Below are 72089 nucleotides of genomic sequence, written 5' to 3'. Positions count from 1 at the left end.
GTTTATGGATTTCATGAAAAAATATAAACTCAGAGTTAGGTGTGTGTTGCTATTTCCTAGTTATTTATATTTGTTATTATAATGTAAGGATTTTTAATTATAACTGGCCACCCTGATGAATTTTCATAATAGTTCAAGTAGCTTTGAATTGAGCCTTTTAATTTTCCCACGCAGAATTTTTTTTTTTAATTGGGGTACAGTTGTTTTACAATGCTGTGTTAGTTTCTACTGTACAGCGAAGTGAAGTAGCATTCCCTGTGCTCTACAGCAGGTTCTTATTACTTATACATTTTATACATATTAGTGTATATATGTCAATCCCAATCCCCCAATTCATCACCCCCCGCCCCCTGCTTTCCCGCCTTGGTGTCCATACATTTGTTTGTCTCATGTAGAAAATTACTAGTGCCAAATAATGGTAATTTCCTCTATTTCCTCCTACTAATCAAATCTCTTATTTACATTTCATATCTTATTGTGTTGGATGGAAATTTCAGAATAAGGTTGATAATATCTATGAATGTGGATTTTTTTTCCTCTTGTTATTTGTCAGAGGTCAGCAAGCTTTTTCTCTCAAGAGTCAGATATTAAATATGTTTAGCTTTGGGAGCCATACCATCTCTGTCAGAACTATTCAACTCTAACACTGTGGCGTGAAAACAGCCACGGACAATAAACAAAAAATGAGCACAGCTGGATTTGGCCCATACACCATGGTTTACTGAACTCTGTTCTACTTTAATGACAAGGCTTTTAATGTTTTCCCATTACTATGATTTTGGTTTTTGGTTTCTTTGTCATTTTAGGGAATAAATCCTTCAATTATAGATTGCCAAAGTTTGGGGGTTTTGTTGTTTTTTTAGTTTTGCGGAGTTTTTTAAACAATGCCTTTCCTTTTTGACATCTACCGAGATCATCACATTTTAAAAATCTTTTATATATGAATTCCATCTAAAATGTTCTACATATTCTCTAAGGTTGAACCATTCTTATATCCCTATAATAAGCTTAGTCGTAATAAATTATTTTTATTTACTCCTGGATTTTATTAATTACATATTGATTGGATACCCATTATGTATCAGGCACTCTTCCTGAACTAGTGGATAGTGGATGCTTCAGTCAACAAAATAGACAAAGTCCCAGCTTTCATGGAGCTTACATTCTAGTGGAAGGACACAGATAATAATAAAGACACACAAATAAGTCAGGCGAAGGTTAATAATGCAGAGTTGGAGAGTGAGAGTGCAGGATGCTCTTTCAGAAATGGATTGACACATAACACTACTATATATGAAACAGATAACTAACAGTACAGGGAACTCTACTCAATACTCTGTAATGGCCTATACAGGAAACAAATCTAAAAAAGAGTGGATACATGTATATGTATAACTGATTCACTTTGCTGTACACCTGAAACTAACACAACAGAGTAAAGCAACTCTACTCCAATAAAAATTTTTTTTAAAATGGTGTTCAGGGAAAGCTTCTCTGATCAGGTGTCATTTAAGCAGAGCCTTTAAGGAAGCGAGGGAACAGCCTAGACAACTAACTAAGCAAACGGAAGTAGTAGACCGAAGCCCAAGGATAGGGAGTGGCCGGGAGCTGTGGGAGCACGCGGCAGGAGCCCCTAACACAATCTCGGGATGCAGTCCGCAAGGCCTCCTGGGAGGAAGCAACATGCCATCTGAGACCATGCAGAAAAGCTACAGGACTGCCATGCTGAATTTTTGTTGTCACCTTGCTTGGGCCACAGGGTGCCAAGACATTTGGTCTAACACTGCTCTGGATGTGTCTGTGCAGGTGTTTCTGTGTGAGATAAACCTCTGATTGAATCAGGAGACTGCGTAAAGCAGATGGCCCTCCCCAGTGAGGGTGGGCCTCGTCCAATCAGGTGAAGACCTGACCAGAACAGAAAGACTGAGTGAGCGGGAACTCCTCCTGCCTGCCTTGAACTGGGACACTGGTCTTTTCCTGCCTTTGGACTCGAAATGAAACATGAGTTTTCTTGGGTCTCGAGCCTGCTGGCCGTCTAACTGGACTTTATGCCATCAGCTGTCCTTGTTCTCAGGCCTTCCAACTCACACTGGAATGACATGTTGGTTTTCCTGGGTCCCCATCTTGCCGATTTCAGATCCTGGGACATCTCAGGCTCTGTAATCCCATGAGCCTAATCTTTATCATTAACTCTCTGTATATATACACACATACACACACGTTCTGTTGGTTCTATTCTTCTGAAGGACGCTACTGAATAGAATGAATAGAAAAGAGTCTTCCATAACAATAGGACGTAGAGTCCCAAAATTAGAAGCAAAGGGCAGTTTCAAGCAAATTAATGACGTTCAGTAGGGCTGAAGCATGTAAAACTACATGAACCGGAGCCAGTGAAGTTGGGCAATGCAGAGTCACTGAACTGGATTTCATCACTACTGGACCACAGAAAAAAACTTACACGGATTTTAAGAAGGAGAAATTGTTTGGGCTACATTATCTGGCTTAAAGCAAAAAGAAATTAAAACATAATAAAACAGTGGTCCAAAAAATATATAACCACATAGGGAAACTTAAAAATGCTTTATTAAAATTAGTGCTGGGCCAGAAGGTACGTGAAAACTGCAATTAAAAAACTATTTAGAGGGCTTCCCTGGCGGCGCAGTGGTTGAGAATCCGCCTGCCAATGCAGGGGACACGGGTTCGAGCCCTGGTCTGGGAAGATCCCACATGCTGCGGAGCAACTAGGCCTGTGTGCCACAACTACTGAAGCCCGCACACCTAAAGCCCATGCTCCGCAACAAGAGAAGCCACTGCAACTCACCACAAGGAAGAGTAGCCCCCGCTCACCGCAACTAGAGAAAGCCCGCACGCAGCAACGAAAACCCAACGCAGGCAAAAACTAAATCAATTTACTTTAAAAAAAGTATTTAGAAATCAAAATCATATAAAGGACAACATCAAGACAGTACACAGACCAAAAAACATGGCCTTAAGTTCATTAAAAAACAAGAAATACTGACAATAAACTATTAATTCAAGAAATTTAAGAAAAGTTGAGGAAAATCTGGACACAAATAGGGAGCCTCTATTCTGTCTATATTCTCTGCCTAGAGCTCTTTTTCTCTCCTATCTTCATGCCTCAGGCCCTCACTTCCTTCAGGGGACTTCTGCTCAAATGTCACCTGATCAGAGAGGTTTCCCCTGAAGCTTTTTTTTTTTTTAATTGAAGTATAGTTGATTTACCATGTTGTGTTAGTTTCTGGTGTACAGTAAAGTGATTCAGATAGATAGATAGATAACTTCTTCAGATTATTTTCCATTATAGGTTATTATAAGATATTGAATATAGTTCCCTGTGCTGTACAGCAGGTCCTTGTTGGTTATCTATTTTATATATAGTAGTGTATATATTTTTATCCCAAACTCCTAATTTATCCCTCCCCACCCCCTTTCCCCTTTGGTAACCGTAAGTTTGTTTTCTCTGTGAGTCTGTTTTTGTTTTGTAAATAAATTCATTTGTATCATTTTTTAGATTCCACATATAAGTGATATCATATGGTATTTGTCTTTCTCTGTCTGACTTACTGAAGCTCATTTCTAAAATAGTATCCTATCCTGTCTCCAACTCTGCTTATTACCCACCCTTCCCCTGATAGATTCCGTGTGTCTTTGCTGATATCTGTGTTCTCTCACTGGAATATAAGCTCCCTGAGAGCAGGGACCCTTGCCTATTTTGTCCCTTGTTGCATCCCCTACTTCTGGAAGAGTACCGAGCACCTGGGCTGTTTCCACTTCATCCTCTACTCAACGTAAGGTCTGGCGTTTGGCAGACACGTAATAAATATTTATTGAATTAATGTGACAATGTTTCGCTGGACATTTGAAAAAAATCAATATTCTTTTTGGAGTACAAACATCTACATACATAGTTATTAAATAAAATGCAATAAATAAACTATTCTGCTCACCTATATCATACTTTTCTGCCTGACCATCAAATTCTGAAAGTCACATTTTGTTAAAGTACGAAGCCCAGATTTTATCAACGGCCCCTCATCTTTCAGTTACACTCTCCATATCTCAGTATTATATATTTTTTTGGTACATAAAGCTTCATGACTCTTAATTTTCTTGTTTTGCAAATTTTATTAATACCAAATAACCCTTTTATCTCACTTAATGCTTTTAGTATTAAATTCCATTTTGTGTAATATTAATATTAAGCTCTGAGTTTATTTTTGTTTCATTTTCCCTAGATACTGTTTCCCATCCCATTATTTTTAACTTTTCTGTGTAATTTTGTCTCTCCTATAGAAAGGATACAGATGAAATCTGCCTTGTCACCAATCTGAGAATTCTATCTTTTGCTCCCAAGTTCAACCCGTTTGCATTCCTTTTTTTTCTTTTTTTTTGCGGTACGCGGGCCTCTCACTGTTGTGGCCTCTCCCGTTGCGGAGCACAGGCTCCGGACGCACAGGCCCAGCGGCCACGACTCACGGGCCCAGCCGCTCCGTGGCACGAACCAGACCTGGACCGGGGCACGAACCCATGCCCCCCGCATCAGCAAGCGGACTCCCAACCACTGCGCCCCCAGGGAAGCCCTGCATTCTTAATGTAACAACCACAACCACAGGTCAACTGGTCCTATCTTCATGACTGTATTACCTGGTTTATCTACGCTCCTCCTCTCCAGAGGCCAAGGTGTCTGCTTTGCAAAGAGAGAGCAGCTAAGAGTCTGTGACAGAGAGAAAACCAGGCCTGTCCTGGCTCTTCCTCTGGCTGACTTGCTCCTGCATCCCCATCACAGATGCTCCTGGAAGCCGTGGATCCCGGCAGTGAAAGGGGTCTGAGGAGTGACGTCCATCCCTCACAGCGCTCTGTCCACGCTGCACACCCGCACAGCCTCACATCCTCACACCTCCAGATCCAGGTAGTGGCTATTTCTAGCCGCACTTACACCCATTTCCCACAATACTCAGCGGGGTGATGCAGCTGACAAGAGCCAAGTCTGCGCACTGCTCCCCGTCTCCGCTTTGGCTGAACTTGGCCACAGCAGGAGTACCTACACCGCACAGCAAAGCAGGGCTTGATATTTCCGGAGAGCTGGTAAACCACTCTCCACTCTCCACTGCCAACCCTCACATTTTCTAAACGAGGGGGATTGTGACTTCATATCCTTTGTCACTTTCTCTGTACTGTCTCAGAAATACTTTACACTTGGAACATGTTGATGGAACTCTTTCCTCATTTCTGGTGCTGATGAGGTTATTTCCCTGATTTTTATGTCCCTTCGGTAGTTTCACTTGGTCCCCAAGTGTAGGGTGGGGATGTGTGACTGAGCTCAAGTTACTCTCTTTACAGAAGTCCTTGTGACATGTCTTCATCCCATTATCCATGCAGAACATGGACCGAGTTACGCAGGTCCCTGTTTGCCGCCTTAATTATCACTGCCCAGCCAAATAGCACTCGCTCTGCTGCTAATGATTCTAATCTAAACTGGGAATTGATGTTGACAAAACACAAGCTGTTTAGTTTTTGCAAAGGCTGATCAAATCTTCTATGGAAAAAAAAAAAAAGAGGTTTTGGTAGATATCCAGAATCAAAGCTCCATTGACTGGGGAAAATTCCAGCTAAATAGGCAGGGAGGCAGATAATCAACATCCCCGAGAACGCAGGAGGGGGTTTTCAAGATCATGAAAATATAGTTGTGGTGATGCCACTGAAGTAGAATCTGAGCAAGTTATCAGGTTGCTCCTTGTGAAAATATGACAAAATGAGAGCTAACTGTCCATGCCCTGGGGATGGCTCACTGTTAAAATAACACCGCATTTAGGGCAGCCTGTCAAGTGAACTGAGTGTGTTTTGGAGCTTAGAAAGGAATACAGTTGACATGTGAGGTAAAACCAGCGAGACTATGGCAATTTTGTAAATCAACAAGACTTTATAGTAGGAAATAAGGAGCCACTGAAGGTTTTTATGCAGGAAAACAATGCAATAAAAGTTGTAATTAAGGAAGATTAGTCTGGCAGTGTTAGCGCAAGGTCTATCTTAAGACGCTAAGATGGAAACAGAGATAGAATCAGTAATGAGTTAAAATTTTAAAAAAATAGAAGAAAAAAATCACTAAATCTCTTCTACTTTTAGTAGGCAGTTAATGTAACTCACAGGCTGGGCAGAACTCAAGGAGTCTTGCAAGGCGTCCTCAGTTCATTAAGATAAATTACTCGGTGTTCATGGATGCCCAAACTAGTCCTGTGGCACAGGGCGGCTCGAGCAGCCCAGGGACCTCTTGAAGACTTCTTTTCACATCGTTTCCTTGTTTTGGGAAATGAGCACCGTTAGTCAATAGCCTTCATACAGTTGTCCTCTTTCCTGGAACCACTGAAACCTCATCCATTCTTACGGGAATAAAGGAATAGGAACCCAAAAGCCCCTTAACGCTCACTCGAGAGATCAGATTAAAATCCAGTGATTAGCGGTAAGAATTCAACCAAGGATCCCAAATGACGCCACGTGAAAGAGATGGACTGTGCCACGTGTCATGGTCAGCGCTCATCCTTGGGTCAGACAGGACCTACAACGCTCCAGCCAAACTGATGACTGTCTAAAGCCGATGCTCTTGCCTGGAACTTATGTCTCCCTTTTCCGCATTATACGATTCCTAGTCAAGATCCCATGGAAGGCTGCACCCCTTGATGAACCCTTCTCAGCTCCTCTAGCTCACAGCAGTCCTTGACTTGAATTGTAATGGATTCTGCCTGGACCACAAAATGGCATTTGGCTTGCTTCCTGGGTGGCTATTTATCCTTTCATGTCCGAATTTTCTCTCCGAGTAGATTATAAACTCCTTGAAGATGAGAACCATGATTTATAACTCACCCGCACTGGGTGCATAGGAAGAAGATGAAGATGCTGAGGTTAAGCTCACCCGCAACAATGCTTTATTCCAAATCGGGCTCACTTTGCTGAGCTGTTTTTTTTGCCTCCCAAGCCCCAAACCCAACCATGCATCCTTCCCTCTCAACAGCTGTCCATGATTCCTCTTCTAAAAAGATAGAGGTCACGTAAATTAAGTTCCCACAACTTCCTTCCCCTCCACTCCATGAGTTTTATTGATACTTTCTTCCCCGGCATTTTCAGAAGGACTGTCCTCACTGGCAAAGCTGATAACTTTGGAATTTGCTCTAAGAGTTAGCCTGTCTCTTACCCCAACATTTTTAATCCACCCTCCTTTTGCTACAAACATCACAAATCTCCCCTGGCTTTATGATTTCTTAGTGTTAATGTTCTCATTATTTCTCCTAAAAATACTTTTTCCCCAAACCACTTCTAAAAAAATAGTATGTACCTACTGCTTCCTCTGTCCAATCATTTATGAACTCCTTGACTTTTTTCCAATCTTGGTTTCTCTTACTGACAGTTAATTGAAGTTGTTCTCTGAGGACTTCCAGCTCAAGCTCAGGACTGGAGCTCTGTGGGCACAGAAATGTCCAAGGACAAGCAATACCCAGACCCTCATCGAGGAGGGTTTCCTCCGGACGCGAGACGTGCGATCAGCAGGCCCTTCAGGGCTGGCTCGGCTGAACCACCTCCTCTAAGGCCACTCCCTTCTCACGTGCCCACATCTAGGGCTGCCGCTAAAATACACGACACCCAGTTAAATTTGACTTTCAGGTAAACAATGGATAGTTTTGTTTTAAACGTAAGTACGTCCCAAGCAATACTGGGGAAATACTCATATTTTTAAAGTATTCATTTTTTATCTGAAATTTAATTGGGCATCTTGGATTTTTATTTGCTAAACCTGGAGACAATACCCACCTTATGAGGTGAGAGTATGAGGGCCAGGACTTTCTGGCCCAGGGCGACAGGCCAATCAATGAGGCAGCATTCCCTGCAGAGCTCCGCGAAGGGTTGCCAGGTGTGTGCTGGACCCGAACCTCAGCTTGCCTCTTCCCCCTGAGCAGTGCTGCTGCCTGCTCCTTTCCCCTTGGCAGGGCTAAGCCACTGAAGCGGCCTTCACACCATTCTCTCTCTCAGCACCCTTCAGAGAACCCTCCCTGAAACATCTCTCCATTCCAAGCTTCTTTTTAAATGTGCTAAGAAATAGAAAACGAGGGCAAACATAATTTCAACCCTGGAAAACAGGGAAGGTAGACCGAAATGAGGAAATGACCAAGAGCTTCTCTGTTCCACATGCATGAAGGACAGTGTCCTGGGCAACAAGTGGACAGTATCCCTCAAAGACCAAGCCACACTAAGTAGGAGGACTGCAGAGGAAGCGAAAGAAGTGTACAAAGAGGAAATACAACGTCCTATATACGTACAAAAAAACTTAGCGTAATTAGGAATCAAAGAAAAGCAGATACAAGCACCATTAGACTACCATTTTTTCCCTGACAAATTGATAAAGATACCGAAGGAATATTTCCAGTATTGTTGAGCACGTGAAGATGTAACCAATTGTATATTTTGCTAGTAAAAATTCTATGCCTAGAAATTTAACCTAAGGAAATAAACACATGTATAAGCACACTTGAACAAAAATGTTTAAAATGTCAAAAAATTAGAAGCTGCTAATGAGGAAGTGATTAAATAAATTATAGTAGCTCTATTACAACCAGAATATCTTGCAGCCATTTAAAATTAGTATTTGTGTATATTCACTGACATGGAAAGATATTCATGCCATATTGTTTTATGAAAAAAACAGATTTCATACTACGAGGTAAATAATGTCCTATTTTTGTTTACCAAAAATATATATACTTGGGAAAAATGATAAATATTAAGTGTTTATCTTTGAGTTGTGGGATTGTGGGTGATTGGTTTTCGTTTTGATCATTATAATTTAAAATTTTGTCTACAATGAACAATACTCTTTGTGTCATTTTAGAAACAATACTTTTCTCCATCCCATATGCACGAATGCCTTAAGGTTTTCTTCTCCTTAGACCTCATCTATTTTTTTTAAGCCTTCCTGCAGAATTTCATAGAGCTGACTGCATGGACTTCCTCTCTACCTTCTTGCCTTTGCGCTGTCTTGTCCTCCTCCGTCTGTAACGCTCTTCCCCAGTTCTTTTTCCTTTTCCTCTTCCCTCCTTACTGACATCCCCCAGTATTGTATCATCTGCCCTTTTTCCTCTTCTCTCTACCTAAATGACTTACATTATTGCCTATATACAGATAACACCTGAATCTTAAAAATACTGACCTACCTCAGAAGCATGTAAAACCCTAGTTCCAAATGCCTGGTGGATGGACTTCCAGATTCCAATGTTTATTCTGCACCTGTTAGTTTCAGAAAGCAGTACCTGGAGATGACATCACATGACAAAGAGAGCTCATCTTCAAGAAGCATCCAATCTCCACTTGGATTTGCTAATTTCCATATAGTTAGTTACAAACGTGTCTCCTCACCTTTTCCCACATCAGCTCTTCTTCCTGACCTTTCATTTTGTTATGAGCACAGCTATCATTACCCAGCCCTGCCGGCTGCAGTAGTTAATTGATTAAGTTTGCTTAACACGTGACGGACCTGCTAAGGTAGTAACATTCAGCCTCAACTACATGTTGGACTCATCTAGGAAGCTTTAAAAAATACTGATGCTTAAGACCAGAATTCAAGATAAGTCAATTATAAGCGTTTGGAGGAAGAGAAGTTTTGGAAAGACAGGGAATACATCAGGAAGCAGCTAGAAGTGCAAGAAAAACCATTTCATAAATGAAGTCCAGACTTTGTGGAAAATAAGACTGAGAAAACATGATAGACAAGGCCATAACAGAAAGAGCAGACCCAAAAAGAGGGAAAAAACTAGAGAAAAAGACAAAAATAATTCTGGAGAATATTTTCTAGAATTGTATTTTTTGTCACAAATTTTGTAATCAGGCAAATACTAATGCATGCTATGAGAAGCCGTAAGTGTTGTTTTTGCTGGCAAAGAGGGAGTGACTAATAAGGTGTTTGTAATGCTGTATTTTTGACCCATTCATGTTCACTTTGTGATAATTTATTGATACGCCCATCATGATTTGTGCACTTTTCTGTCAGTGTGTTTTGTTTCCATAGAAAAGTGAACTGTTTTCTCATGGATGTGAAAAAAATACGGACGCTTGTTTTCCACCCCCAGAGATTTTGCCACCAAAATTTAGGGATTTAGTATCTCTCCAGCTGATTTTAATACCCAGCTGGGGTTGAAAGTCCCTGTACTAGAGAAAGAGCAGGACTTCATTACTGATTTCATATGAAAGAAGAAAGGTGAAACCTGTTACTATTATCACTACTACTATTTACTACCAGTGTCATCCGAGCTGGATACCTTCCCCCGGATGGTGGCAGCTGGACTGGCTTTCCCAGCCCAGCCACCTCTTTATCCAACTCAACTCCAGTTTTTACACCATTTCCAGGATGTATGGGGAGAAGTCATCCCACCATTCAGATACCTCCACGCTCTGACCCAAATGGTCTTCTTAGCGCGATTACAAACACACATCAGTTAAACAGGACTGCCCATTGCTCCCCAGACATGGCCTCTGTCCTGACCTGGCTTTTGCCCCTACTAGCCCTTCCACCGTGAGCACCCTTCACGCCCAGCTGTCCCTCACAATTCCACCTGTCCCTTAGCTCTGAGGACTGATAATACACCAGTCTTGACAGCAGGCCCCTCCACATCCCAGGAGCAATTCCTCATTTTCCTAAACTCCCAGCACCTCCTATTGTACTTAATAAACCCTGTCTTATGGAAAAGTTACATGTGCACGTATCATATACTTCTAATCAGATTTAAAGCTCCGCGAGGGCAGAGGCTAAAATCCTGTCATCTCTTTATAGAGAAAAGAAGAGGTTGAACGTGAGGACTGCACTCACCCTGCCTGGGTTTATACCCAAACTCCACCACTTACTCACAGCGCGTGCTACATTTAGGGAAGCAACTTACCTTTCTGAACGTCAGTTTCCTTCTCCACTGAATGAAAACAACAACGTGACCTCTCAAGACTGTTAAAAAGGTAAGATGGGGAAATGTATATAAACACTGAGCACAAAAACTGCTCCAAAGGGCGTCAGTGATGATGGTAATCAGCATTTGGGAGACTAAAGCACATCAAGAAAGACATGTAGTTGTGAGGTCAGCAGCGTCTCTGTGTAGCAAATAGATGGAAAAGAGAAGCTCTTGGATTTGGAAAATGTTTATTACATTTCCTAACATTACTCCCTGGGACAACTCATGTTACTACCACGGTTTTCAATTATTCCAGACAGCTAGTCCCGCTTCCTGGTAGTATGGAAATTTCTCAGCTTGGTGCTATCTCTAAGATTCTAAATGTCATTTTGCAATGACAGCTTTTCTGAAAACTCTGCCACTCAGAGACCCTTGTGTCCTAAATGCTGTTTCTTTGTGGAATACAATTTTAATCGAGTAAAAAACAGTGATGGAGAGCATGTCAGATACCCATGTAGGATATAATCATTTGTGAAACATGAAATCCTGCGGTTAAGACGCCAGTGAACCAAGGCAGCAACAAGCTATTTCTATCTAGCAGGCTGAGAGCATTACGGCCTCTGGATCTAAAATGAGATCTATTTCAAATGTAATTCATTTTCTGAAGGATAAATAACAAAAGCCTCTTTCGTATGCAACTGAGTCAGAACACCAGATGCCACGCAGACAGTCGGGTAAGCAAGGGTGGAGACTCAGACTGCAGCTTTCTTAGGGTCTCTGGCTGCTGTCTCTCCAGGCAAGATGGCCGTGCTGCCCACTTGAAGAAGCAGAGACTTAATAAAGAGTGATTCACCGTGAGTGCAGGATGTACGTGGGATTTCTTTTCTCTCCTTCATCATCAGCCTTTCTTTCCTGGCGGGAACCTTCCATCAGCATTTACACCTGTTCAAGCCCCTCTTACCCTTAAAAGTAAAAATACCTCCCTTGGTCCCACTTCCTCCTCCAGCTACCAGTCTATTTCCTCCTTCCCTTCAACAGCCTTGAACTTCCCGTCCACACATCTCAGGCCTCATGCATTCCTCATACCATCCCAAGAAGGCGTCCCAATCCTGACCCTCCAACTTCATGGAAATGAACTTGAGGTCACTATTGACTTCCAGGGACCTAAATCCGTCCCTCAGCTTGTGTGACACGATTCACCGAAACCTCCCTCCAAGGACACTCTTTTCTTAGCTCTTCCGAGTCCCCCTTCTCTAAGCCTTCCTCCACTTCCTGGACCTCTCCTTCTCCACATCCTTTCCAGCAGGCCTGCCCTCCCCGACCCGGCCACTGAAAGGGGCTGTGCCCCGAGGCTGGGTCTCAGGCCGTTTGCTCTCCCTCAGCCCGCTTCCCAGGAGACCTCCAGCACATCCGTGAGCTCAGCCACCGAAGGCTGCCAGCCGTGGTCTTCAGCCCACCCTGACCTCCCCTCTGCGTATCCAAATGTGTACTGATATCCTCTATGTGGATTTTCAAAAGCTCTGCAAAAAACAACATATTCCAGACCTGCTGTCACCTCCGCCACCTAAGTGATCACATCAGAAACCCAAGAGACATCCCTCGCCCTGGTCCACCCTGATATTTGCAAGGCCCTTGTCAAGACTTAGCTAAGCTACTATGGAGTCATGGTATTGCTGCCTTGGCATCCACTATGTCTCCAAGCAGCCTGCAGGGACCTTAAAGTGATACAAGCCGCTCAGGCAAGTGCACGCCCTGAACAGCAGCCCACAGAGTCACAGGTAAAGGTGAGCTCCTGATAGGAATCCCCAAAAGCCCCTGTGATCAACAGGCCACCCAGTTATGCGCCCCTTAGATAAGACCCCCACGAGGCTTACCAGAACTCCACTCGTTGTGGTTTGCACTGACCCATCCAGCTTTATCCAGGGAACCCCAAAACATGCTACCCACAGACCCTAATAAAGGCATGTGCCCAGATCCTGCCTCTGTCTTTCTGCACCCTGCCTTGATTTCCTTGTGCAGCCCCTCTAGGCACATGTGCACTTCCTCCGGGACCTGTGAGTAATCAACTTCTCTAGTTCAATTTCTCTTTGGTCTTGTTGGACCCCAGCTCACCATCTGGCACCCTGTGCACTACTTAACAAACGTTAATTTAACAAAGTCACAACAGCCCAGAATAAGAATAAAAATGGAGCTCATGTGCATATGTATAATTTTTATGTTTATGTAAAGAATCAGTATTGTACCTAGTTCAGGTTTGGTCCATACCAGAATAATAAGAGTTGTTTATTATAGCCAAAAACTCCTCAGACGCCATGTGCAGTTATCACAAAGACCACACGAATTTATGAATCTTCCAGAACAAAGCAAAAGAAGATGGATGCTCAGTACTATTGAGAAATGTATTTGTTACGACGAACTCACTTCATTCAGAATGCTATAGATCAGACAAAGATGTTGACAAGTTAATTATCCTGTCTGTTACTTCAGCGTTCCCTTTGCTCAAATCCTCCCTGCGCTGGGAAGCAGTGTTGGCAACAGCAACAGCCAGGAGCCTCCACGGCATTTAGACTCTTGCATTTACAGGTCTCAAAGGGACGGAGAGAAGCATCTCCCTAGGGCCTGAAATTAGATGCTTAGAGGTACGGTCAAAAGATCTGCCTGGGTTGAGGGGGACCCACCCTTAGGCTTGGGCAAAGGGTCACCTACCCTGGACCTTACACTTTAGACCAGGGGTTGGCAAACTCCAGCCCATGGGCCAGGACCAGACCCTGTCCTGTTTTTTGGGGTTTTTTTTAAATAACGTTTTATTGAAACACTGCTACACTCATTCATTTATGTATCATCTGTGCCTACTTTGGTGCTACAATGGCAGAGTTGAGCAGATGTGACAGAGGCTGTCTGGACCACAAACCCTGAAATATTTACTATCTAGCCTCTCACAGAAAAAAAAGTGCCAACCCATGCTTTCGAAGACCCCACATATCACAAACATCTGCTCCAGGGCTCCTTGCTCACAGGGGCCAGTGCCCCAGCATGAGCTCGAATCTACCTGATTCCAGAGTCCATGCTCTTGGGTCTGGGTCATACCATCTCCTAAACTAAATGCCTAGTTAGGTCCTGACCTAGGCTCTGAAGATACAAAGATGAATGAGATGGTGTTCACGTTAAGAACTCATTCTAGTTAGTTTAGGGAGCTGGTTTCTATCTCTGTTTCCAGATGAGGGACAGCTTGCCCAGTAACAGCCCCATTCCTCCTCCTGGCACCCCACACTACCCCTAATTCCTGTAACTCCTTGTCATGACTTGGGGTGCTCTTGGCAATGAATGAGATCGGCACCGTCTGTCTCTGTAGAGCTTGCATTTTTACCAAGTCATGATGCAACCACTTACTTAATTCAACTGCTATAAAGGGCTAAGAAGAAAGCAGTTGGGCAGACTCAGTGAGAGCAGGGATGCAGCCACGGAGTGAAAGCTCAGAAGTTCCCTCTTCAGCAGAGCCCCGAGCAAGAGGGAGGATCTACTGGCTGGAGAGGAGCATCCTGCAGGAAGAGGAGCAAGCACACTGAAGGCAGAAACGGGGGCGTTTGAGGGTGGGACGGAGCACCACCGGGGTGTGAGAGGAGGTCTCTGCTGAGGCTGGCTGGGGGTCTCCAGTTCCTCTTAAAAACTGCAGCTTCTATCTGAAGGGAAATGGGAAGGTCTGGGAAGCCTGGATGCAGGGAAGTTCCATAATCAGGTCTGCACATTAGAAGGATCACCTTAGCTGCAGAGGCAGGTGGGAGACCGTGAGTGAGAGTGAAGCGAGAGGTCTGTTAAGAGACGTCCAAAATGCAGCCCAGGTGGAAAATAAAAGCAACTCTGAGCAGGGTGGTGATGGTGACACGTTCGGAAGTGGATGGATTTGGACTCATTCCAATTACAGGGCCTCGAAAGAGTCCTGTGTAGAGCTACCATGTGATCCAGCAATCCCACTTCTGGGCATATACCTGGAGAAGAACTTGGTCCGAAAGGATACATGCACCCCAATGTTCATTGCAGCACTGTTTACAATAGCCAAGACATGGAAGCAACCTAAGTGTCCATCGACAGACGAATGGATAAAGAAGATGGGGTATATATATACACAATGGAATATTACTCAGCCATAGAAGAATGAAATAATGCCATTTGCAGCAACATGGATGGACCTAGAGATAATCACACTAAGTGAAGTGAATCAGATGGAGAATGACACGGCCAGTGAGAGATAAAAGCAAGTCTTCTGGGGTCTTCTGGGAATGATTCCCTCCATTTGAAATACAAAAATGCAGGGAAGGGGTCTCTTCCTCTTCTAGACACTGTGGATGTGACATGTGGAACTGATGAAGAGATCATGAGATCGTGAAGCAGCTATAACACCAGCACAAGGAAAATGCAAAGCAGGAGCGATGGAAACCTGTCCAGCCACTAAATTCACCAGCTTTGGAGAGACCTCATCTCAAGCCTTCATGTTAAGTGACATAATAAGTTTTCCCTGTTGCTTAAAACAAATTGAACTGGGCGCAGGGAGGGTGGCTACTCCCTACAGCTTAAGGTATAGTAACTGATGCAAACACTAACATTCTCAAGTTGATGGTCTGACTTTTCACTCTGTATTTGCCCATTTCAATGTGTAGTTCCATTATTCGGAGAACACACACACACTACAACCAAGTGGGAGCTATGTAAGAAGGATGGAGTGACAATCCTTAAGACTCTCTTAGAAAGCACAGCTTTATCCTCACCCAGTCTTACCAAACAGAATAAAAATAACACAAGCTAACGTTTACTACTATGTGAGTTCCAGGCACAGTAATAGGCATTTTATGTTAATTCTCTTTTTTTCAGTCCTAACTTTCTAGCTACTTACTTATGCTGCTGTTTTGAAGACAATAAATTACCTGGGAAATGCTGACAGTACTTCTTCTTAGTCACAGAGCATGGTACCTTTCATTTGGGTGCTGGGTGCACAGTATGTGCAATCCATTCTGACATCTGATTTTCCCAACTTTCCAGTAGATGAAAGTGAAATCTGAGAGCACACCACTGATGAACAGCAGAAACACTAACAGACCTCACCTTAGCCCACTATCTTTTCACTCTCTCTTATGTTCCCACACACTGCCATTAACAGTCTATCATGATTTTTTTTTTAAGTTGGGGTAAAACTTCTCTCACTGTGGTCTAAAGCCTTGCTATTCAAAGTGGGGTCTGTAGACCAAAATCACCCGAGAGCTTGTGAGAAACGCAAGATCTCAGGTCCCACCCTAGACCTGGTGAATCAGAAACTGCATTTGAACAAGATTTCCAGGTGATTCAAAGGAACATTAAAGTGAGAGATGCCCTGGACTAGAAGATGCAGCCCTCAGAGGAGAGGAAGGCAATGGGGATTACTTAACGTCAGTCAGAGAACTTGAAAAAGACCACGGAAGTGACAGCAAGGGCTGATGGAGGTCTACAAAGGATGTCTGGGCAGTGTTTACATGAGTTTAGTGGTGAGTCTGCAGCACAGGTAAACTGGATGCTTTGGGCTCCAAATAACAGAAGACTCATGTTGGCTTAAATGTTAGTCATTACACTGAAAAGCTGAGAGGCACGCTTCTGAATATAAACACAAAGTAAACCAGGAGTAAATAAAATTCAGCGCCTGGATTCAACCTGCAACCTGGAGCCATGCCAGCCCAGCCTGGCTTAGGGCAACCTACCCCTGGCTCATCTGCAAAGCAGCTTGGAGTATGAGCCTTGCTGGGTGATGGTGAGTTTGGGATAACAAGCTGACTAATGGACCACCTTCTCAAAGAGGTGACCAATGCAACCAGAATTAAAAACAGAGTAAGAATTGTACATATTGGAAAGGAAGAGAAAGAACTATTAGAAACAATAAGATTATCACTCTGGAAAACTCAAGAGAAGCATATGAATAATTATTAGAAAAATAAGAGAGAATATTAATTTAAAATATATACTAATGTTTCTATATAACAGCAATAAAACAATTAGAAGAAAGGTTAATATATAAATATAAAATACTTAGAAATTTCAAGATAACTGAATAATATAGATGAGGTTAACTGAATAAATGAAGAGGTATACTGTGGCCTTGATTGGAATACTCAGCATGGAAAATACGTTGATTCTCAAATTATGCTCTGAGCTAATGCAATTTCAATAAAAATGGCAGGGGATTTTTTACAAATTAATAATTCTAGAATTTATTCTAAAAGTATAAAAACACAAAACAGACCAAAAAAAATCTCACACGGGAAGGCAAAGATTGCCGTAGTGTGTATTAATCTGTATATTTACCACACATTAGTGTATATTACATAATGTCATATATAATCTTACAATGCATTGAATGTTACACTGTATTTTATATAAAATATATTAACATATTTACATAAGCTACAACAGTTTAAATAGTGGTGTAGGATATGCATCAATGGATAAGAGTTGAGTAAATCTCATTTGAATTTCAGCTTCCTTATTTTAAAAATGGGATGGTAACAGTACCTCCTTGAATGTGTTGTCATGAGGATTTAATGAAAAAAGAAAGTAAAGTGCTGTCACAGTGCCTGGGATACTGTAAATTTATATGTAACAAACCTCACTGGAAACAAGAAGGGCCACTAGAGCCTGTCATCTTCCAAGACACTGCCTGAGATGCAATGGAAAGTCTAGACCCAGGGAGTGAAGAGTGCCCTGTAAAGATCATTTAACAAGATCTCAGGAAGCAGCGTTGGGTCCAAGTACCCTACTAAGGTTGAAATTCTCCCCATCTGAGTCCTTCCTTTCTCTCACACCCAAAAAAAGCAGGCCACAGAAAGATGGATGAAAACAAATACAGCCTTCAAAATGTAATTCAAAGAAGGAAGAGGGGCAAAATTTAAAAATCCCAGATCAGACATGAACAAGATCAATGGAAATGTCATGCTCATTCTGTATACAATTTAAAGAGGAGATGAAACAGGTGGAATGAACAAATGATCAACAACAACAACAAAAACACCACAAAAAAGCAGGCAAAGGAACTCATCTGGAGAAAAACACAACCCAAGGAACCCAAGTGCATTGACTTATAGAATACAAATTCAATAAAACTGTAATTGAGTGACAAGATGATAAAAGAGATGGTTGTGATGAAAAGAAAGAAAAAAGAAAACAAGCTTTGGACCATAACAACATTTAGAAAGAGCAAGAAATATGATAGATAAGGTTAAATATTATACTAATGGCACAGAAGAAGAACTTGGGCTATGTTCGATGAATAAAAATGATAAAGGATTTAAAGCAATTATAGAGGGATGATTAGAATAAGAGACAAAGAAGATCCAACTTAACTCCAAGTGGTGTCCCAACAATTAAGAACACAGAAAGGGGAAAGAAAAAATATTCAGAAACATCATACAGGAAAATTTCTTTCCAGAACCAAAACTGAATGTACAGATTGAATGCATACAACATATATGGAGAAAAACTGAGAAAATTATTGATATCAAGACATAGCCTTATTGGTGCAGCCACTATGGAGAACAGTATGGAGGTTCCTTAAAAAACTAAAAATAGAGTTACCATATGATCCAGGAATCCCATTCCTGGGCATATATCTGGAGATAACTCAAATTTGAAAAGATGCATGCACCCCAATGTTCATTGCAGCTCTATTTACAATAGCCAAGACACAGAAGCAACCTAAATGTCCATCAACAGATGAATAGATAAAGAAGATGGGGTATATACATGCAATTGAATATTACTCAGCCATAAAAAAGAATGAAATAATGTTCTTTGCAGCAACATGGATGGGCCCAGAGATTATCATACTAAGTGAAGTAAGTCAGAAAGAGAAAGACAAATACCATATGATATCACTTATATGTGAAGTCTAAAAAAAAATGATACAAATAAACTTATTTACGAAACAGAAATAGACTCACAGACATAGAGGACAAACTTATGGGTACCAAAGGAGAAAGGGAGGGGAGGGATAAATTAGGAGTTTGGCATTAGCAGATACAAACTACTGTATATAAAATAGATAAACAACAAAGTACTACTGTATAGAAGGGAACTATATTTAATATCTTGTAATAAGCCATAATGAAAGAGAATCTGAAATATATATATATTATATATATATATAACTGAATCACTTTGCAGTACACCAGAAACTAACACCACATTGTAAACAACTATACTTCAGTTAAAAAAAAATTTTTTTTAAAGACATAACCTCATTAAATTATTTAATTTCAAGGATAAAAACAGAATCTTCAGCCCTACTGACAAGAAATAATCATTTACTGCTAGATAAAAAGTCAGGCTGGCCTCAGATTTAACCACAATAAAATCCAATGCCAGAAGACCATGGAACAGTATCTAAAAAGTTCTGAGGGGAATAAAGCATGACTATATCTAGCCAAGTTAATTTTCAAGGACAAAAGCAACTGAAGAACTCCTGTCCACTCTTGAGCCACTGGGTGGGGGTGGGAGGGAGCTACTCTATTCTTCTGACAGACTCTAAAATCTTTTTTTTTTTAACTTGAAAGAATGTATTAAGATTTAAAGTTTTGTGTGGTGAAAATTTCTAGACTTGTTGCATATTGTCTTTCTTTAGTTAAATGAAAGTTAATACCTGTTATTACAAAATAAAAACAGTAAGAGAATTTTATGCCACCTAAAAGTTGGCAGGATTACCACTAGACAGGACCTTTTACTCAGCAGATGCAAATACAGCACGTCTCACACATACACACATACGCATTGTCGTATATGATGTCGTGGACCAGAGTCCATGAACCCACCAGACAGCACATGCTTCAGCCTATGATCAGATATTCTGTTTGGTAAGATAAGCAGAGTCTGGCTTCTAGCAGGTCTATGCTACACTTTCCCTTTGGACAGTGGACTGCAACAGGATTGCATATTAGAATCACCTGAAAAGATTTAAATTTTTTTATAATATAGATGCCTTGGCTGGTGTTCTTTGTAGCAGTGTTCTTGTTCCTGGATTTAGAGAAAAGTTTTTCTTACACGGGAATTTACACTCCCCTCTCCGTCCACGCACCTGCTGGTTCTTGCCGAGTGGCGTGTGTTCTCGTTTACTTAGAGGTTAAAAGGCAGCCAGGGGAAGGCCACAGAGCAAGGTGAGCCCAGACCCCTTTTTCCCTTTGAAAAAGCAGGAAAGAAATGGAAGTGGCTGAGATGGTCCTGACTGAATATCCCAGGTCTTGGGAAACGCACTTACACCCTCCCACCGCATCCCTGGGGAGTGATATCTTTGGGAAGATGAAAGGGCAAGGACACCCTCTGTATGCAGAAATGGAGTTTCTTCCAAGGGACATGGGCTGTCAGTCATCTTTTAAAGGAGATCAATCCTGGCTTAACAGGGAACTTCCTTGTCCATTTGGGGGCCTTTCAGCAGTTGTCTGAACTGAAAGCATGGAATTGCCTGGAGCTTCTCGGGGAGGAGGAAAGAGTAGAGGGTACGTGACTAACGGGCTCTGGAGTCTGGAAGCTTGGATTCAGACTCTACTCTGTATTTGCTGTGTGCCCTTGGGCAGGTTACTGAATCCCTGTGTGTCTCAGTTTCCTCATCTGTAAAATGGGGATAATAGCACACATCTCATAGAGTTATTGTGGAGATTAATGGGGTAATACACACAAAGTGCTTAGAACAGCACCTGGCACCTAAGTAGCACCAAATAACTGTTAGCTGTTGCTTTTATAGCATGGGGCAAACTGGGAGCCAACCAGAAGAGAATTTTGTAAAGAAAGATCACTCTGAATTGGCATGGATGAATCACGAATCAATGTAAGCCCCATCTTCGTATAATTAGGAGGAAAGACCTTTCTCCATCACCGGACACCCATCCCTCACCCCCACCTCAAGGCCAGGTGGTGGCAGTGTGGTTACCAGCAGCTACCAGCAGTAGCTATGACCTCGAGGTTGCCCAGCAGCAGACCTGTCGATGCTGCAGCACGATGCGGTACCTGGCATCTTGTCAAAATATCTAGGGCACACTTTCAGGAGGCCTGATTTCCTGTAATCAAAGTGGGGAGACTTCACCATTTGGATCATTGTAGTGCAGTTATCCCGACAGCACAGGTACTCCAGACAGGGTAGCAGTGGCTAACAGCAGGGATCTAACACCTGGGCATCCCTGTTCTGTGGTTCTGTGGCTGCAGGGATGCAGGGATCGGCTCTGCCCACCCTCCTGCTTGCCTCCCATCTGTGGAGGTGTGAAACACCTAGAGACCAGATGCCAGCAGCACTTAGATGCCTTCGACTGGTCTCTGAGGACAATCACGGTCTCAGGACAAATGATGATGTGAGCGGAAAGGGTGACTATTCATCACTGAAACTTTGGAATACTCTCCAGCCAGTGCTAAAATGATGAAACAACAGCAGAAAGAAGCCCCTTTCTGCTGCACACGCCCCCGGTAACCTTTGCCACTGAACTAAAAGCTTTCAAAGGGTGAGCAGAAGTGCCGTAAACCTCAGAGGCGACATTAAATATTTGTCACTGAAACACTTAAGACTTGTTTCAAACCCATTCCTTTCTGAAAGTTTATAACAAATAACTGAGTGGCTTAACCTCTACAAGAGCATCTCCTTTTTCACTACAAATGGAAACAAATGGGCTGTAAAGATCGGGATCCTCCTGATGGGCAATTCTCAGCCACTGTGTGGTCTCCCAGCCCTGCCCAAATGGGTGAGCCGCCCTCTTTGTTTAGATTAAACTGGCTCTTGCTTCCATGACATTAGGGCGGCAGAGGTTTTAACTGGACTTTCTTTTAATCTGCCCATTAATCTTTCCTCCCCTCTCCCTGCTCAATGAATGAGTAAATTATTTACATTCTGATGTTGCAAGAACTCTCCCTACATTAAGCCTTGATTTGAGCCTCAAATATATCTTTAGATGGTGTTTACCTTACACACCTTTATCAGCACAGCCTAGCTTCTCCAGAGAGATCACCTGTTGGACTAAAGCATGACACAGATACAGATCTCTTCCCACTACCTGTGTGAGCCCGAAGCCACACATCAGAAACTCAACTGCTTTCAACCAAGTTCCAATTTTACCAAACTCCAAATGCATACAAGCATCTTGGTGCCCAGCATTCTAGTGTTAGTTTGCTCTTCAATATTCTAAAATCAATGATCCGCTTTCCTGGAGGAAACTGAAAGCAGGTCAGGCACTTTTCAAAAGCTATCCATTATGCTTCTTGTCAGAGTAAGAGGTAAAGGCCTTTGTTGGAAAGAATGATGTTATTCTCTGTATCAGCTCTCCCTCGGCCCAGATGGACAAGCGGCCACCTACGGGGTGGGTTTTCAAGCACAGGGCTGGGCGATGGCTGGGTAGAAGGGCAAATACCTGCACTGATTCAACCCTGAAATCTCACTTCTTTTGTGTGAGGGAGAGAAATAGCGAAATACATTTTTCAAGGTATCAGAGGAGAAGGACCGAGGAAAGGCTACAGAAGAAGAATCAATATAGCACAATGAAAGCAAGAGAAAAGATTCAGAAGGACAACACTTCGCAGGCGTCAGGAAAACCCTAATGCCTGCCGTCTGAATAAAGATTTCCTATTAAGTTAAAATTAATAAAGTAACTTTTAATTGGGAAAGATAAATCAAGCAATATCTATTAGGACAAACATGAGTTTACGAAGCATCTGTTCTTTCCCTCTTTAGTATGCTGCTGCCTCATTAATTTCTCCAGGCTTTCATTTCTTTCTGCCTTCTTTACAAGTTCTTAGCTTTACCCAACAAGCAAATGGCATTTAAACTCAACACCTATATGAGTCATATTTGCTGACTCTTGCCCAAACTTTGCCACTAATGGAAGGCATTCATTCCCTGAAAACCACCCCCAACGATCAATTATTTCAGGATGCTCCAGGAGAATAATGTTAATTCTGGCCTTGCAACTGAATGGTGACTGCCATTTTCCTCCCCTGATATTTAGGCTCCAATGATGTTCTAAGGCATCATGGTCCCCTCGGAGGATTGCCATTGACCTCCCTTGGGAATTTCCATCTCCTACCCTCTACCACAAATCATGTACAATGCGTGTTCTCCTTGTAAAATCCTATCCTCTTTTGTATTTCACACTGCCATGTGAACAACAAAGAAAGCTGCTTGTGTTTCAATGTCTCATGGTTATTAGCCAAATCTTTCGGTTTTTGCTCAAAGACCCCTTCCTTGCTGGTTCCCAGACTAGCAGACAGGGTCAGGATACATGTCTGAGAGCAAAACACTGTCTGGAATTCAGTCCGACCCCTGCCTTCTGCTGCACACGGATTTGGTACTGGACCAAGCTTGTCCACATGGCCCTTTATGCCAATCACCTTCTGGTGGCCTGTCCTACCAGTTAAATTCCAGCAGTAGACACAGCTGAGAATCAAGATGGGGACCCTCACACACTCATATTACTTAGCTCATACTAAAAGCTATCACACTTCAGCTAGATCTTTTGTACTCCCCATACTTCTTTAATCCTGGAGAAAGTCCGAAACGCTAGCTATAGACCAGTAGCATCCAGAGTACCCACGTCACTGGTTAAAAATACAGATTCTGGCCCCCATTCAGTACTTCTAAATCAAAAGCTCTTTGTTAAGACCCAAGGTTTTTTGTTTGTTTGTTTTTGATTATTTCAGGCAAGTACATTTGGGAAGAGTTGTTTCAGAGCCCCAGTCTAATCTCAGCCCTGACTATACCTTCCTCTCACTGAATTTCACTTCTAGAATATCATTCTCTCTGACTCTCTCTTCCTCAGACTCTCATAATCCAGGCAGGTCACGGCCCTTCCCCACATCTGCTGTTTCTAATCGACTCTCTGAAGCTGTGTCTGAGCAGATGCCTCAGCTGCTCACTCAAACACTTTTGGAGCTAAGGAGGAGGGGGTGTGGGTAATTCAGACACTAGACTCACCCCAGATCCAGAGGTGGGGTCCAGGAGTCCTGAGTTTGTTTGTTTCTTTGGAGAACTCCCCAGGTTTGGGCAAGTTAGCAGGATTTAGCAGGATGTTTTGTTTTGTTTTGGATGGATGAATATGTGTTAGAAATCAGTATGTGTTAGTAATCTCATGATACAACCAAAAGTTTTCTCTGTGATAAATACTCAAATTTTAAAAATCCTCTAGCTTTAAAAATGCATGAGAAAATAAGGTGGATTGGTAGATGGTAGCAGGATGGATATATGAATAAATATATAATAAAGGAAATCTAGTAAAATGTTAATTACAGAATCTATGCAGTAGGTATAGGGATCTCTGCTGTAAAATTCTTGCAACTTTTTTGTACATTGAGAACTTTTCATAATAAAATGGAGAAAAAGATGCTAGAATTGAATTTTTCTCAAAACATACTTTATATCCCAACTTAATAAAATGATTAATTGACCTATCATTATAACTCCAGTGCCCCCTAAATATTTTGTGTGCTATTTCTGAAGTAATGTACTATCTATGTCTATCAATAACATATCTTGTTCAAGTGGAACTTTTAAAAACAAGTTAAGTGCTGATGTTTCCCCTTGATAAAATGTAAAATCTCTTCCCTTTCGCATTCTCTTCCCCTCTTTATTTGCTTATGCATTTCTAGTCCTCAAGTTATTTAAATCACAGAAATAAAAAAATACATGAAGATCATTCGTAACAAAAGGTACTCATGTTATTATGAAAGTGAAAAAACAGAACAAGACAAAACGATCACTTCCAGGAAAGTTATTAATGGGGAACATTATTGCATTCTGAGCTGGTAACTGAAAAGCTTACATTCAAAGTTGAACATTTTCTGCTGAGGAAGTTGAGTCTGGAGAAATTACTGATATTTGAGATCACAGAACTAGTAGCCAAATAAGAAAGAGAATATAAATGCCCTGATGTTGTTACTGTAATAAATTCTCTGTCAAAATTTACTCAGTAACACAGAGATAAAATGACATTAAATTTCTGGGGGTAAATATTACCATTCTCAAAATGTTTTTTTATTAGTCAATAAATGGTTTGGGGATATTAATAAAGTTACACTTCTAACTCAGTCTTCTAAACAACTTGGCTCCCTCTAAAAGGGAAGATTTTAAAATGAAACGTAAGACAAGACACAGACTGGGAGAAAATATTTGCAAGTAACATCTGATAAAGGATCTGTATCCACAATACATAAAGAACACTCAAAACTCAAGAATATGAAAACAGAAACCCAATTTTTCTAAAATGGGTGAAAATTCTGAACAGACATTTCACCAAAAAAGACATACAGATGATAAATAAGCATACAGAAAGATGTTCAACATCATTAGCCATTAGGAAAGTGCTAATTAAAACCACAATGAGATACCACCATCCATGCATTAGAATGACTAAGAATAAATCCATAACCAAACAACTCACAATACCAAGTGCTGGCAAGAATGTAGAACAACTGGAATCCTCACAGATTTCAAATGGCACAGCCACTCTGAGAAATGATTTGGCAGTTTGTTATAAAATTAAATACACCCTTACCAAATGACCAAGTAATATCACTTCTTGGTATTTATCCGAGTGAATTGAGCATTCTTGTTCCTACAAAAAGCCATGCATCAATGCTTATAGAAGCTTTGCTTGTAATTGCCCAAAACTGGAAACAACCTAGACTGTCAATACATAAATGGATAAACAAACTATAGTACAGCCGTACAATGGAATACTGTCAGCAATAAAAAGGAATAAACTGATTTCTGCTTCTGACCAAAGTGTAGTAACAGAAATGGAATCTGTCCTCCCACCTGAAACAAACTGAAAAACCAATAAAATATATGAAACAACAGTTTGCAAGGCACAATCTTAAGTGATGAAGAACCACGATCCCTGAAAGGCAGGATATGAAGGAGGTGAGCCCTAAGCTTTTCTTAATGTGCAGCTTGAGTTTCCAGGACACAGCACAGGGAACCTGGGGGAGCTCAGTAGACTCCCTGAGTTGAACAGACAGAGCTGAGGATTCAGGGAAGCCAACACGGCTAGTGTTCCCAAGACAGAGTGGAGTGGGAAAGAGGGTACAGAGAGAACTGCAGAGACCTGCAGAGGAGTCTCACCTAGGATTCAGGTGAGCACTGATCAGAGAACAGCTGTGAACAAACTACCTGGAAGAACGACCTGAGGAAAGGACCACCAGAAAGGATTACAAGGAACAGTGCTGTGCTCATACAGGACCGTTTGCACTTAATGTGTCTTTGATAACTTTAGGTTTGAATCTATCATCTTGCTATTAGTTTTCTCTTTGTCCATATTCTCTTTTTCTCTTTTTCCTCATTTTCTACCTTGTTTTAGATGAGTTGACTATATTTATCAATATCAATATGGATATCCATATCAATAAATGTTGATATTAATCAACAGCAATATTGATATCCATATCAATATTTTAACAACTTTGGTGGCTTATTAGGTATAACTCTTTGTGGTTTTATTTTAGTGGTTGCCTTAAGGTTACGTTACATTTTTTTAACCTATCACAGTCTAGCTTCAAGTGGTATTGCACTACTTTAGGTATAGATAAGAACTTTCCATTTCTTCCCTCCAACTTTCTGCTATTAGCTGCATTCATTTTATGTTCATATTATGTTATAAACCTCAACCACAGGTTTTTTTTGTTGCTTAAATAATTACCTTTTAAAAGGATTTAAACAGTAAGAAATTACCTTATATATTTAGTGTAGTTATCATTTCCTGTGTTCTTCATTCCTTTGCGTCGATCCATATTTCCATCTGGTAGCATTTTTCTTCTGCCTGAAGGACTTCCTTTAATTTTTCTTACAGCGTGGGTTGGTTGGCAATGAATTATTCCGGCTTTTGAATGCCTGAAAACATTTTTATTGCATCATTATTTTTCAAAGGCATTTTTGCTGGGTGTAGAATTCTAGATGGACAGTTTTCTGTTCCATTGCCTTTGTGCTTGCATACTAACAAACTAAAAAAAAAAACCTCAATAGACACAGAAAAAGCATTTGACAAAATTCACTCATGATTTAAAAAAAAAGAAAAACTCTCAGCAAACTCGGAATAGAAGGGAAATTTCTCTAACTAATAAATGATATTAACAAAAGAACCCTACAGCTAACAAATTTAATGGTGAAAAACTAAAAGGTTACTTCCTTTGAAATGAGGAGCAATACAAGGTTATCTATTCTCACCGTTTCTATTCAACATCGTACCGGAGATTCTAACCAGTACAATATGGCAAGTACAAGAAATTAAAGGCACCCAGTTTTGAAAAGAATACACAAAGCTGTCATTATTTACATATAACATGATCTTCTATATAGATAATTTAATATAATCACAAAAAAATCTACTAGGAATAAGTGAGTTTAGCAAGATTACAGGATATAAGACCAATGTAAAAATCAATTGTATTTCTATATACTAGCAACAATCAGAAATAGAAATTTAACCAAAATTGTAATTTATAATAACATCAAAAATATGAAATAGGGATAAATCTGATAAAGATGTGAAAAACTTGTGAAAACCATAAAGTTTTTTCAGAGAACATAAAGAAGACATAGTAAATGGAGATACTTATGTTTACTGGTTGAAGAATCAATGTTATGTTTACTGGTTGAAGAATCAATGTTGTTAAGATGCAAATTCTCCCACAAAGGATCTAAAGATACATGAAATCCCAATAAAAATCTCTATGTTTTTATAAAAACTGACAAACTGACTCTAAAAATCATATGGAAACATGAAAGACTCAGAACAGGCAAAATAATTTTGCAAAAGAAAAACAAAGCCAGAGGACTAACACCACCTGATTTCAGTAGCTATTATAAAAGTACAGTAGGAGAGTACGGTATTTGGTGCAAGGATAATAAGTAGGCAATTAAACAAATAGAGAATCCAGAATAGACCCACCCATATACTGACAACTGATTTTTTTTTTTTTTTTTTTGCGGTACGTGGGCCTCTCACTGTCGTGGCCTCTCTCGTTGCGGAGCACAGGCTCGGCGGCCATGGCCCACGGGCCCAGCCGCTCCGCAGCATGTGGGATCCTCCCGGACCGGGGCACGAACCCGCGTCCCCTGCATCGGCAGGCAGACTCACAACCACTGCGCCACCAGGGAAGCCCCTGACAACTGATTTTTGACAAAAGTACAAAAGCAGTTCAGTGAAGAAAAATAGTGCCTTTCAACAAACGATGCTGAAACAATTGAATACAAGCAAAAATAGTAATATTTGTGTCTTGTATCATAAAGAAAAATTGACTTTAAATTCATTGAAAAGTGTTCTCATAAACCTAAATATAAAACCTAAAACTATAAAATATCCAGAAGAAAACATGGGGAAACCTTTGTGATCTTGACTTAGGCAGAGTTCTTCCATACCATATCAAAAACATTATTCACAAAAGAAGAAACTGATAAATTGGAATGCAACAGAATTTTAAAAGTTCTGCTTTTCCAAAGATCTGTTAAGAAAATGAAAAGACAAGAGCCACAGACTAGGAGGAAATATCTGCAAGTCATATATCATAACAGACTTTAACACATAACAGACAGTTAAATATATTTACTATACACTTTAAAATCTCAAAATTCAACAGACAAAAACAAATTTTTAAGAAATAAACATAAAATTCAAGCAGACATTTTACTAGAGAAGATGGCAAATAAACTCATGAAAAGATACTCAACATCATTAGTCATTAGGGAAATGCAAATTGCAGGCAATAAGTACCACTGCACACAAGTTCGAAAGGCTACAACTGAAAAAAACTGACATACCAAGTGTTGGCCACAATATGAAGAAACCAGAACCCTCATGCATTGCTGACAGGAATGTAAAATGGGGCAACCACTTTGCAAGAGTTTGGCTGTTTCTTTTAAAGGCCAGCATACACCTGCCATCTGATCCAGCCATTCAAATTCTAGGTGTCTGTCCAAGAGAAATGAAAGCAGATATCCACACAAAAAGACTAGTGCAAGAATAATCATCGTCACTTTATTTGTAATAGCCCCAAACTGGAAATAATCCAAATGTCCATCAAGTGCATGGATAAATAACCTGACTTATATCCATACAACAGAATACTTCTCTGCAATAAAAAGGAATGAACTAGCGAAATATACTACTACACCATGGTTGAATCTCAAAATAATTTTGCTGAGTGAAAGATGAAAAGGAGTAGATATTGTATAATTCCATTCATGTAAAATTTTAGAAAATGCAAACTTATTTATAGTGACAGAAAGCAGACCAGTGGCTGCTTACAGATGGAAGACGTGGAGGTGGACGTGACAGGTGATTACAAAGGGGGACAAGGAAACTTCTGGTAGCGATGGATCCATTCATTATCTTGATTTTAGTGAAGATTTTATGGGGATATACCTATGTCAAAACTTCTCCAACTGAACATTTTAAATGTGTGCAGTTTACTGCATGTCAATTATAATTCCATAAATGTTATTTTTAAAAAGAATGCTCGGGCTTCCCTGGTGGCGCAGTGGTTGGGAGTCTGCCTGTTGATGCAGGGGTTGCTGGTTCGTGCCCCGGTCCGGGAGGATCCCACATGCCGCGGAGCGGCTGGGCCCGTGAGCCATGGCCGCTGGGCCTGCGCGTCCGGAGCCTGTGCTCCGCAGCGGGAGAGGCCACAACAGTGAGAGGCCCGCATACCGCAAAAAAAAAAAAAAAAAAAAGAATGCTCTATTACCCCACTCCACACATGGATTAATCTTAAATGTGTTTTGCTAAGTGAAAGGAGCCAGAATCAGAAAACTATATACCGATTGATTCCATCTGTATGACATTCTTGAAAAGACAAAACTATAGGGATGAAAAACCAAGCAGTGATTGTCCGAGTCTGGGACTGGACTGGGTGAGGAGTTAATTACAAAGGGGTCAGCACAAGGAAATGTTGGGTTTTCTATAGCTCTCTATAGTCCTATAGTGATCACACACAACTATCTGTATTTGCGAAAATCCTTAAGACTGCACACCACAAAGGATGAATTTTATTATAGGCAAATTTTTAAAAACCAAGGTTGCTAGGGCAACCCAAGATGCATCACAGACTGTGACAAATACATATAACTGTATTAAAACTGAATAACACAATCACACCGAAAGGAGTGGGTAAAAAAGGAGCTGATACGCATGAACAAGAGTGTTTTGACTGAGTTCAGAATAACGACAACGTAAGCTGTACAGACAGAGACGGTGCACTCCAGTCGGTATAATTGTTTCTCGTCGAGTTATGGTTAGCAATTCTGAAAGTACATGAATATTAGGGTTGAACACATGAGTAAATATTTACAGATAATCACAAGTTTCTCACTGTTGGAGAAAGAAGTTACAAATAAGCAAAGGAGAAATTCTAGAATTTGGTGCTGGATTGAAGTCTGAGTTATCTGTACAAACTTATGTGTTTCTTTCATATATATATATATATTTGAATATGTATATTGAAGTAAATAAATAGAAATAGTGTACATGCATACTAATACATACATATATTTCTTTAAAGTATTTCCCTCCAAATATTTATTAATAATACAGGGGAGTACAATAATACAATAGTACAATAATACAGGGGAGTACAATAATACAATAGTACAATAATACACTGTAACTCTACAGTGGAGAAACCTGGCAGACACCACTTTAACCAAGTGATCAAATTTAACATTACCAGTTATAAGGCATATCAATATATGTATCCCTGATATCATGTGCTGAGAAGGGCACACCAGCTTTGTGATATTCCTCTCAAAAATTCACAGCCTTAATAAGGAAACATCAGACATAGCTAAATAGATGGACGTTCTACCACACATTTGACCAGTATGCTTCAAAAATGTCAAGGTCACAAAAGACAAAAATGAAGGAACTGTCAAGAGTGGAGAATATTAAGGACACATGGCAACTAAACAAAATGTGGAATCCTGGACAGAAAGAGGACATTAGTGGGAACACCGTGGAAATCCTATTAAAGCCTGTAGTTTCATTAACAGTATCATACCAATGTTAATACTAGAGTTTTACTAATGGTACCACGGTTCTATAGAATGTTAACACTGGGCAAAGCTGGATGAAGCCTACATGGAAAGTCTCTTTGCTATGTTTACAACTGTTCTGTAAGTCTAAAATGATTTCAAAATAAACATTTTTTAAATGACACTAACAGTACTAAAAATAGATCATGGAAACTTTTAAAATCATCTCACAGTTGGAAAATCGTAAATATGATTCAAGACTGAAAAGGAATCAAAGAAGTTCTACTACATAACAAGTTTAAAATTTGTTACTTCAAAAGTAAATAAATAAACTCCAAACTCAAACAAATTGGGGAAAGTGTTTGCATATTATACACAAAGGGATACTTTACTTTGTTTTTTTTTAACATCTTTATTGGAGTATAATTGCTTTACAATGTTGTGTTAGTTTCTGCTGTATAACAAAGTTATATATGTATACATATATCCCCATATCCCCTCCCTCTTGCATCTCCCTCCCACCCTCCCTATCCCACCCCTCTAGGTGGTCACACAGCACTTTTCTTTTTTTTTTTGGCTGTGTTGGGTCTTCGTTTCTGTGCAAGGGCTTTCTCTAGTTGTGGAGAGCGGGGGCCACTCTTCATCGCGGTGCGCCGGCCTCTCACTGTCGCAGCCTCTCTTGTTGCGGAGCACAGGCTCCAGATGCACAGGCTCAGTAGTTGTGGCTCACGGGCCCAGTTGCCCCGCGGCATGTGGGATCTTCCCGGACCAGGGCTCAAACCCGTGTCCCCTGCATTGGTAGGCAGATTCTTAACCACTGCGCTACCAGGGAAGCCCAGCACTTTTCTTAATATGCAATGAGCTCTTACAAATCATAAGAAAAAGATAAATAATAAAGATAAATAATGGCCAACATACATGATCAGAGAGTTCAACTTTTTAAAAGAATTACAAATGACTTAAAACCACGTAAAGGGTGGGAGGGAGGGAGACGCAAGCGGGAAGAGATATGGGAATATATGTATATATATAACTGATTCATTTTGTTGTGAAGCTGAAACTAACATACCATTGTAAAGCAATTATACTCCAATAAAGATGTTAAAAAAAAAAAAAACCACGTAAAGATGCTCAGCCTCACTGATAGTAAAATAAATGAAAAGTAAAACTCCAATTAACATTTTCAGTATAAAATTGACAAAGGTCAAATTTTTCACTAGGAGTGGAGGATATTTTAAAATATTTCAAAATTATTAATATTCATTCCTGGAGGCCCAGCAGTTCTAGTTCTAGGAATTTATCCTAGAAATATGTCTAAATGAGAAATAAGCATATTCACTGAAGCATTGTTTGTAACAGCGAACAGTGAGGAACTATTTAGATGTCTATTAATAGCAGCTTGACTAAATGTTAAAAGAGCATATTCACAGTAGAATACCATGCCTTAAAAAAGCAGAGGCGTGATAGAGAGCTATACCCAAGACATATAGAAGGTGGAGAACACGGCGTATCATGTGCTAACATTTATGATATTTTAAAAAGAAAAGAAAAACTGGCATATGTTTGTAATTGCATAGAACGTCTTTGAAATGATGCACAAGGAATTGGTTAATAGTGTTTTCCACTGGCAAGAGAAACTGGGTGTTTGGGGTCGGGGTGGGAGAGAAATTTATTTCTCACCACTACCCTTGCTGTACCTTTTAAAATGTTGTACCAACAGCATCTATTAATTATTCAAAAAATTGATTGAATGCCTAAACATTCCTTCCCGGATTAAAGAACACAGATAAAGAATATTTTGTAGGAACAAACTCAAACAATAGGATGAGTATATGAAACATGTATCTGAGTTACCCCAACAGGAGCCATAGCAGAAATGATGGAGAAGCAAAGTTAGAAGGCATGGGTACCTTTGAAGTCTGCAGCCGAGCCCCAGACTGAAGCAACGAGTTGCATCTGTTAACAGAATTCCTGTCTCAAAGGTGCCGTGCTGCCATCCAACTGGCACTTGGAGTCTGGCTTTATTGATAGATGAATAAGACTGAACGTGACACCTGTGTCTAGTGACTCCCCTGGCACCATTTAACTAACACTTAGAGCAGCTGCTTTTGAAAAATTACCTTCAGGCTGGGCCCACCCTAGCAGAACAAAATCATCACCTTAAGTACTTTTCCAGTTCCCAATAAACGAGGATTCTTGCCCTGCAAGAGGAGAACTGAGCTGTATTTTATTTGAAGTCACATCTGTCGCTTTCTTTTTATGTCCTCCACTGTCTACCTTAGATCACAATCCCTGTGTTATCACAATATCCTTCCAGGGGATCCAAGGGAACCCCCTCTTTGGAGACCTTCGATGGCTGCTCCTTGCCCACGGTATAAAGTCCATGCTCAGTTGTACTGATATTCCCAAGGCCCTTCACAATCTGCTTGCAAAATACCATTTCTGTCTGCTCTCACCTATTCCCAAGCATCTACACAAAACTACTGGACTTTCTCCAACCCCATCAGCTTAGTCTTCTGAATCTCCAAACCTTCACTCATGCTTCTCTCTTCATTACCTTCTTAATGACCCACCACTAATTTATCAAGACTGGGATCCAATGTCACCTCCTAGTGAAGGATTTCCCAGCCCTTCCAGACCAAACTGACAGATACCTTCTTCTTGCTTCCAGAGCAAAGACGCAGCTTGTACAAGACTCTACTGTACCATTCATCACAATGCCTTATTATTATATAACTTACTCACCTCTCCGGAGGAGGAGGAACTATGGTCTCCGGAACTATGACTACTCACAGTGCCCAGGTAACACGGTTTCCAGCACATACTGAAAGCTCAATAATTATATTTTTATTGAATACACAGTTCCTAAATGTCTAATTCAACCCTCACATTCTTCCTAACTCTCTGACGTTCAGCCTCTTGCTCCCAACACTGCCTCCTAAATGTCTAATTCAACCCTCACATTCTTCCTAACTCTCCGACGTTCAGCCTCTTGCTCCCAACACTGCCTGCACCCGGCCCACACCTGGAGAATAACATGTATGGCTTGTCGCAGGCTAACTCCTCCTGAAATGCGCAGTTCCATTTCTCATCTACAGAGACTTTTCACCCCAGGTAAGCTGCCCTAAATATGGCTTCTCTTCCCCACCTCCAGACTCAAGTTTACCCTATTTTCCTAGACAACATTTTTCCACCCGGACACGTTAAAATCATGATGCAATACCGCTACACACTCACCAGAATGGTTAAAATGAAAGAGAGCCTGATTCTGTATGTTGACAAGGACATGAAGCTGGTTCTTATGTAAATTGGCATAACCATTTTGGATATCTGTTGGGCTAAATACAAATGCTCATGACCTACAGATTCTATCCTAGGTATAAACCCGACAGTACGTACAGGGCAGGTACAGTATAAGAATGCTCACAACAGTACCCAAGTTGGAAACCACCCTACGTGCATCCCAAGGAGGCTGGGTAACGTGTGGCTTATTCACACAATGAGATACTACACAGCGATGAGAACCAACCACTGCTCTACCACACAAAGTAGATGGATCTCACAATGTGGGATGTAAGAAATCAGACACAAAAGACATGAGAAGAGTGCATGTTCTATGATGTATTTTATGTAAAGTTCGAAATCAGGCAAAACTAACCTGTGGTGAAAGAAAGTCGGATTGTTGGGGGCTCAATAACTGGGAGGGGGATTAAGGAGCCATCTGTGGCACTGGTAAATGTTTTATTTCTTGATCTGAGCTGTGGTTACATGCCTCACTTTTTAGAGATTCGTCAAACTATATACTCATGGTGTGTGTTATACCTGAACAAAATTAAATGTAAACTCTCCGTAGTGCTTTGTCTGTTGCTTTACATAGGGGCAGTTCTCTTAGATGGTAGATGATCACTTAACTGATGGAAGCCTACTGTCCTTTAGGTGCCCAAATGCCTTTGGGGGGCGGGCTCAAAGGTTCTGGAATACACTGAGGCCATCGAAATGTTCACTTTGTCCTTAAATTCTCTAAAGAACTGAAACTACGGTCTGTGGAGACCAGACTATTTAACCTGGATCCTGCGGGCAGCCGGAGGGTCCACTTCACTCTGCTATCCTCAGTTATGATGGGAGCTGTTTGAGAACAGACTTCTGCTCAACGTATGTTTTCTGGGATGCTATCCTCCATTCCTGGCCTTCTTCAGAGAATAACTACTGAAGGATGACCCACACACCTGCAGCAACTAGTGCCACCTGTGAGCTGATTAGAGATGCAAATAAGTGAGGCTCACCCCAGACTAAAGGGGTCAGAAACTCAGTGGCGGGTCCAGGAGTCTGCAGTTTAATCAGATCCCCAGGTTTATCTACCGTGTCTTTTATTTTCTGTATTCTGATGCTTTGACACCTGGGGCCTTGCCGGTCCTGGAGGGACTGCCCCGCCCAGGGTTAGCCAATCCCTAGTGATAGTAAGCAACTCATTCCCAAGTGCGCTTTTCAGTGACACACCAACCAATCCAGAGCCACACCCCAGCCACCTTCTTTACAGGCTCTCATACTCCAGATTACTAGCTACCTGTCCTAATAACCCTATGGGGGTGGGGCTAGGTAGCAGACAACTAGGACAGTCCCTATGCCCCAGAGTCCACTGAAATTACTCAGACTGGCCGGTCCTGCACCTTTGTACCCCACCTTGTCCATTCCTTTCTTTGGAAACCACAATGAAAGCCCTTGGCCACAGCGTCCCCTTCCCTGCCAGCTCTGGGATTGACCCTTGTGCTTTCCTGTATGGCCCCCAATAGCATGGCATGCCCCTCCTCTTGGAAACTGTGAATAATAAACCATCTTTTCAATAAACCACTCATTTCCTGATCTACTGGCCTTACTATACCTCCAATTTTCTACTAATACCGGGTATTTTAAATACCAGGAGATATGTACACACATTGATTTTGAGGGGCAGTGCTTTAGAAATGCTCTCCTACCTTTTGCAAAAGAGCTACCCAGAACACAGCTGAGTCCTGAATTTGCGTTCCTTCCAGAACAGGAGATGAATCCTACCAGAGAAGGAATTATCTTTGACTCAAGACCAGGCTCTGAACTTCAACGTGCTGACACCACCACCACGCCTCTGCCACTCCACCCACCGTCCCACCTCTGGCCCCGCCAGTGCCGGGTCAGGGCTGAGCAGCTTTCTGGATTCATAGAGAGCACAGATGAGGCGTCCTCTCCAAGAAATCCCAAAGTGGAAATGGCCCCTGAGGCTGCTCCATCTTGGAATGGCTTGCTCCAGGTTTTCCCCACTCAATGGGTTAGTGAGGATGTAGGAAATCATCGCTAGACACCTGAATTCTCTTTCCTGACTACTGGACTTCTTGATCAATTTGGGGACTCCATTCTCCCCATCTTTCCATGGAGCCTCCTTACCCATTTCTTCTCTTTTCAGAAGTTCTACCTCAGTGGTTCTAACATAGTTTTACAGAATAGTTTTTCCTCTGGCCACTCTCCTAGGTCCAATTTATGTCTCACCTGTTTATCTCATATTCTCTGCCAAAGAAGAACTCATGAGATTATACATAATATGTCACATGCGATTTACACAAACTGACCAGCTAATGAGAAGTCTCATTTCATTACCTTCCTCCACAACCATCTACATTCGTCAACAAGATTGCCCCTTCCCTCCTGAGCGTGCAGTACAGTCATCTGTCATTTTAAAATGTTACAGGTAGAGAAGCAGAGATGAAGGGGGTCTCTTAAAAGGAGGGGCTTTTCCCAAACTCCTGTCTCATTCTTGGCAGAGCCCAGGGGACCATACTCATGACCCCCATCCCAGCACCACAAAAATAATGAAGAGTGACCATTTGTTGAATGCATTCTAAGTGCCAGGTAATGAGTTAAGTGGTTTATAGAAATGTATTATCCAATTAACCCCATGATATAACCCTAAGGAGGCAGGTATCTCCATTTCCAGAGAAGGCACCTGAAACTCAAAAATACTGAGCAACTTTTGTTTATATACCTTGGAAGAAGTACAGTCATTATTCAAACTAGGTCATCCTGATTCAAAACACACAGCTCTTAATGACTACAAGATGGATGTAAAATCTGAAGGTGCTTTCAGCAGAACAGCTTGGGAATTAGATTATGGGATTCTAATGCACCACTGCAGATTCTGAAATATGATAGCCTTGAATTTTCCCACAATACTTAAAGTGAAAAAAGGTAGTTATTTCTTAATTTTCATAAATCATATTAAAATCTGGCTTATAGCCCTGACACACCAAAGTCAACTTGGAGTTCAACGTCAGTAATAATTGAGGCTTTCTCCTCTCTTCCACAGGACTTACCTGGGTCTGTAAAAATGCGGCAGGAGTCCGGTCTCTAGAGTATTCTGGTACCTGATACCCCTGAGGGTCGATGTTCCTTCACCATCTGTGGTTTTTGTGTCTCCTAGCCAGCATCCCTGACTTTTACCTTCACCCAAGTATCCATTGTACCACCAAACCATCTTCATGTGAGGTCTTGCTATCTCCGGGCTGTTGAATCGGAGTGGATCCCAGCTCCTGCTGTAGGCACGGCTCCGCCATCATCTTTTCCAGGCTAGATAACTCTTCCTCTTCAACTGCACCAGCTCTAACCTCTCCTCTCCCATCAGGCTTAATTATGTCCGTCGCCATCAGCATTTGTAAACAAAGTCTCCTTAGAGCTGACACTAGGGCTTTACACTCTTCCCCAACATTACAAACAAAAACAAAAGAAAATACCTGTTACTGCCCTTGGCCAAGGAAGCTCAAAATTAAGAAAAAAATGAGAGAACTACTTTCTCATTTTCTTTCCTAAAGAGAACATGGTGGGCTGGGGTCAGGAGGAGAGACAAACTACCAATCCATTTCTCAGTATCTCAAATATTAGAGCTGAAAGCAAGAAACTCCCTTTTCAAACTCTCTGCGATTCTCCCATTATGTGTTCCCCAGAGTGAAACCCTCTGGAGGTGAGCAAGCTAATCACAACACACTCTTCCTTCCTTTACCTGTCGAGGCCTAGCTCAAATGTCAAGTCGTCCATGAACACTTCCCTGGTTATCATTCTGATCAGAATCACTCTTTCCTTTCTATGTTCTCGGTTTGCTGGCGTCTCCCTTATTTTAGTTGCATTCTGCTGTGTGTCCTAGATTTATGTTAAGTGTATGGAACACAGATTTTTTTAAAGTAGCTGTCCCCTCACTTAGCTGGCCATCTCTGAAGTCCAAGGGCATGAGACAGCTTTATCCAGCCCCAGCAGGGACCGAGGGAAATTGTTTGGCTTAACAGACTTAACCATGGATTGAGAAGACAAAATTGTAAATATGCCTAGAGTTTGGCAAACACCTTCCCCAAAACTTTATCAAGCAGAGTAACTTTCTCTGGTTTCAGACTACTGACATTCATTCAGGGTAATTTTATGGCAAGCTCTCTTACTTAAAAACTTAACTTGGACACCAACCAAGTCTAGATAGCTGCATTCTTAGGCTGCCGGGGTACCTCAACTGCTCTGGGAGGGGAGTCTGTCCCTAGGAAATGGTGCAGAACAACCCAAAGAGGAGGATGATTACCCCTCCTGGGTGTCAGAGTCTGCAAGTCCAACCCCGGGGCTGCAAAGTGCATCCTGGGATGCCAGCCAACTTCGAGATGCAATCTGTGTAGCGCAGACAGCACTCGGCTGGGGGTCAGAAGCCTGGGACGGAACGAGGAGGAGTACCTGAGGAGGGTTAGCCACGTGCTGTTCCATCTGTCTCACGGATGGGTGAGCTTTCCATTCTGTCCTGCCTGCCTTGGCTCCTGGTCCCTGCACCTCTTTTTCTCACAGCCATGGCCCCTTTGCTCTCACCTATAGGCTCAGCTCAGGTTCTGTGACCATGAACTCTAAGTCATAAAGGACTTAAGGAGTCGTGCTGGGTCTTCTTCCCTGCACAGCAGAGCTAGACAGTTGTTTCGCTCCTTGACACCATACTACTGGTGCCTTCTACTGCACTTCTTACAACCTGGTTTGGTCGATTTTGCCTTTCTGAATTCCAGAATAGTATTCCAGGCCCCCAGAGATGAACATATGGCTGCTTTCATGGTTCCATCCCTGAACCTCAAGCCTAAAGTCGAGGTCCTCTTACCAGCTAACCTGTGGGACTCTCACTCCATCTTTGAACCTCGGCATATGACCTCCTGCCACACTTCCCAGGTGCTGAGCTCTGCAGGGTGTTTGGAAACTCATGGGCTCCCTCCTGTCACCCCTTGATGCTGTCTGCTGTGTGCTGCTGCCTGCCTGGGCATCCACCTACTCATCACCAGGATGTCCTAGACATTCAGGACTGAACATCCCTCTGGCCCCCGCCGGTGGGTTGGCTTCCAATTGGCTGCCCCAACCGTGTGGAACTTTCCATCCTCTGGGTGTCAGCTCCCACTGACCTGACCAATCCCACCCGCAGCCAATGCCTGGCTCAGACAGATTTCGTTATATACTGGTGTTTTTCCAAATGTGTTCCTCAGAACTTTGTCTTACAGAGTGTCAACAGACATAATGTACACAACCAGTTCTACAGTTAAACAGGTTTTGAGGAGAATGTGTGAGACAGTAAAACAGGACTCTTCATGGGAGGATCTCACAGAACCTCTAATACAGGAACACGCACTGACAATCTCTAAGGAGAGATACAGTCCTTAGCATTCCCCAAACTTGACCATGTTTTCCTTGGAGCGTGTTATTGGACTAGTGTTCCACAGAAGAGACTTTAGGAAATGTTAAATGAAATTCTTCAGTTTCCAGCCCCATGTGAACCTTGACCTCTTGCAATAATGCCATCAGCACAAGCCCCAGAGGCAGCCCCCTTCTTAGTGCGCTGAGACCACATAAGCTGGTTTTAAGTCCAGGACCTTCTCCCCTGCCCCCAATCACTCACTGTTTGATTCTTGAATGACTGCTTCATTTACCTGTGTCTTCATTTCTACTGCTGCTTCACCAGGTGACTGGTATGTAATTATATACAGTATTATTACTCAATAACATCAACCACTAATATTTACTTATAGAGCATGTGCTCTCCACTGATCACTGTTCTAAACACTTTGCCTGTATCACTTCTTTTAAAACTCACTTATATGTGGAATCTAAAAAAAAAAAAATGATACAAACGAACTTATATACAAAACAGAAATAGACCAGAAGACAAACTTACGGTTACCAAAGGGGAAGGGGTGGGGGGAGTAGGATAAATTAGAAGTTTGGGATTAACAGATACACACTACTATATGTAAAATAGATAACCAACAAGGTCCTACTGTATAGCACTGTGAACTATACTCAATATGTTGTAATGACCTATATGGGAAAAGAATCTGAAGAAGAATATATATATATATATTCATTTACATGTGTATATACATAACTGAATCACTTTGCTGTACACCTGAAACTAACACAACTTTGTAAATCAACTATACTTCAATTACAAAAATAAAAACTAAAAATAAAACCCACAACCATCATGTAATGTAGGCACAGTTGCGGACCCGATTTTACAGAGGGGGCTATTAAGACACAAAATAGCTAAGTAACATACCAAAGTGCACCACTAATAATGCTACACTGCAGTTCAAGCCAAGGTAGTTGAGCTGCAGAGACATTGTGCTCATTCCCAACACTGTAATTATTCATTCATTCAACAAACATTGAGCACCTACTGTATGCCAGCTCATGCTCTAAGCCCTAGAGATGCGGCAAAAAACATTCTTGCCCTGGTGGAGCTTATATTTTAGTGGGAGAAGACAGGCAATAAGTAAATAAGCATATACCTTGTGGCAATAACTGACACGGAGAAAAATAAAGCAGCATAGGATATGGGAGTCTGGGGGGAAGGGGGAGCTATTTTTTACATGGGTGGTCAGGGATGGCCTCTCTGATTTAAGGTGACAGTTGACCAGACGGAAGTGATAAATAGAAGGAAGAATATTTCGGGCAGAGAGAACAGCAAAGGCAAAGGTCCCAAGGTGGGAGCACTTCTGAACTGTTCAGAAACTAGCAAGGGGGCCAGAGTGGATGGAGCAGAGCCAGCGAGAGGAAGAGGTGTGGTGTCGATAAGATTCCGCAGAGCAGGTCCCGGGCGGGGGGGTGGAGGTGTTACCTCTATTACGTAATCTGATTTTACTCTGAGATGGGAAGCTGTTGGAGAGTTTGGGGCAGAGGAGAAATGTCCTGACTTACACGGTAAAGGCCCCGCGGCTGCTCCTACGGAGGTAAAAAGAAGCCTGAAGGCCAGCTGCCGAGATCCGGGTGAGAGATGACGTCAGCTAGGCATTAGCAGTCGGGGCGAGGCGGTGAGGAAAAGAAACCCAGCAGGGTTCCCTAATGCACTGGACATGGGACGCGAAGGAGACAAGGAGTCAAGGATAACTCCAAGATTTTCACCTGAGTGACTGGGAGGATGGAGTCACCTTTAACTAAAACGGGGCAGAGCAGCAGGAGAGCAGGACCCTGGAGGAGAACCTCCCGTTCAAGACCCTGAACTGTAGTCACTCCTGGTATAATTTCAGACTCGTGCTTGTCTCTGTACGTAAACCTCTAAATCACCTCTTGTCGGGAAATAAGAAGACAATCCAGTATTATCCCCCTTTCTCTGAGCGGCCACAGAACTTCGAACCCAATTCAGGACACTGTCGAACAATTTTGGTATTTCAGGGGAACAAAAAGAATCGAAGACACATGTTTTCAATCTTGTGGGGAGAAGATGTTAGATACTAAATATACCTTTGTCATGTGCTTTAGTTCTTGAGAAATATGGGCCCAAATGTGATGCTGTTGTCAAAGGTGGGGAGAAAGGAGAGGTACCGGAGGGCTACTGGAAAGCAAGATGCTTTAATTGCTAAAAAGTGTCTGGTTTAGAAACCCCATGACATCACAGGGCTCTCTCTTAGGAAATGAATCATGAGCAGCTAGCTACCAGGGCTCTTGATGATGGGCTGGGCATTTGTGGGGAGGGAAGAGTTTCAGGGGCAACACTCTCTCTGCACAGTTGGGCTGGTCTAGCTCCCACCTGTGACTCAGGGTGTCCAGAGGCTAGAACTGCTTTACATGTTGCCTGGGGACTCGCTACTCCAGACTGCTCCAGGCAACTCACCCTCCTGCTTCTGCGAGGAAGGCAGTTATACCTACAACAATAGAACTCTGACAGTAGTAACTAGCTGCACGTTTTCACAAATGTGTTGTAGTTATCATTATCATTTTTAGAAGTTTACTTTGATTCCAGTGGTGATTTTTCCCCCAAAGTTTTCTTTGTAACTGAATTTCTTTGCTCTTAGATTTAACCAAAAAAATACAAACAGCAAAAGAAAAAATATATAAATTGGACTACATCAAAATTAGAAACTTTTGTGCTGCAAAGGATACCATTTTAAGAAAAGAAAAAGACAGCCCACAGAATAGGAAATATTTGCTAACATTTGCAAATCATACATCTGATAAGGGACTTGTACCCAGAATATATAAAGAATGCTTACAACTCAACTATGAGAAGACAACCCAATTAAAAATGGGCAAAGAATTTGAATAGACATTTCTCAATGATATTCAAATATTCAGATGACCAATAAGCACGTGAAAAGATGCTCAAAATCTTTGGTCACTAGGGAAATGCAAATCAAAGGCACAATGAGATACCCCTTCACACCCACCAGGATGGATAAAATAAAAGACAGAGGATAACAAGTGTTAATGAGGATATAGGTATATTGGAACCCTCATACACTGGTAAAGTTGGTGTCGGTGCTTTGGAAAATAATTCGGCAGCTCCTCAAAAAGTTAAATATAGAATTATTATATGTCCCAGCAACTCCACTCCACCCAAGAGAAACGAAAACATACCCACACAAAAACTTGTAAACAAATATCTATAGCAACATTATTCATCATAGCCAGTAAGTAGAAACAATCCAAATGTCCGTCCCCTAACAAATGTGGTATATCTGGACAACGAAATATTTTTATTTGTCAATAAAAAGGAATAAAGTACCAATACTCAGTAAAACAAGGAGGAAGCTTAAAGCATGCTAAGTGAAAGAAGCCAGTCACCAATGATTTCATATTATTTGATTTTACTTACATGAAATACCCAGAACAGGAAAATCTATAAGGACAGAAAATAGATTAGTGGTTGCCTAGGGCCAGGGGGGTTGGTGGACAGTGGGTAGTCACTGCTAATGGGTACAGAGTGATGGACATGTTCATAAGTTAGCTGTGATGACAGCTGCACAACTCCGAATACACTAAAAACCACTGAATAGTGTGCTTTGAATGGGTGAATTATACGGTATATGAATTATATCTTAACAAAGCTATTAAAGTTTCTGTAATTAAAAAAGTAGATCACTTAAAGAAAAATACTGAGTAGACAATATTACGGGGAATCTGCAGACATTGCAGAAAAATTATGAACTGGTTACCCAAATGACTGAAATGGGAATAAAACCCAATCTTTAACCTGGCCTTCAAAGTCCTGCACATCTTAGTTCTACCTTCTTAGTCTTGTCTCTCCTCCCGCACTGTTCCCAGATCATGCAAATTACTCGCCTTTATTTTACTGCAATAGTGCTAACTGGAATTTATGGAAAGTAAATTCTACTCTTAATGTGGGGAACCATTCGGGACCTTGACATCTATTATCTTATGTGATCTTTACAATACCCTGTATAATAGGTGCTTTTATCCACATGACCCTAGAGAAAACAGAATACTGAGAAAAGTTCCATAGTTAATCTCAAGATTGCAAGGCTCTGGCTTTTGAATCCTACGAAGAAAGAAAGCTTGGGTTTTAGGGTGGGTTCTCTGTACTTCCCCCTCTCAACACTGAATGCATCAAACTTTAGAAGAAGCTATTTTGTTTGGCCTCTTTTCAGTGATAAGCACAGTCTGACTGATGTTTGCCAGGTCATACAAAATGTCTCCACAGCCTGCTAATGTCCCAAATTAGTTCCCAATGAATTTCTTTAATGAGATAGAGGAGACCATTAAGTACAAGGCACTGTGTTCCTGCTTTGTTTTTTAATCCATCTAACAATTTTATGAAGCAGATATGATTACTGTCTTTCCTAGAGAAAGAAACTGTCAGGAGAATGAAAAGACAAGCCATAGTCTGGGAGAAAAAAATAGCAAAGGACATATCTGATATAGGATTGTTCACCAAAATAAACAAAGAATTCTTAAAACTCAATGATAAAAAAAAAACCCAATCAAAAAATGGGCCAAAGACTTTAACCTCATCAAAACAGATATGCAGATGGCAAATAAACATTTTAAAAGATGCTCAACATCATATGTAATTAGGGAAACGCAAATATTAAAACAACAATGAGACACCACTACACACCTATTAGAATGGCTAAAACTCTGATGACATCAAATGCTGGTGAGGATGCGGAGCAACAGGAACTCTCACACGTTGCTGGTGGAAGTGCAAAATGGTACAATCACTTTGGAAGACAGTTTGGTGGTTTCTTACAAAACTAAAAATACTCTTACCATATGATCCAGCAACTGTGTGCCTTGGTATTTACCCAAAGGAGTTGAAAACTTATGTCCACATAAAAACGTGAACACAGATATTTATGGCAGCTCTATTTATAATTACCAGAACTTGAAAGCAACCAAGATATCCTTCAGCAGATGAAAGGATAAGCTGTGGTCTATCCAGACAATGGAATATTATTCAGCACTGAAAAGAAATGAGCTATCAACCCATGAAAAGACACGGGGGAATCTTAAATGCATATCACTAAGTGAAAGTAGCCAATCTGAATAGATTACATACTGTATAATTCCAACTATATGACATTCTTGAAAAGGCAAAATTATAGAGAAAATAAAAAGATCAACGGTTGCCAGGGGTTGGTGGGGGGAGGGAGGGATGGATAGATGGAGCACAGAGGATTTTTAGGGCAGTGAAATTACTCATAAAGGTGGATACATATCATATACATTCATCCAAACCCCAGAATGTACAGCACCAAGAGTGAACCATAATGCAAATGATGAACTCTAGGTGATAATGATGTGTCAGTGTAGGTCATCAGCTGTAACAAATGGACCATCTGGTGTCGGATCCTGATAAAGGGGGAAGGCTGTGCACGTGTGGACACAGGGCATACATGGGAAATCTCCATGCTTCCTGCTCAATTTTGCTGTGAACCTAAAACTTCTCTAAAAACTAAAGTCTATTTTAAAAAGAAAGAATAAAAGAAGGAAGGGGTGGGGAGGGAGGGAAGGAGGAAGAAAGAAACAGAGGATCCCAGAAATTAAACAGTGACTAGGATGGCAGTGGGGTGTTATAACTGGCTTGCACCAGCTGGTGAGAGTTGAGTGTGCACATTTCTCCCCAAATCCACATTTAGTGATGTCCAGTTACTGGCTCAGAATCAGCCTTCATGAGAATATTTACACTATGGAAATTAGCCAGTGTTACAAACTAGGGCATGTGTGTGTTTGTTCTGGTTTGGTGTTTTTGAGAGCCAGCTGTTCAACTTTTTATACCACTGAGAATAGTATTAAAAACTAGTCTTTCAGACACAGAATTAAGTGCCTCCTTTGAGGGTGACCCAGAGCCTCTAACAGACTGAGACTCTACCTCACCGCTTTGTCATCCAGCTAGTATTTTACCGTCCTTCCAAAATGACTTCTCTGAATACTTATTTATATTATGGCTCTGTTCCCAAGTTTGCTCAGCTTCATTCCCTTCACAATTGATGCCAAGACACATACCACCTGTACTACTAGGTATTTAATAGTTTTCTTTAAATCGCCTATTTTCTTTTTACGTACGTAAAGATGTTTTCAAAAGGAAACTAATGGATAAGGCAAGGAAAAAGTGCGAAAAGCAGGAAGGGTTATGACCCCAGAGAGAATACATTCACTGAGTTAGAGGATGAAGCCTACAATGGCAAGGATATGGGGAGAGAGGTGGTCTGATGTTCATCATCTTAAGGGTTTTAGAAGATCAGTTAAGGGAGGAGTGGGGTGTCCTGAAGGACAACCAGCCTGGAAAGAAAGGAGGAAAATACTGATCTTGGGACAAGAAATATGAGAATATTATGCAGATCAGAGAAGCTACTTTGAGGATGAAGCAGTAGGGCCCAAGAGAAGGATGAAGCCTGCGGGTTGGAGGGTTGTTGAGCAATTGGAGGGACTAAAGGAGAAACTGATGTAGGAGCTGAGGTCGTGAGGGGCGGTCATTTAAGAGAGATGGGGCTGAAGGGAAGGACATGGCAGGGAAAAGGCTCAGGAGGGGGTACTTGGAAAGTTAAGAGTAGGAAGGCAAAGGGCAGAGATGAGCTGACAGATGGAAGAGAGGCTACACAGGAGCCCCGGTGGTATCAGAAGGACCACAGAAGAGCAAATGTGTTTCACAGTCAGATACATAACTTTGCTAAGGATCTATACCAAGATTAACATTTAAAGACACCATGTGTCTTTTCTGTTCCCTTAAATTGAGATCATCTGAGCTTTACTGATTGCTGTTCTAGTTCTCAACACACACACACACACACACACACCCACCACCCCCACCCCCACCACCCCCACCGCCGCCGCCACCACCACCCCCCCCCCCGAGAAAGGAACACACAAGAAGGAATTAATCCCAAGATGGGACTTCAAAACATTAAAGAAGAGGGAGGCAAAGTAAAGAGAAAGGGACTGGAGAAAAAGAATCACCAACAAAGATCAGATCATAGTTCAATTGATTCAGTTACTAAAACAAACGGTGACAGTTATGATGGATCAACCCCTGCTTTATGCCAGCTCCTCTGCACCCACTTTTTCCAGTCCTGACAACAGTGAATACTACATATTATCTTCATTTGGAAGATCAGACAACTGAAGTTCCAGAAGGTGAATGATGAAGGGCTCACATTCAGTAAATGGCAGATTTGCGTTTCAAATCCAGGCACACCACACTGCCTCCTTGTTCCCCTTGTCCTATGAGCTCTGCTAAATCTTACGCTGGAAAAGCCTCATGTCTCAGAAAAATACGATTCTTTTCCCAATGACGTTCTGTAACAGTTTTCTGAACCATCTACTCTCAGAACAGCTTGGAAAGTGTAGTGGATACCGCTGGTTGCCACCTAGCACCCATTCTCTTTTCTTTCTTCTCAAGAAAATGCCACTTCCATTTAGGTCGATACGACGCACGCCACGGGCTCCGGAGACTCTGGTGCCGCCTTCAGCTCCAGCTGGTCTGACTTGACTGGCGCCATCCTCCTTCCCAGGGACAGGTTCAGGAATGAGCATGTGACCTAATTCTGGACAAGGAGACTCCTGCCAGAGACTTTTGGAAAACTTCTTTTTGTTCTGAAGAGAACCCCAGGAAGTCACTTTCTCTCCCAAAGGATGTGAGCAAGCAACTTGTAAGCCTGACTGCTACTGGCAGCCATCCTAAAGCCACAAAGGGAGCCAGTCATAGGATGAAGCCCCAGCTGTGGCTGGGACAGCAGAGTCACAGAAGTGAAGCAGCACGTGAGTCCTTGAAAGCATCACCAGGCCACTGGTCAAGCAAAACTGAAGGCCACCCAACACCTGGACCTCACCTTTGTGGGCTAGGAAATTGTGTTTATTAAATACAAATCTGTTGAAGAACTTCTTTAGTCAATCCAAGTTTGCTTTTCTGTTGTTTACAGCCCCAAACACCCTAATTGGATACTGACAATAAGGGAGCCAATATGGTAGGTCCACGGTGGGAAAAGGAAGCACAAGTTGGGCAAGAAATAAAGCTGGCAGTCCAGCTGCGGGGAGGGGGGGACAGGAGGACCTCCAGATGAAGGATGGAATCTCCCTGGGGCACAAAACAATCAGCAGACCTTCAGCACCACCTGTGTTCATTAACCTCAATCAGTGGCCCTGGAGCTGTTGTTCTGGGACCAGCAGCCTCGGCACCACCTGGGAACTTATTAGAAATGCAAATTCCTGGGCCTCACCCCAGCCCTAGCGAATCAGAAACTCTGGGGACAGCAGCCCAGCCGTGTGTGTTTTAATAAGCCCTCCAGGGGCTTCTGACGCTCAAGTGTGAGAACCACATCCCTACATGTATTCAATACCTCAAGGTGAATTTGCTGGAGCACTTCTCAGAATCCATGATTAGCAACTGATCTGAAGTGGAGCGTGGAACCGGCCATCTTTAGCTCAGAATCTACATGTACGTGGGGCAGGGGGCGGTCACAGATCCTCATGTGTTCAGGGTCTTGAGTCACTGAGCTGCACTTCTGGCAAACCGAATCCTATATGTGTTGACCTGAAGCCAATTTGGGGTTCATGAGGATTCCCTTTGCTACTGTGAAGAAACCAAACTTTAAAAAGCGCTGGTCCACCCTGAAGAGTAAATATAAAGTTTTATTTGGTACGAGAGGCACCTAGAGAAGTGTGGTAGTTTCAGACTCTTTGAGTTGCCACTTGTGGAGCATTTCAAGTGTAGTTCTGGGCCAGCTAAGAATAGTTTTAATTAGTGTATTTTTTTTTCTTGCTAAGTAATTTTACGGTTTGGAAAAAAAAAGTTCCTTACTATGCAATTGGGGGATTTTAATGCTCTGTGCTCCATGAATATATCTGTAGAGCAGCCTGCTCAGAGACAGTTATTTTAGCACTGTTGTGGGAGTGATGAGTATCATTAACACAGTGTGACTGTGTTAAAGGGAAAGTGTCTTTACCCAGGGAATCTAACATGAGGTTAGTGTCTCGATAATTAACCCACTGCCCTTGAAAAAGAAGGTAATTAGAAGCAAAGGCAATTAACTCCTTCCAGGTGATTTCCCTTGAATCCCACTTCCATCCTAGAAAGGAGATTCCAGAAGGATCTGAAGGAAACAAGAAGACAGAAGCTGGACCTTCCCTGGTGGCGCAGTGGCTGAGAGTCCGCCTGCCGATGCAGGGGACACAGGTTCGTGCCCCGGTCCGGGAAGATCCCACATGCCGCGGAGCGGCTGGGCCCGTGAGCCATGGCCGCTGAGCCTGCGCTCCACGGCGGGAGAGACCACAACAGTGAGAGGCCCGCGTACCGCCAAAAAATAGAAAAAGAAGACAGAAGCAGACAGATTGTATCAAGAGTGCTAATGGGGCTGCAGTGCCAGAGAGGGTTAGATGGTTCAGCACAGCGTGGGGAGGTTCTCTCTCCCATGACTGCGTCCTGTCCCTTTGACACCTCAGAAACATCAAGAGCCACAGCTTTCAGGTCACGGTCTAAGGCTAGACAGGAAACTCTATCAGGCATTTATCCTGAGGGACTCCCCATTTCATCATCTGTAAAATAGTGATAATCACGCCCTCCTCAGAGGCTGTTGTCAGGATTGAATGCAGTAACTGTAAGAGGGAAAGATTTATAAACTTGTATTAAGAGACTCACATAAGAGATTCTGATTCTTCTTGGTAATCACCCCTCTGATGGCTTCTTTTGGTTGTTTCTCTTCCATCCAGAGCATCAAAAGCATGTATGGTATGTCTCTCTGTACAGAAATGATAATGGTAAAGATAATAAAGGTAATGAAAGAGACTGAAAGCTTGTTACATAGTTTCAGGTCTAAATGGAGTCACATTAAGTTCCTAAAAATTGCAATTCCAATTGATACAATTGATACAATTCCAAGTGAAGAGAGAAGTATGCTCTGAGTGCATGGAGACAGTCTCATGAAGACAAGTGTAAAGGTGTCAGGGAATGATTTCCAGAGGGTACGAAAGGAGCCAAGAATTGGGCAATGTTGACAGTTAGCCAAGTAAAGGAGGAGCGGGGGAACATTCATTCTCTCAGAGCCAGCAGCATGTGCAAAGAACTGGAAAGCACAGCTCACCTGGGGAAATTCAAATAGTGTGGATTAGCTGGAGTACAGAATGTATTGGTTGAGGAGACGGAGCAGAGAACATCAAAAAGGAAAACTCAGTGATGGAGATGGAGCCTGCTTTGACTAGCCTTGTTTGCACCTAATTTTAAGGGTCTACGATACACTCACACACATACAGACATCTACACACAAAACCATATGGACTGAATATAAACCAGAGGCAATGCCAGAAATAGCTAGATTAGATTTTTGCTTCATTATCTATTTTGACTTGGCTTTTCATTAAATTAAATCTCTCTTGGATGGAAATCCTTGGCTCTCGGGTTCATTGAGTCTGTTCTGCACCAGTCTTTGCCAGGTATGATACCCACTTCACCACCTCCTATCTTACCCATCCCCACTTTCAATCTGCAAGGTCAGAATGAACTTGAGATTATATCTTGGTGGAAATAAGGAGACACTGAACAATTTTGCCTCAGATTTGCATGTCTTCTTCCTCTGGAAGTTTTACGTAAAAAGACTGAAGGAGTCTGAGACAAGACGCAGGTATATAGATTAGGAGGTGATTTCAATCCTGCAGAGAAAAACTCCCACCTTTTCCACTTAGGTAATTGGGTAGGTGGCCGTACTAGTTGCTGAAACAGGTAATACTGCAGGGAAACACGGCATGGGGAGGGAAGTACCTGGTAAAAATTGTTTTAAAAGTATTATACCTGAGAAGCCTAGAAAATATCCAAGTGGGGAGGTCGATTAAAAGACTGAGATGGAGACAGAGATTTGGATGTCACCAGGATAATGGTGATATTCAATGATGTCAGGGTGAATGAGGTTTTTCACAAGTCCACACACCAAAGGCATGAAAGAAACTGGAAGAGAACCTGGCTGATGGGGAACACCAATACTGAAGGGTTTATTGGAGGAAGAGGGTTATGGAAACACTGAAAAGGAATCGCCAAAAAGTATAAATAAATCCAAGATTCTGTACTATCTCAAAAATCCAGGGAAGAGAGAATTTTCAAGAAGTGAACAATAGAATAGTGTTAAATACCAAAAAGAGGTCAGTTAAGATAAAAACTAGGAAATGTCTGTGGGATGTGGTCAGAACAGATCACGGGTGGCCCTGACCAGAAGGATTTCAGCAGAGTAAGAAGGGCAGGCACGATTGAGGGACAAACAACAATGAAGACACAGAAGTGTCTAGAAACTTCTTTCGATATATCTCAAGAGGAAGTGATCCCCACATCTTCAGCTCTGCACAATAACCATTCCCGTGTCTGGAGGTCCCGTCTTCAGTTAATTTTTTCTCATACTGCATGCCTACCAACATTTTCAGCATCCGCCCCTTCTCCTCTCCAGTTAATATGATTATATAATGAGACAGAAGCTGTCTTTGTGAATAATTTTCTGTGAGAACCCAATACACCTGTGGCCTTTATTTTCCTGTCTGTAAAATAAGGAAGGGGATGAATGCACTGGTACCTGAAAAAGTGATATTGGAAAACAGAGAAGGAAAGCATAGGTACAATTAGAACAAGGGTGGGAATTCCCCTGGTGGTCCAGTAGTTAGGACTCGGCATTTTCACTGCAAGTGAAATCCCTGGTCAGGGAACTTAAGATACTGCCAGCTGTGCAGCACAGCCAAAAAAACAAAAACAAACAAACATACATTTAAAAAACAACAAAAAACAAGGGTTATTCCTCAAAAGGCTGAGTCTTGAATGGAATTAGAATGCAGTCCTCCCCAGCCTCTCCCAGTGAAGATATCAAACACCTAACAATTTTATGCAGATAAATAATGGTTAAAATGAATATTAAAACTGTTCTCAACCATGCACCTTGACTACAAACATCAGAGGAAAATGAGTCAATCCCTAAAGAAGTTATTTTATATGTGGGGAATAATTGCTTCCTGCAGAGGGAAGATAAAAGGAATCCTTTTGAAATATGCCAGAGCATTTTGTTCTTTTTAACAAGGCCTGACCTCAGGAGAAACTATTTTACCAGAGCCTAACCTGCTAGGGTTTATTAGAGCCTAACTGACTTAGGGGAAGGGAAGCACACAACTGCAGCCCCTCCAGCCATTCTTTCCCACCTAAAGGGGGCAAAAACCTGAGAAGCACGAGTGAAGTTCACAGTTCAGGGGCACTCGTTCACCAAAACACTGACAGCTAATGCAGTCCCTTCTCACACACCTTAGCAATATATTACTAAAGAACTATTCACCACAGTTCCTTTTACCCAGTATATCATGTCTGCCTTTCAGGAGAAAATTACAAGACACACTAAAAGGCAAAATATAGTCTGAAGAGGCTAAACAAGCACCAGAACCAGAGTCAGATATGGCAGGAATGTTGGACCAGGAATTTAAAAACACTATGATTAATATGCTAAGAACTTTAATGGAAAAAGTAGACAAGTGGATACATAAACAAAAAGATGAAAATTCTAAGAAGGAATTGAAAACAAATGCTAGAGATCAAAAACAACGTAACCAAAATAAAGAATGCTTTTGATGGGCTCATTATCAGACTGGACACTGCTGAGGAAAGACTCTCTTAGCTTGAGGATATGACAATGGAAACTTCCAAAACTGAACAGACTGAATAAAAAATAAAAACAGAACAGAATATCCAAGAAATGTGGGACAACTTCAAAAGGTGTAACGTAAGCATAATGGGAATAACAGGAGGAGAAGAAAGAAAGGAACAGAGCAATACTGGAAGCAATAATGACTGAGAATGTCCCCAAATTAATGTCAGACTCCTTCCTGATCCAGGAATCTCAGAGAACACCAAGCAGGTAAATGCTAACAAACAAAAACACAAACAAGAAAACTACACCCAGGCATATCATTTTCAAACTATAGAAAATCAAAGGTTAAACAAACAAACAAACTCCTGAAAGAAGCAAAAGGAAATAATGCCTTACCAACAGAGCAGGAAAGACAAGAATTATATCTGACAGCTCCTCGTAAAGCATTTAAACAAGAAGAGAGTGGTGTAAAATATTTAGCATTGATAGAAAGAAACCCACCAGCCTAGAATTCTATACTCTGAATTTATCCTTCAAAAATGAAGGAGAAATAAAGACTTTCTCAGACAAATAAATATTGAGAAAATCTGTTGCCAGTAGCTTTGGAAGAAATGTTAAAAGAAGTTCTTCAGAGAGAAGGAAAATGATACAGGTCAGAAACGTGGATCTACGTAAAGAAAAGAAGAGGATCAGAGAATGAATGAGTGAAGGTAAAATAAAACATTTGATTTTCTTATTCTTAACTGATGTAACAGATAACAGTTTGTTTAAAGTAATAACAACAATTTATTGATTACCTATATATCTATATCTGTATCTATAGATCTATGATTATGTATAATTGAAATAATGACAGTAATAGTACAAGGGGGAGGAGGAAGGAGTCCTTGTATACAAGGAGTACCTTGTATTTTGTTATTACAAGATACTTGTACTACCTGTGAAGTGCTATGGTGTTATTTGAAAAAAAAGTAAAGAGAGAGCAACAGAAATGGTAAGCATTTGCATAAACATAATAGACTATCCTTCCCTTAAATATTTATACTTGGCTGAAACAGAAAACCATACCGTCATCTGATGTATGTAGACGTAATACCTAAGAAGAGACAAAGGGAAGAGAGTGAAGAGACCTGCATAATGATAAGGTGGCTACACTCCATGTGAAACAGTAAAATATGTATTCTAAGTAGACCGTGAAAATATATGTATGAATATTATAATCACTATAGCTTCAATTAAAAATATATATATACCAAGAGACACAGTGAAAAAAAAAACAATAAATGAATTAAAATAGAATACAGGGCTTCCCTGGTGGTGCAGTGGTTGAGAGTCTGCCTGCCGATGCAGGGGACACAGGTTCGTGCCCCGGTCCGGGAAGATCCCACATGCCGCGGAGCGGCTGGGCCCGTGAGCCATGGCTGCTGAGCCTGCGTGTCGGGAGCCTGTGCTCCGCAACAGGGGAGGCCACAGCAGTGAGAGGCCCGTGTACTGAAAAAAAAAAAAAAAGAATACAAAAAAAAATTCAAATAACCCAAAATAAAGCAAGAAAGGGGAACAAAGCAATGAAAAAGTGGGCACAAACAGAAAACGTAATTAAACGGCAGACTAAAATTCAAGCATACCAGTATTTTCTTTAAATATATATCCATTAAACACACCAGTTAAAAGGCAGAGTTTATCAGAATAGACACATGATCTAGCTTTATGTTATCCCAAAACATCCAATATAAATATAAAGATATAGTTAAAAGCAAACATCTAGAAAAAGGTATACCATGTAAACAGTAAATGAAAGAAATCAGTAGTGGATATATCAGGCTATGTAAACTTCAGAACAAAGAAAATTACCAAGGATAAAGAATGAGATTACATAATGACAAAAGGGTCAATTCATCAAAAGACATAACAATCCTAAATATATATGCACATAACTACCGAGATTAAAAATACACAAAGCAAAAATTGACAGAACTAAAACAAAAAAGACAAATCCACAATGTAGCTGGAGACACTTCTAAGTAACTGACAGACCTGATAGATAAAAAATCAGCACGGACATAGAAGGAATGAATAACAGCATCAGTTAACTGTGTCTAATCGACATTCAGCTCCACCCAACAGCTGAATATACATTCTTTTCAAGTGCACATGAAACATGTCTCCAGGATAGACCATATCTGTATTCATAAAACAAACCTGAACAAATTTAAAGGAATTAAAATCACACAAAGTATGTTCTCTGCTAATAATAGAATTAACCTAGAAATCGATAACAGAAATATAAAAGGGAAATCTCTAAATACTTGGAAAAAAGCAATACACCTTTAAATAATGTGTCAAAGAGGAAGTTTCAAAGGAAATTAGAAAATATTTTGAAACAATATGAACACACAAAAGTAGAAAGTTACAGGTTGTAGCTCAACAGTGCTTAGAGAAAACTTTCATAGAATTAAATGTGCATGCTGAAAAAGAAAAAAAGTCTCAAATCTATCATCAAATCTTCCTCCTCAAGAAACTAGAAAAAAAAAAGCAAAATTGGTATAACAAACTGAAGGAAGGAATTGAAAACAGAAAAAACAATAGAGAAAATGAATAGAATCAAATGCTGGTTCTTTGAAGAGATTGATAAAAATCAATATAGTAAGACTGACAAGGAAGAAAAGAGAGAACATATACACTACCAATGTCAGGAATGAAAGAAGGGATCTTCCAATGGCCACAGAGTTCACAAGTTTGGTAACTCTGGACAAAGCATTTAAACTCCCAGCTGCAACACAGGGTCAAAACAATCCGAACTGACACGTTTTCAGAGTACATACTATATTAAGTAAAGTTAATCCAGCTGCGAGAAATATTCAAAACTCAATGGAGCATTGTTTGAAAAAGGGGGATGCCCATAGTGGATGATGCTCTGTTGTATTAGTCACTGGCTCCTTACTTTTTGCTGTTCTACTATTCACAGCTTCCATTCTTGAGACTACCTCACGGTTCAAGACGACTGCTGGAGTGAATCACTAAATATCCATTCCAGCCCACAGGAAGAAAGACACTACAACGAGAGGCAGGAATCATACCTTGAAGGGTCCTCCCCAGAAGCTGGGCCCTCTCCAACCCATCCGCCAAAGCTTAGTCACACAGTCACACCTATTTGCAAAGGACCCTGGAAACATGACCTTCATCCCAGATGCCCATGATTCCAGGTAAAATAATCAAGGAAGAAGCAGATTAGGAATAATGGTCCAATTAGCAGTATTTGCCACATATGCTATGAAAGTACCTCCAGATGTATCAGAACAGTTTGTACCTCTTTCAAAAACTCCAGTTCCCAAAAAAAGGGGGGGGGACTTCCCTGGTGGTCCAGTGATTAAGACTCTGTGTTTCCACTGCAGGGGGCATGAGTTCAATCCCTGGTCGGGGAACTAAGATCTTGCATGCCATGCTGCGTGGCCAACCCCCCCCCCCAAAAAAGAAAATACTGCAGTTCCTCTGCTCCCCCCCCAAAAAAAAAGTTGTTGCCCTGTGGGACCAAATGGTAACCTCTACTTTCAAATCAAAATCCCATCCTGGACTAAGCTGCTGTGGACAGCTGATGTCTGTTAAACTACTAGTCTAAAGTCTTGCATTTTTTTCCCCATAAAATGAGGTCTCCACATTTACTCAGAAACATGCCCACCCACGGACTGTAATCTCTCCTTCTTCCAGGGGCACATCAGCTCCAATGTAGTTCTAATTTAAAAGCAAGACACTATCCACCTGGATGAAGCTCAAAATGGGCAATTCAGGGGCTCAAGATTCCAAGAGGCTGAGGGGTCCTGCCCTGCTCCAAGGCCCCTCCCTTACTTCTCCTACCTCTTTCCCCTCATAACCTCCACTTAATCCACTGACAATCCTTTCGAGTGAAACTTCAAAATAAACCCTGAATTCTACCACTTCTCGCTGCCTTGACTCTAGACCTTGGTCCACACTATCCTCTTTTGACACATCTTTATTTTTTATCTCTAAAACAGGACGTAACCCTCTCTAGACCAAGGGTTGGCAGTGTTTTCTCTAAAGAGCCAGACAGTAAAAATTTTAGACTTTGCGAACCATACAGGCTCTATTGCAACTACTCAGCTCTGCTGTAGCACAAAAGTAGTCACAGACAATACCTAAACAAATGGTCATGGCTGTGTGCCAATAAAACTTTATTTACAAAAACCTGCTGTGGGCCAGATTTGTCCCCCAGGCTGTAGTTTGCCAACCCCAGCCTAGAATCCTACTGTGGGGAGTCCCTGCAGCATGTTTTATGTTTCCTAAAAAATAATTTTCAGTCTTCATCTTTACTCATTATAAGCCAAGCCACTTTTTTAGGTCATTATTTTACATTATATACCATTTTATTCTTTTTCTGTCTTGTATTTTATTTATACCATTTTAAAAATGTATGTTCTTTCACTTGGCCATAGATCTGGAATCATGCATCACTGAGGCTTTTTCTACCCAGGGCTGAAGTGGAATTATCCTAAACACCTGAAATCAGTATTTCTTCATGTCTGACCTTTCTAGATAATGATCTATGTGACAGAATTGCTCCACAGACACTCATTTTATCCCTGTAGGAAAACTCAACACTCTAATTAATGAATCCACTAATTAAACCTTTTCCTTCACCCTGAACTTTAGCTAAAATTACAAAGATACAGAAGTTGAAGATGAATCAAGCTTGCATTTTTCTTTCTGCTGGAGAGCATGTAAGGACTCACAATGCAGTTTCTTCCCAGTAGTTCTCCAGGATAGCAAGGAGTCATCCACACTTTCACATAGCAGGTGTGGGATATACATTCATGGGAAAAAGAAGGAATGAACTGGAGATAAGACAGTACAGATAAGATGGTACAACCCAATGGTCCACAGGCTAAATCCAGCCCAGAGACATGTTGCTTGGAATTCAATGTGGTTTTAAACAATTTGAGACACCACTAAAAAGATCAGAACATTTTACATTAAAAAAATTCAGATTTCCACGTGTTTTTTAAATAAATAGTTATTTCTGGCAAGGCGGTGGCCAAACTATTCCAGGGCGGTAACAAACTAGAGCTGAATAGAGGCCAATTACTTTTATAGAGAGAGTATTCCCTAGTTTTCCACAATCTCCACAACTCCCTCTTGCATGCCTAATATTGAAGCAAAATGTCACTTGCCAATTGTTATCGTCTTCACATTATTATTTCATAGTAAAGAAATATTTTTCTGTGACTCATTTCCAATCAAACCAGGGAAATAAAGGATTGGGAAGGCCACGTAATTTAAGGAAAATAGGATCAAGAACTCATTTGTGCTGCCTGTCCGTTTACTGTAGGCACTTGAGCAGGAGAAAGAGCTTAGTCAGAAAGCTGGATTCAGGTGCTAGTCTGAATTCTAATTTAGTGCCAGGGGACCAGGTATAGACCTGGTCTTGCCCTCATTTTTTTTTCTCTATCAAATAAAAGTTTTTATATAAGTGAAGGTATTTTGATTATAAAGAAAGTAATTAATTAGGATATCAGATGTCATGGAATTGATTTGAAAGCTGGAGATCCAGGTTCAAGAAATGATAGGGAACCAAAGCACTGCAAGGGGCTTGGCAGCAGCAACTGGAGAAGTAGACATATAACAGAGCCAACCAGGGCAACGATGCTGGCGTAGATGCATCCCAGCCGTTCCACTGGCCTGTGCATTCCTGTTCATTATGCCCAGTTCTGGCAGGTGACTGGCCACACTTAGGGCAGGTGGCCTCTTCACTGGCTGCACAGGGCAGAAAGCAGGCAGACCTCGGAGAAGGAGACTCTGAGACCCCTTTTATCTCCCTGCAGAACAGACTTCTGGATGCACAGTCCTACCAAGACTAGAAACAGTGTGGGAGGGGTAATTCCTCAAAAGGAACCTGGCTGCTACTGGGAAAGGATAATATATACTATCCAAGCCAAGAAACCAAAATAAATATTCCCTGTTGGACTGCACAAAACTTTACACAGAACCTAAACAGAAAAGACAGGAAAGGGCAGCAGTTCTGCTTGAAGCATAGCAAGAAGCCGGGAGTCCTCCCTCCTCTCTGACCCCTCACTTTGCACTGAAGGACTTCTGCCAACCCAAGATCTCCCTGAAGCCCCCAGTAAGAACCACAGGGCAAGATAATTTGTAAGATCCCTTGAAGCTGCAGATCTGTGATGTCAATGACAGAAAAATTAGTTGGGTTTCCACTGACTCACTCAGCTCAGAGACTAACTAGACGACGTCTGCAAGATAAATCTTGACAGCCCACCAAGCCAAGAGAACAACCCCCCTGGGAAGTGCAAGGGCACCAGTAAATCATTCTCATTGCCCGCTGATGAGAGGTACTGGCTTCCGGGTTGCCACCATCCGAGGCGGAATCGAAAACAGTGGCCTCATTGTTAACAGCTCAAGGGCTGATCATCGACCCCTGCACCACTGCATCCTCAACACGTATGGATGCCTCTGCTACTGAGTTCCTGAGAACACCTCTGTGACCCACCTCTCTCCTGTGCATTCATATGTCTTCACCCCTTATTTGGCTCGAGAATGTGAGAGTAGAGGAGAGCAGGCCCTCATGGCCTCTTAGCATGAGCAATCAGCAGGAAGAAACGGGGAATGTGAGAAAAAAATACCATATCTACCAAAGATCTGTTTTAAATAACCAGCCACTTGGGGTAGCAAGCAGCTGGAAGCACATTATAAAACTATTACAGTATTGAAACAGAGCTGTGCTAATAGCATACACAACAGTGCAGGAAGCCCCAGTTGCAAAAATCATGAACTCTTTGGAGATTTCAGAATAATTTTTTTTTCCACTCTGGAAACATCCCAACCTCACACCATTCTGTTTACTAAGCCTCTTGAGGCTTAATGGGTGTTTATACAGAAGGACATGGGAAGCTCAGTTGACAGATCAAAGCTTTCTCCTTGCAAAAGGGTCTTGTTTATTGTCTCATCTTAACTTGTTCTTCATATGTGACGGTGCCTCACTCTTCTGATGAGTTATCAGTAAGGTACTTCATCATTTCAGAGGGAACTGAGCCAGTGGAAGAGCGCAGAGGTAATGTTACAAGAAGCGCTGTCTCAAATTACAAGTAGAAATATTTATATATCTGCAAGTTTTTACATACCTCCATTGGTTCTTGATAGATCAAAAAGGAAAAAAAATACTGCAGATATAGCAAACTTCGACCACAAAGTCAAACAACCTTGAACCAAAGGACAAATATGGAATCCTACACAGAAGTTAATTAGCTATTATAAGACTCTATACAATCTGAAATTGCTCCTTGGTACCATAAATCAGGTGGAGAGTCTGGTCAAATGACCTCTAAGATCCTAACTAACTGTGGGATTGTTTAGTCTAGTTTCAATAAATATTTTGCTCAAAGGTTTAAAAAAAGAAAAAGAGCACTGTCTTTTACCCAACGAGGTGAAGTCCCCAGGGAGACACACTCCAATCCTCTCAATCTCTTCATATGTCAGGGACCCCCGGCCTCACAGTCAGTAAGGAGTACTGAATAACCACCTCCAGAGGACAGGTCATTGGGATTGGTTCTAGGAATCATAGCAAGACATCAAACCTTTCTTCACGTGGCTTCCAGTCTGCTCTGCCCAGTAAGATGTGTGATCAAACAGGAGAGCCTAGGAGCAAAAGTAGCAGGACAGCCCATCCAGGAACAGAGCCTTCAGACACCTGACCTGATGCCCTCAGGCCCTACATGCCAGCCCCGTAGCCATAAGGACAATAAAATGTCAAGCATGATGGCCCAGGCACTGGAGACACATCAAGATCTGGATGCAAGTCCCAGCTCTGCCATGCACAAGGTGATCCTGACATTTCCTCCATTTCTCCATTTGTAAAGTGGGAATAAAGCTCGTTGGGCACACGGAGGACGAAAGGAGATGATGTATGTTGTTGGGGTCCTCTCATAGTGCTTCAGGCATCGTATACACTCAATAAATGGTCACTTTCATTATCATCGACCTCACCCCATGTAGGTTGAGGACACTGAAAATTAGCCTAGTGGTTCTCCAAGCTGAATGTGCAGTAGAATCACTTGGGGCGATATTTTCGATCACCTATAGAGAATGTTCTGTACTCTACCCTAAACCAGCTGTGTCAAGTGACTGGGGATGGGATGAAAGGGTGTAAGTGTGTGTGTGTGTGTGTGTGTGTGTGTGTGTGTGTGTGTGTGTGTGTGTGTGTGTGTGTGTGTGTGTGTGTGTGTGTGTGTGTGTGTGTGTGTTCATTAAGCTTTCCAAGTGACTCTGATACAATTCATCTCTAAACTACAATTTGGGATGCACCGTGTGTAACTAGAGAAATATATATATATATATATGTACATATGAATGTACTTAAGGCCAATGCCACAGTCACACGACCCAACATGCTACAAGAGATGTAGGGAGCAGAGAAGCAGAAAGGGGAATACACAGAGTGAATACAGGGTAACCACCCCAAAACTGCCCATCCTCGTGTCCACTGAAGATGCTTCTACTAAGGCCCAACTTGCGAATCTCCCATGATTAAAAGGCTTAGCAGAAAGTGTTGAAACTGCATAGCTAACACTTGCAGAAAATAAAAGATTCCTTTACTAAATGTCAGCTAAATGACCATGTCACCATCTTTCCCACATTCTTTGTTCTTTCAGGAAGGAGTCTCCATCAGCACTCATTTGTAAAAATTACACTCTGGCTGCATTTGCCACCTGATGTTGGAGAAATCATTCCGAGGGTGACTTTTTATCAAACTTGTCAGTGTGCTCTGTGAACCAGAAATCATCTTGTAGTAGGCAGAGTGGATGACTGCCTACTAGTGTAGAAAAACTGGGAGCAGCATCCAGACCCCTTTTTCTCTGTTTTCTAATGCAGAAATTATCTTCAAAGAATTCATGCTGAGATTGACATATACACACTACTATATATGAAATAGATAACTAGTAAGGACCTACTGTATAGCACAGGGAACTGTACTCAATACTCTGTAATGACCCATATGGGGAACGAATCTGAAAACAGAGTTGATATATGTATAACTGATTCCCTTTGCTGTACAGCAGAAACTAACACAACATTGTAAATCAACTATACTCCCAATACAAATTTAAAAATAAATTAGTAAATTAAAAAATAAATAAAAGAATTAACGCTTTTGCTCCATGCTTTTCAATCCTGGCCATACACGGAAGTCTCCTAGGGAGGCTTGAGACATTCTAAGCCCCCAGCTCAGATATTCTGATTCAGTACATATAAGGTGGGACCCAGTATTTTTTGTTTTAAGTATTTTTAAAACTCCTTGGAAGATTCCGGTGTGCAGGCAAAGTTGATAACCACTGCTTCAGCTGAACCAAGGCCAGTTCAAATCTTGTCTGACAAAAAACAACAGCAACAAAAACTCACATTAAGTAGTATTTTAAGCTATTAAGAACTTCTTATACTTCAGTGTTTCAATGGTTTTTTTCTGAGAAGTGCTAAGGCATGATTCCAGATGAAAAGTAAGATGCCCACCCAGTTATATTTAAGTTTCAGATAAACAACAACCTTGGGACATACACCGAAAAATTATTTGTTACTTATTAGAAATTCAAATTTACCTAGATGGCCTGTATTTTGCTAAATATGTCAATCCTATCCTGAGGTCCTCAGGGAAAGTGGAGGGAAACTTCGAGTAGAATCAGGGCTGAAAAGGAACCGTGGGCACCTGCTGGGTCTGCCTGCCATCCATCCACCAGCTTCCTGTAAGCACACTTCAGTCGGCCGTAAGGAACACCCCTCCCCACTCTCTGCCCACGTGGTTTGGGTGGACCCAGGAACAAGACCATGAGAGGTGCCTGTCTCCCTGGCCACAGTGATTAGCACAGGTGTGGTGGGCATTTAAACCAAGCCAACCAAAGAAACACCATTCCAGAACTTCCGTGTGACTGTGGCGGAAGAGGTACCCTTTCACTAAGGTTGTTGAGAAGGTAGACCATAGCCCTGAGTCACCGGTGCGGTGGTCCCCTTATCACCATATGTGAAGGATCTCCGTGAAAAAGCCAGCAAGAAGAGAGACCAAGCCCTAACATTAGAGACCTCAGACCCAGTCACGCTTGAAATCTGCATCTTGCACTTTTTGTGATGCCAATGCATGCATTCCTTTTCTTAGCTTACGCAAAACTGAGTTCGTTTTCTGCCATTAGCCCCCAAAAGAGTCCTGAATATAAGGGTACAGACTGAAAAGCTGGAGTCCAAAGATAAGCTTTCACCTGCCTCACCATATTTTTTTAGTCCTAAGAAACAGTTCTTCCAAATGCACCCGTGTTTAATCTCTCAACAGCTGTTAGTGACCCTCACTGTTCCTAATTCAACATTCCCTTCTCTATACCCTGATAGCTTGTACTTTCTATCACAGCACTTTCTTGTACATAATGGTTATCTATATATGTAGCTCTCCTAGAAGTTTTATCTGTCTTTGTATTCCTAGGCAGAGTCCAGCACAGAATAGGTGCTGAGGTATTGTTTGTCAAATTATCCTCTTTTTTTGGCCGCAATGCGTGGCATGCGGGATCTCAGTTCCCTGACCAGGGATAGAACCCAGTCCATGGTAGTGAAAGCACCAAATCTTAACCACTGAACTGCTAGGGAATTCCCTGTTTGTCAAAGTAAATCAACATGCAGACAGGCTGTGATGATGATGATGATGATATATTCAAAAGCTACGTCGGCCTTTGCCAGAGGAAGGGGAGGCTGTGGAGGAGAGAGCTGACCTGACTGCAGGGACCACTGCTTCCACCCACCATCCCCGCACGTGAAGAGCGGGCATTAAGCTTCGGGCTTTGTGTTTAAACCCAAAGCATCAGATTTTGTTGGAACAAATTAATGTGTGCCACGTACACTATTCAATTTATACTTATATTCTAGAGTTCAGAAACAATTAGCCGTTTCCAGCTTATTTCCTTGCTTTGGTGTGATTCTCAGAAATGTAAGAAAGGTCGTAATTGGTGCTTTTCTTCCCCCGGACAGATGATCCTCAATTACTGAACTCCACCATAGGAAGAAACAAAGAGATTTGTATACAGATGCCACGGGATAGGGTGGAATCTGGTATTGAATGGGTTGAAAACCATGACAACCCTGAAGGGACCCAGCGTTGTTCAGAGTCTGAAGAATCAAGCGGCCGTGGATCGCCCATCCCCTACCTGAAGGGCCCTGCGTCCGTTTTGTGGCTGTGTCTGCAATGACAGGGATAAAAGGCGAAGATGAGTCGTGCAGAAGAGCTCTGAGCGCTATGACTCTTATCTTCCCGCTCAGATTCGACGCCATGAGGACGCTGTCTCCTGAACGCGTGACACCCACCTCTGTCTCAGTGAGCATCTTTGCAGAAAGACGGCACAGAAACTTCCTCTGAACTCCCCCGTGCTTCCTTCTACTACGATGAAAACTGCCCCCCTCTCAAATTAAGCCGACTAGGAGCACCGCACACTCTGCAGGGTGGCTCACCCCTGGCCGTGAAGGACGCCACACGGCTCGCTCCTGTGAAATAATAATCCAATCCAATCCAATCCAATAATCAACCTGGCTGTTGATCCAGCAAAACAGGCTGGTGGCTCTCAGAGTCATCAATTAACAACGGTGGAAACCTTAATCTGGCAGGGACCTCTGTCCATCACACAAAGCAGCACTTTGGAGTGGCACAAGGGTGCTAGGAGCTCACGTTCAGAGGCAATCCTTTGAGCCGGTGGCCTCTCATCCTGGTAAGACGCTGCAGGCAGCATGAGGGCTGCCGGAGGACCATGACTAGCAGCTGCAGCTCCGAGACAAAGAGCCTCCTCGGTCCTCTTTAGAAAAGCCCATCATGCATCTGCCCTGCAAGCTTTGCTCCCGTTAGTAAAACCGACCCGAGCAGCAGTGACAGGGGGTAATTACAGCCGGAGAGCGCTCCTGACACAATGTTTTTAAATAAAGAAAGGGGGAAACAGGGAGAAGAAAGATTGCTTCAAAGGTTTGACTTCAAATAGCATTCAAGGAGGATGCCTTTAATTCCTTGTGCAAGTTTATTTACTGTCCATCTCCTGGTCTAAAGGAGTTATCAGGATTAGATAAATCCCTGGGAGATAGCCACGTCTGATTGCTGCAATTCCATGAACCCTGGACAGATTCCAGGTAATCTGAAGGCCTAGTGGAGGAGGAGAGCGTGGGCTTTGGGCTTCCCTTTTCTTCCTTAAGTGCCAGGAACTCATTCAAGGCCAATGAGTGCAATCTTCTCCCCAGCCCGATACCCCTTGTCACTTGCTCTAGCTTTAGTATTTTCAGTGATGGGGAGCTCTGTGTGCTCTACGCGACCATGATCTTTTCCGAACAGCTCTATCTGCAGAAAAGCTGGTCCTGGAATAATGTAAAGTCATCCTTCAACTAGAGACGGCTGCTGTGTTACGAGTTCCCTAGGATAAACAGCCTCAATACCTCCAATTTTTCCTTACATTGGTTGCTTTCCAAACTGTTCTTCCTCATGATGACTCTCCCCTGAACAGACTACAGCAAGCATCTGTGGCAAGTCCCTTTCTTAACCTCAAGAGGAGAGCTAGTTGGAGTCCTGGGTCCCCACGGGCTTTGCGAACACTGTACAAGTATTATTCATTGTGCACAGGTACTGTTACTATAAAGGACGGTGACCAACTTGGTTCCTTATCCAATAAACTTCAAGAAATAAGGCAGGGGCAAAAGAGTTAAAAGAAAGAGCAAGAAACATCTCCTAGAATATTCGGCCATTCCTTTATTCGTGCCAACAGAAATTACTCATTTAGTTAGAAAATTCACATTATTTGGAGAAACTGGAAGCTATCTGGCCCCATGCTGGGTGTTGCTGGCTGTTCTTGGGAATTCTACCATTTCCCTCGAATGATGCAAAAGCATCCTAGGAAGTCCCAAGGCACAGGGACTTGCAAGCAGGATGGCTCATCTGCAGCTTTCTCGTTTCATATTGTGTAGCAGCACAAATGATGCTCTCCCCCAGGGCTCTGGGTGGGCCTTAAAGGTCCATCTGTGTTTCCACACCCAAGACCTGCCTCAAGAGGCACCGCACCCACTGCCTGCATTTCCAGGCCCAGTGGGTTCAACTCTCTGAAACTGAGTTGACTTGTCCAAGAGGTTAAAAATCAGTCAAATCGGTGTTGACATGGTCTTTGATTCTCTTCCCTCCAAAGACTGATTTCACCAGCTAGATTTCTATTATCCATCCCCCCACCTTTGCCAATATTGACAGTGGGGGACAAACAGTGTCTTGGGAATAGATCTGCCCATTTGTCTGGAGCCTGGAGCCCCAGGTCAGTCATGTAAAAGCCAGAGACACCAGCAGAGGTTAAAAGACAAGCCCCCGATGTATCGAGCTGTGTTTGTTGTTCTGACAAAGTAGAGAGTATAGGATGCCGAGGACAGTTCATTTCCTCTGCCAGTGTCCCTGTGGAAGACATGTTTTCGGGAACAAGAGCCAGAGAAACAAGAACCTTGACACAAGGCCAAACCTTCCTGTCCACCTCAGCAAGTAAGAACCTCGACCCCCAGCACTCATGGTGCGAGGCTGACAGATGAGGGGCTGCCATCAGAAATGCAGAGCATCAGGACTGTTGGCCCCCAGCCCAGTCTCCATGAAGCACCAAAGTCAGCCATCCTGTGATTCATCCAAACGCAAGGCTGGGCAATCAGCAAGTCTGTGACCCAGCAGAATGTGTGGCTTGGGGGTTACAGTGGGAGAACTAACCAGGACCGTCTCACTGGTGTTTTGATCTCACTTGATCACAAGAGGACTGTTTCACAGCATCCTTTTGAGAAATGGGCCTGGACATAGTACTGCCCTGTGGATCCAGCCTAGGTGAGTCATGCCAACTGTTTCTTGAGGACATCACCAGTTTCCTCGCATTGTGTCTCTTTTCTGTGCCGTGCACTAGCTTCAGTTTCCAGAGAAGGAGGAAAACAAGCGTCAAGTTCCCACATGGATCTTTAACACTTTAAAATTTATATATATGCGCATATATATATTTAAAATCATATACATGTGTGTCTTATTTTTATAGTTTATAGATAACATATTTTATATATTTATATTAGTATGTACCAGAGTTTGTTTTGTATTAAAATGATTCATGAATGTCACTCTCTTCCCTATTTATCATCAGCATTTCAGGGGCAGGGACTGTGTCTTGCCCACCTTGGAATCCCCTGAGTATTCCAGGATGCTTTCTCACCCACTGTAGAAGTTCCATCAGTGTTAGCTGAGTTGGCATTTCAGTTCAATGGGTCCATCCACACCACTGCTCCGTGCAGTGTCCTTATAGCGCCGTTTACTACACCTAATTTCCTGCCTGTTGTCTGGGTGAGCCTGTTCGTCTTCCTTACCCCGTCTCTTTCATGCCCTTATCCCAGGAGAGAAGGGCAATTCTCTTCTTCCCCATAGCATCCCCTTCCCACAAAGAGAGGCCTGTAGCTGCCTCTGGGTCAGCACTGGCCCCACAGCACTCCAGGAGAGAGGCCTGTAGCTGCCTCTGGGTCAGCACTGGCCCCACAGCACTCCAGGAGAGAGGCCTGTAGCTACTCTGGGTCAGCACTGGCCCCACAGCACTCCAGGAGAGAGGCCTGTAGCTGCCTCTGGGTCAGCACTGGCCCCACAGCACTCCAGGAGAGAGGCCTGTAGCTGCTCTGGGTCAGCACTGGCCCCACAGCACTCCAGGAGAGAGGCCTGTAGCTGCTCTGGGTCAGCACTGGCCCCACAGCACTCCAGGAGAGAGGCCTGTAGCTGCTCTGGGTCAGCACTGGCCCCACAGCACTCCAGGAAATTACCTTAAACATCGTCTGCCAAACACTCCCCTTTTGGGGGTTGAAAGTGGTCATTCGGTTTTATGAACAAGGGATGCAATTTGCTTCCTTCCCTCCCTAAAACTTTAAACAGTAGAGAGTAACTGATAGCAAACTGCAGACTTCCTATGAGCTTGGCAGGCTCAGAATTTCATATCCAAATGAGAATCTTCTTCTCTGAACTATTCACCACTGCACTGAGTCTGTACTTTTTACCAATTCGGTTTATCTCTCTCATTTGTCATGACTAATAGAGAAGAAATGTCTCTGCTATCTCTGCCCACTCCTTCTCTAGTTACTGCTGATGCCCAGCTGGAGGAATGCTGCAATACGTAGCCAGTAAATATCTTCTTTAGAGTAATTCACCAAAGATGCATTCCTCCATGAAATGAATGCTCTTATAAATACTGACAACTTGTACTTTGAGCTTCTAGATCCTTCTGCCTATTAAAATTTTAAAATGCTTAACTGACATGCACAGTGTCCTGCACTAGCACATACTAAATATTTGTTGGTTTAATAAATGAAAAACCTATTTTAAGTGTCCTTCATCATGCAATTCAGCCCCTGACACCCACCAGTTTGTCAATGTTTCTTCTTGCTACCACAGTAGAGTCTCCCTAGGGGTGTCTTTAAAACAACTGTAATTAGGTTTTTGCTTGTTTATTAATTTGACAAATATTTAATTCCTATTCTGTATGGCTCTTAGTAGATACTCGATAAACAAATGGTTTGCTGAATGAATAAATGGCAGACTGTGGAGAGATCTAAACACCATGTCCTATAAGAGACACTTGAAGGGACAGCAAGATTTTAATCCAGAAATAGAGGCTCTCAGTAGGTAAGGACACCTGTCTAAAAGCAATTGAAGGATTGTCATGGATCCTGTCTGAATTCAAAAATTTGATGTTGTGTTTGTCATAGTTTTTTCTGCACTATTTCGATTTTTTAAACACTGCATTAAAATATTATCTTGATTACTGAGTGTTTCGGCACTCTCTCGGATTTTGTTGCACGAGGCAAATGCCCCAGGTTCTTCCCCTTAGTCTCAGCCATGAAGGTAACGTTGACTCCGCGGGCTCAGCTGCTTTCCACCATCTCCATGTACTCGAATCATAGCACCTTTCAAAGGCGACATCAGTGTTTGGGGAGGGGGGAGGTGCAAAGACAGGTGGTACTTGGACAGTGGAACCAGCTACACATAAGTCACTTCTGCATCACAGAGGGCTCCAGAGAGAGATGCACAAAGAGACAATGACAGGTAGGAGCTCAAAGTACCACTTTATTCTGAGCTACTGGGACACCAGCTTAGATTCAAGCTCTAAATAGGACTTTGTTATGGGATAAACTGTGCCTCTGAAAACTTCATGTGCTCAAGTCCTAACTCATCAGAATGTGACTGTATTTGGAGACACAGTCTTCAAAGAGGTAATGGAGTTAAAATGAGGTTGCCAGAGTGGGCCCTAACCCAACATAAGTGCTATCCTTATAAGAAGAGGAAATTTGGCCACAGACATGGACAGAGGGAAGATGATGTGAAGACACAAGGAGAAGACAACTATCTACAAGCCAAAGATGAAGCCAACCCTTCAGGCACCTTGAGCTCAGAGTTGCAGCCTCCAGGACTGTAAGAAAGCAGGTTTCTGCTGTTTAAGCCACCCATCTGCAGTACTTTGTTATGGTGGCCCTAGAGAACTGATACAGACTTTTACTTTGCTTTAGGACCACAGCTGGATCTTACCATAGGTCAGTCAATCTGAAATGGGGATGTGGTGAGCAGGAAGCAGAGATTCTTGAGAGGAAGAGACTATCAAGAAATATGGCAGCCTGGTGGAGGAATAAATTGAGAGTTTGGGATTAGAATAAGCACACTACTATATATGGAGTGGATGGCCAACAGGGACCTGCTGTGTAGCACAGGGAACTTTACTCACTATCTTGTAATAACCTATAATGGAAAAGAATATAAAAAAATAATATATATATATTTATTTATTTACTTATGTATAACTGATTCAATTTGCTGTGCACCTGAAACTAACACAACATGGTAAATCAACTATATTTCAATAAAAATTTAAAAAATATATGGCATCCTCTGAGGAACATTATCCATTGAGCCTACGTGTCTTTTGGAGGCAGGATAAGATAGAGGTGAAGGAGAATAAGACGTCCAGACCCACAGAATCTCAGACAGATGAAAGTAGGAAAGGATGGAGAATGCCACTTCACGCACTTGACCTACTTTAGTGTTCTGGGACCAGACCCACTAGGAAATGTGAGACAATCCATGACCCATGGTCAGCGTCTGATCGAATCTCCATTCCTTCCCCTCAGAAGAAAGAAAGAGATCGTGGAAAAAGTGAGCACAGACTTCCTCTTCCCTAGATCTCAGTTCAAATGCTGCTTCTTGAAAAGAATCTTCAGATTTACACTTGCACTCTCTCCCAAAATTGGAAGTGAGTGCTTCATTCTCTAAGCTCCCACACAAATTACTGTTTCTTTTCCTATGAAACAGCACTTTTTTACAACTACCATTTATTTTTTGTTTCAGTAGTTTATTGATTAAATGTAATAAACTGAGGATTGAGGAACGGACACTCTGATGTACACACCAGTAGAATTACTAGTTAGTAGTAAAAGAACAAATGAACAAACAAAAAACTAAAAAATAATTGCAATACAGGTGACTTAAAAATTGAGCAGTTGGGCTTCCCTGGTGGCACAGTGGTTAAGAATCCACCTGCCAATGCAGGGGACACGGGTTCGATCCCTGGTCCGGGAAGATCCCACATGCCAGATCCCACATGCCGCAGAGCAACTAAGCCCCTGCGCCACAACTGCTGAACCTGCGCTCTAGAGCCCACAAGCCACAACTACTGAGCCCGCAGGCCACAATTACTGAAGCCCGTGCACCTAGAGCCCGTGTTCTGCAACGAGAAACCACTGCAATGAGAAGCCCGTGCACCGCAACGAAGAGAAGAGTAGCCCCCGCTCACCACAACTAAAAGAAAGCCGGCGCATAGGAACGAAGACCCAAGGCAGCCAAAAATAAATAAATAACTAAATTTACTTTTAGAAATGAAGCGACTGCTTACTAGACGGCGCTAGTGTTTCCCGTTATATTATTTACAGCTACCATTTACTGAGCCAGATGATGGCAGTTCATACATGGTGTGCCACTGAATCTTAGAAACAACCCTGTGGGTTAGTATCCCCAATACCATGTTAAGAGATATTAAAGCAATTTATTTCAAGAAACATGGACGGAGAACCTAATATGCCGTCTAGCTGTATCAAGAATGCAAAGGTTGCTGTCTTCAAGAAGGTCTTTGTTTAGTGAGGGAAACATATACAAATAAAGTATTAGATTCTGATTAAGTCAAATTATTTACATTATTTACAATATCCAAGATATGAAGCAACCTAAGTGTCCATCAACAGATGAATGGATAAAGAAGGTGTGGTATATGTATAGGTATTATAATATACATATAATGGAATATTGTTCAGCCATAAAAAAGAATGAAATTCTGCCATTTATAACAATGTGGATGGACCTAGAGAGTATTATGCTTAGTGAAATAAGTCAGACAGAGAAAGACAAATACTCTATACTATCACTTATATGTGGAATCTAAAAAATAAAACAAATGAATGTATACAACAAAACAGGCTCACAGATACAGAGAACTAGCAGCTACCAGTGGGTAGAGTGAAGGGTGAAGGGGCAAGATAGGGGTAGGGGATTAAGAAGTACAAAACAGTACGTACAAAATAAATAAGCAACAAGGATCTATTACACAGCACAGGGAAATATAGCCTATGTTGTAATAACTTTAAATGGGGTATAATCTATAAATATACTGGGTCACTATATTTTATACCTGAAACTAATATAATATTGTAAATCAACTATACTTCAATAAAAATTTTTTAACTGAAATAAATAAATGGAAAAAAAGGTCTTAGTTTAATGAGGGAAACATACAAATAAGGAATTAGAGTCTAAGTCGGTTTCTTCATTTAACAAATATCTATTGATTATCTACTCTGCGCTGGCACTGTTCTAGGCACTTGAAATGTATCAGAGAACAAAACAGACATAATGGCATAGAATAGAATAGAGCGACGGGATCAATGCAATGAAGAAAAGTACAAGGCAACAACACTGAGGTGCTGGGGAAATGGGAGCTGGGTGGCAGTTTTGAAGTGTGTGATCAGGATGGGCCTCATTAAGGAGGTGATACTTAACCCAAGACTTCAGGTAAGTTCACCAAATGAATATCCAGGGGAATAGAATTCCAGGGGGAGGGAATAGATGCTAAAATCACCAAGGCAAGAAGGAGCCTGGTGTCTTTAAGAAATAGCAATACAACCAGTGCAGTTAGAACAAAGTGAACAGGTGTGGAGTTGCAGGAGCTGAGATCAGCAAGAAAGGCATCAGCAGGTCATGCGGCCTTGTGACCTGCCTCGAGGACTATGGGATTCGTTCTGAGTGAGGAAGAAAGCCATTAGAAAGTCCTGAGCAGGGGAGTTTTTGGATTGTCTGAGAAGCAGAGGCCAGGATGGAATTAGACATTCAGGGAGGTTTATTAGAGAAAACACCTGGGGAGGATAAAGGGGGAGAAGGCTTGCTGGGAGACAGAGTAGGTTAGGACAGACCTAAAAACACGATGTAAGTCTGTGAAAGTCCTGTGAAAGGAGGAAGGGGAGGAAGATTGGTCAAACTGGAATATAGCTCTGGGAAATTCCAAAGCATCACACGTGTGAGTCAGCGACAGCCCAGCTCTGAGGCCCTGGCTGTGCTCCATCATCAGCCCAGAGCAGCCTGCGAACAGTGTAGCTGAGAAGAGCTTGGACGCGGGCAGATCCCAGGGTGTGGCAGTCGATGTTGTCTCCCAGACACCCTTCTCTCATCCTGCTCTCTGAGGGCACATCACC

The sequence above is a fragment of the Lagenorhynchus albirostris genome, chromosome 20 (assembly GCF_949774975.1).
Source record: "Lagenorhynchus albirostris chromosome 20, mLagAlb1.1, whole genome shotgun sequence".
In the NCBI taxonomy this organism is placed as follows: Eukaryota; Metazoa; Chordata; class Mammalia; order Artiodactyla; family Delphinidae; genus Lagenorhynchus; species Lagenorhynchus albirostris.
This window is presented reverse-complemented; position numbering follows the sequence as displayed.